At 40.3% G+C, this 72089-nt stretch overlaps 3 protein-coding genes and 3 pseudogenes across 3 annotated transcripts in view; 3 read left to right on the top strand and 3 right to left on the bottom strand.

Annotated features, from left to right (window-relative positions):
• Window positions 1-27034: 27034 nt before the first annotated feature.
• LOC147428654 (uncharacterized) lies at window positions 27035-29056 on the top strand. The gene is made up of 4 exons (XM_086496880.1): window positions 27035-27721; window positions 27831-28011; window positions 28455-28642; window positions 28928-29056. Exons 1-4 carry the CDS (start codon window positions 27035-27037, stop codon window positions 29054-29056), a joined length of 1185 nt encoding a protein of 394 aa, XP_086353006.1.
• Window positions 29057-29171: 115 nt separating this feature from the next.
• LOC147428653 (uncharacterized) lies at window positions 29172-30777 on the bottom strand (annotated as a pseudogene).
• A 2105-nt stretch (window positions 30778-32882) lies between these two features.
• LOC147428652 (uncharacterized) lies at window positions 32883-36559 on the bottom strand (annotated as a pseudogene).
• Window positions 36560-36830: 271 nt separating this feature from the next.
• On the top strand, window positions 36831-38034 carry LOC147428651 (uncharacterized; annotated as a pseudogene).
• A 12962-nt stretch (window positions 38035-50996) lies between these two features.
• Window positions 50997-52542, top strand: LOC147428650 (uncharacterized). The gene is made up of 2 exons (XM_086497607.1): window positions 50997-51320; window positions 51743-52542. The coding sequence occupies exons 1-2, from the start codon at window positions 51194-51196 to the stop codon at window positions 52141-52143; spliced, it is 528 nt and encodes a 175-aa protein (XP_086353733.1). The 5' UTR covers window positions 50997-51193; the 3' UTR covers window positions 52144-52542.
• Window positions 52543-68246: 15704 nt separating this feature from the next.
• LOC147428649 (ADP-ribosylation factor 1-like) overlaps window positions 68247-72089 on the bottom strand; it is a 4402-nt gene continuing 559 nt past the window's right edge. The window contains exons 2-5 of the mRNA XM_086496574.1: window positions 71610-71680; window positions 70381-70500; window positions 68842-68960; window positions 68247-68749 (exon numbers count right to left, since the gene is read on the bottom strand). Coding sequence (XP_086352700.1) covers window positions 68662-68749; window positions 68842-68960; window positions 70381-70500; window positions 71610-71680 — 398 coding nt within the window. The 3' untranslated portion in view covers window positions 68247-68661. The remainder of the gene's footprint in view (window positions 68750-68841; window positions 68961-70380; window positions 70501-71609; window positions 71681-72089) is intronic.

The raw sequence follows: 72089 nt of genomic DNA, 5'->3' as shown, positions 1-72089 counted from the left end.
ATGAAAATTTTCATGATACGTACGTGAAAGTCTCACAACAAAAGTTGGACCATAACAGAATGTGACAACCCACTGACCCTAGGTACCAACCATGAGACATTCTCATGAACGTAGCATACTTGGCTATATGTAGAAACGACCCTCTGTTAAGGTGGTTTCACAACACTTGTAATCGTAACAAGTTTGTTCTTAGCACCCGACAATTTTTGGCCACTGAAATTGTTCATGATACGATGTGCTTCAAATGGTCTAATGAATGGATGCGACCAGCACCTAGGGACTTCGTCATGACACATCATTAGGAATTGGGCGCCAGTGTCAGTCCCAGAGACTCATATTTGCCACATGTGGAATATGTCTCAAATAAGGATGTCAGGAAAAGTGACATACATCAAGTACGAGATGTACTTGTGTGTGGAGGTAACTGCAAACACTCCGCGACAAGAGTGAGAGGGACCCTCATTATCATTGCTCCACATTGGCTAAATCAAACTCCTTGAGTTCCTAAACCATCTTGTATCCCATGTGACAATATGTGCCAAATCGAAACCGACAAGTGGGTTCATAACAACACAATGCATATTGGACAGTACGGCCCAAAATACTTTGTTTCGACATACCCTTGGCATGGCTCTGAAACATTCAAGCGTATTTATACGACTTGAAAAAACCAAGCAACATTGCACTGGAAACCCGGGGTGTTGCCTGCACAATCCAAACCCGTTGGTTAGAATCTACGTAGTCAAATCCCTTGGTAAGACCCTTTGTAGAAACTGCTCAACTAGTAGGTAACGGTAACCAACATAGTCAACCGTGTACAGAATGATTGGACTCAATTTGAAAAGTTGAATTTGTCCGCTACCGTGTGGTAGATTGCGGAATTCTTTCCTTGAAATTATACGGAAATAGATCAAACTATGATCCTCAATGCCTATGGAGTGATTTAGTAATCACCCGCTGGGTCTTACCCCAAAACTGTGCTTCCATAGACACTTGTCGTGCTATAGAGAGAGCAAGAGATCCACACAAGTGAAATGACTAGCTCTTATGGACAGCCATGCTGTCTCAACCGTTTGCTGCCTCTAGACTCCGTGGTATAGATCAACAAATGTGAGTTTAAGATTATCAAAAACTCAACTTGAGCGTCGCACTAAAAACATGTAGTGCAAAAATGACACCCAAAACATCCGTCATGGCAAGACTCTTGCTTGCCCATGAACTCCAATGGGTAATCCATGGGATAGATCTATTCAAACTAGAGGACAATCACCCAAAGAATGCCAACAGTTGGGTCTTACCCAAGATCTGACAATGGCTCTTAGCCGCCTGTGTGTGACTCATAGCCCTTATGGCAATTAGTGTTCAATCAACGAACCGATGAAGACTAATGTGAATGGCATCTTGGCCAAGTTCTAGCTGAGAGTTAGAGCACCTTGGCTCAAACTAAGTTCCAAGAGGGGAGTAATGTCACGCCATGGGCCGGGCCAAGGGCCAGGATGGACATGCGATCAAGGGGATCTCTATAATTAGCAGGCAGGGCCTATATAGGGAGCGGTGGTGGAGAGTTGCATGGTCCAGTCCCTCGCGGTCTAACATTGGTATCAGAGCTCAGGGGAGGAGGAGACATGGAGGAGGGGAAGAAGCATGATCTTCTCTTTCCCTCTCGTTCTCGCTCTCTCTTGCAAGGCATCCCTCTCAATCTCTCTCGCAGCCATGGCGAAATTTGTGCATGAATTGCATAAAGGTACGACACTAAAAAATCGTGGATTCTATGGTGTGCTCGAAAGCTTGCATGGATGCTCAGACTTGACAGGTAAAATCGTGGGCACAAGGGCTTTGTGGGGGAGGAAGGGCTGACTTCGCCCTGCACAACACCGTGCATGGCGAGGGTCTACGGATTGATGCACACTGGCCTGAGCAGCAAATTTCGCTTCTGCTAATCGGCCACATGATGATCATCCAGGCATAGAAGATCGCCTTCCTTGCCTGCACAGATCGGCACGCCATTGTTGTAGCAGAATTCTTTTTTTTTATAGGGCTCTTGCCGCCACGTGGACGCCCAAGGATTCCCAATGGGCACCCTAGTGGCCCGTCCCACCCATAGGGTGCCCAAGGGGCTAACCTTGGTGGGGTGGTGGCCCTGAGGAGCCACCCAAGGGGGGCGGATCGGAAGGTCCTTCCCAATATAGGTATTGACGAAAGCCATAGGTGCAAGTCAAGCACGACTCGACAAAAATGTCATACCAGAGCCACCCAAGGGGGGCGGATCGGGAAGTTCTTCCCATTACGGGTATGGACAGAGGCCATAGGCGGCAAGGCATGTACGGCTCGTCGCTAGAAGGGCTAATCAGGGACAACATGCCCGTCGGTCCAGACAGCGGGCGAGCCTTGCAGAGAAGAAAAGGCGGCACACATATCGTATCATGCATGGTCCTGCGAGAGCCTCGTCAAGTGGACCATGGATGCAAGGCATGCAAAGGCATGAAAAGTCGTCAAAGGCCGTTTGCAAGGTCATCGGCAAGGCACTTGGAGCCAGCACGCGATTGAAGGACGTGATTGACCTCGGCTAAGGACAAGCAATGATTATCAGGTTTGAGATTTCATGTTATTGAGGGTTTCATAGCTTTATGTATGTGATTGTATGCAATTCTATGGGTCACATATGACCATGGTTAAGAATACAACAATCTCTTATGTGCATGAGCAAGGCTCAAGACTCAGCACGGTATATCGGCAAGGATATGAACTGCCTAGCATGCATGGTCATGCAACATGCACTATGGAGTTTTTACTCGATCGTGTAAGACGCGTTGTGGCTACGAGCCGCACATGACACAGGCACGACCTATTGCTCGACTTGTTGAAGGCGGCAAAGGTGTTCGGCATGGCTGACCACTTGCTACAAATTGAGATGCTGCTTATTTTGGATTTGACTTTTTGCTAAGAACATGGTTCCTAGGGAAAGTCTGTCCGCGTTTTTAGTCACGACAAACCTATACGATCAAGGACAACATTAATCAAGCTAAGCAAGTACGCATACATACCTTGCCATTAATTTTTTTGCTTCTCAATCCGATGTACAAGTAGACAAGGTCTTTGTTGGTACATGATCGACAAGGTTGACTCTCTTTGCTATGACATCTATCGCCAATAGCGTTTGTTGGCAATGAGGCCAAACGTAGTTATATGAAGCAAGGCTTCCATTTCTGCATCTTGCATTGAGACTCCCCACGTTTGACATATGCTCTGAGCATACAAAATTGGGAAGGACTAGGCAATGTGTTTGCAGGTTATTTCATTACGTACCAGATGGGTGTATGGGATACACGAGGGCGTATATGCATATGCGACAACTCTCTCTCGCAAAGCAGATATGGCTATGAGCCGGTTTGGAAGTAAATTTTTCTTCCATATTTCATGACAATTGGTGGCAGTCAGACGACCAGTTTAGCCAAGTTTCAATTTTTTCGTGTTTTTTTCTCCATGTTTACACTTTACTTGGCAACTACTGTCGCTGTGCAAAGCAAAGTGCTTTGGCAGTTTTACACGGTAGTTTTATATGAAGCAAGGCACTTATGGTTTTGGCTCTCACGTTTGAGGCCATCACTCTCGCCAAGAGCTTAAAACTCTGTATGCAAGGCATGCTAGCTAGGTGGATTCAATTCTACCGCCTCATGAAATACGCTTCTGCTATCCCACTAGCAACTCTGTCAAGGACAAGATAAGTTCGGGATTGTTTAACATGATTTTTGGTTGCTGTCAACACACACCAAAATTAAAAGGAACCGAAATCTAGGACTTCTTTCACAGGCAAAGTGCCATTTCTAAGTCATTTTTGTAAAGTCATGACCCTATACATGGTAAGTGGGTCAAGCTGTGGCTTGTATTTTCTGTTACCTCTCTCAATGAGAGCGTTATACAGACAGATTCTTGCATGCTTATAGGGTAAGTTGCAAGTCAGGCATAAGATGTGTAAGAGCACACAAATTGGGCACACACTCTAGAAATTTAAGGAAAATTCCTAGACTAGCATGCTCTTCTTCTCTCTCTCTCTCTCTCTCTCTCTCTCTCTCTCTCTCTCTCTCTCTCTCTCTCACACAGAATAAGGAAAACTTTCTAAGAAGCTCTGATACCAATGTTAGACCGCGGGGGACTGGACCATGCAACTCTCCACCCAACGCTCCCTATATAGGCCCTGCTTGCTAATTAAAGAGATCCCCTTGACTGCATGTCCGTCCTGGCCCTTGGCATGACAGTTTAGGTATATTTTTAGTTTTCATAGTAGGGTTATTATTTTCCTAAAACTCCATTTAAATTTTTAAAATAAACTTTAAAAAATTAAAAGGGTTATTGTTTTCTTAAAACTCCTATAAAAAAATAAATAATAAACTTTTAAAAGAATTAAAAGGTATTCCCAATGGCTTTTTAAAAAAAGGTATTCCTAATTCAAAGATTCCCTCAATAACAACAAAAACGATAGGCTAGTCTATAGCATGCAACAATGGGCAATGACGAAGCACATAGATTTGCGACAATATCGCCTAAACGTGAGAAGGATAGGTACAACTTTGCAAGTGAGTGAGTGTGTGTGTGTGTGTGTGTGTGTGTGAGTGAGAGAGAGAGAGAGAGAGAGAGAGAGAGAGAGAGAGCAAGGACACTTTAAAGAGAAGAAAATGCTTATTAAGGGAGGATAAAAGAGAAGAGAAACACAAATATACATTGTGAAGTCAACCGCATCTTTATATAGACACAAAAGGTCTTTTGCTTTTCACCTTCATATGTCTTTTGACTTTCCACCTTGATATGTCTTTCCATTTTCTAAACTCACACTTCACTTAGGTACTTAATATGTTTTGAAAGACTTTTTATTCTTTTTAGATTGGGTATTCCTAATAGTCCAACTGAGATGACAAATGCGTTTAAAACTAAAACACCTTATTCCTCGAGTAGCCCAAAGGACCGATCTTGCGATGGCATCATCAGAGCACAAATCATTGCACTCAACCACTTGATTAGGCTATGGTCACATGAGGCTTAGCTTTTAGTAATCCTCGACATATTCTAACTAATAGGTATGGCAACTTAGAGGATCACAGAGAGCAACCTATAGTGAGAGGGAGTGTGAGATGTAGGCATGAGAGAGAAAACGGGAGCTCATCAGCATGTGACCGGCTTAGTTTGACAACTATACCTTTTTCAGCACAATAACACTACGAAGCCGATGGAATGTACTTTCATGTAAGAGGTTGTCGGTAGCTGTAACAAAGAACTAAGCTTCGTGTGACCATGCCCTTAGCTTGTAAGCTCCCCTCTATTAAAAAAAAGAATTATGTGGTCTCTACGTCCTCGCCTCGACAGCTGGTACCTTCAAGTTGCATTTTTGCCTTGCGAGATGCGACATCTGGTGTTTACCCTACCTTTTCCTACTTGGCCCCATGGGGCATCTCCCCAAGATTCCTATTAATTCCACCCTCTTCCCAAAATTTGGCACACTTACTAGTCCAAGTATAAAGAGAAATGTTCTTCAAGAACTTTGAGTTGAGAACATAAATGTAAAGCGAGTGAAATACTTATGTCACCCCGATCAAAACTACTTGGGAGTACGTGATACCCATTTCCAAAAATGTTTCTGACCTGCCCAAAGGGCTAAGGCCATAGTGATGTGTTTCCTTTTTCCTAATGAAAAAAGGAGGTTATTTCTAACAATGCATATTTTTTAATTGGTTGATGGAGAGACAAGACATTCATTACAAAAAACAAGACATTCATTTGAGGAGCCGCTACCTTGTTGTACCATAATGGTTTTCATATTAAACAAGTGATAAAGAGGAAGGCCTAGGATCCTTAGCTAAATTTCAATTAAAAAATCCACAAAAGGAAGCCTACCGTAGGACCTCAACTAAGTTCAAATAGAAATCCACAAAACTTAAAATATTATGTAGTGATGGGTGACTCCTGAAGCACCACCATGTCCAACAGAAGTGCTCTCTCTCTCTCTCTCAACCTATCTTCTGTCTCTACATCTGAAACTAGCTACACGTCCATCTCTTTATGCATAGCCTCAATCAACAACACCACCAATTTTATTTCTTGACCCTCTCTCATCGATGCATGGTTGTTGTGCTCTTGCAACGACTCCCATGCAGCCAAAGACAAAGTGGGAAGAGTGGGAGCAGAGCACAGACGGCCCATCAAGAAGATGATGGTGGAGGCAAAGAGGATGGAGAAGAGATGATGGAGTGGGGAACGAGGTTGCGAGGCCACATAGACGAGGAGGAGGTAGGCTAAAGGACACCAAGAGCGAAAAAAGATAGGAATCTCTCTCTCTCTCTCTCTCTTACTCACTCTCACACACACTCCTCTTCTTCTTCATCTTCTCTCTCGCCCATGCGTGCTCTTCTTCCTTGCTTTCTTGCATGCCATAGCTTGAGCCTACCACCGCATGAGCCACCTGCCTTGCGTCGCCGTACTAGATTCCCCTCTTGAATAACCCAAAGCCATGTCGTTGATGCACGATCTTTGCGCCTCTTCCTCTTTGCCCAACTCTCAGCCTCAGTCCACTGGTTTTCTCTGCCCAAATCCGATGTCTGCAACCCAGCTCCATTGCAGTGAAGATGGTCTCAAGCTTTGCTATCAAGCATGTAGAGAGCTCCCGAGAGAGCTCAGATTGAATGGCATACTAGTAACATTGATGATTAAAAAGCCAGTTTGCATGCTAGTGAAAAACTGGCTTCTCCTCAGATTTATGGAAGCTTTAATGGAAGAAGCCACGCCTCATATTTATGTAAGCACAATCACGCAGGCCAAGCAGCAATATAAGTGGAGAGAGAGAGAGAGAGAGAGAGAGAGAGAGCTTTGCATATGCTTTGCTGGGATACTAAAAAACTTTGATGGTTTTCAAAACTTATAAATCAACAATAATTGGTCGTACAAGCTGCCAAAATAAGTTTATTTGAATTAGTCTTTAAGCCATCAATTGGTTAATATGGTCTACCCATGTAGACGCTTGCAAAATAGAGACCAAAACTCAAGGTCATTCTTTTGCAAAAGACTTGGCTTTTTGGTGAAGCCTAGCAACATATTGAATTATGTACGATTGCAACATAAACTCCAGCAGAGAACATTAAGTAGAGATGAGTTTTCTCATTGGCATTGATACCTCCAAACACCAAGTGTTTCTTTATCATCTCATTAGTTCTTGGTTTGATTGTCCACCTGCAATAGCTATTATGAGAAAGAAACCTTAAGGTCAATGATTTTTTTTGGTAAAGCTAGTTTAGATCGATGTGCCCTTTTCATTGGCAGGTTTCGTGATTTTATCACTTGTTTTAAGTAGAATCAACTTTGATTCCATTTGTTTTTCACTTCTATACTATATATAACTGAGCTTAAATTTTTCAAGGAAGGAGAGAGCATCCATGTGTCACTCTCTCCTTCATTTCAAGAACCTTAAGAAAAATTTGGTTTGAAATGTAAAAGTGAAGGATAGGTAAGTAGCAAACAATGTGATGGTAGAAAATGAAAATATTTAGTTTTGACTTCTCAGTTCTGTCAATAAGCCGCAATACTTAGTACTATATCTATATTTATATTATTTAAACTCTTTAGCAAGGCCATGGAGTTTCACTCCGTCCTTCAATTTTGAGGTTACTTTTGTTTTTGTAAAGGGTGGCTCTGCTTTGCATTTTGAAGGCCGTAAAGAACACTGAGCACGATATGGCATGGGCGTGGTTAAATGGGATCAAGAGAGGTGATAGATCATGACACACATGCATTGTGGACCATGCGATTGGAACCCAAATTTACAAATCAATCTGCACTTACAATGTAATGCATATGAGTACCATGATCTTCAGTGAAAGCATGTGAGCGTGGTGGTTAGAGCCCATGCTTTGAATATGGCAGGTCATGGCTTTTACGTGCAAGGTGTGAAACATTCTTGACTATCTCAAATTTACTTGCTGCCCCAAATTTACTTTTTTGCCCTGAATTTACTTGACAATCCAAATTTGACAGTCCGAATGACCCCCAACCATCCCATTGGGATGTGCCTAGGCTAGATTATGTGGAGCATAAAGAACATCCTTTTTCTTTCTAGCCTTGAAATTTATACTTGAGCTTCAAAAAATGTAGAACTTCCAAAGATTTCACGCATTGTATAATGTTGAGCTAAAATCTTGCACTTGGCACCTTCATGTATAATTCTCTTTCTAGCCCCGAGAATGTGCACATTGCATGTTGTAGCTTTGCACAAAGGGTTAGAGTCGAATGATCTCGGAGTCGATTGGCGCTAGCTACACCTTATGTGGGACAACATGAGCGTGCACAGAGAGAGAGAGAGAGAGAGAGAGAGAGAGAGAGAGAGAGAGAGAGAGAGAGAGAGAGAGAGAGAGAGAGAGAGAGATGAGCCCTATAGGCATCCATGTGTCACTTGAAGAGTTACTCTACTTTTTCTTTTGAAGGCCATTAAAAAACTCCAACCCTCAAATTTTAATGCTTTGCTATCTATACTACTTATTTATTGAGCTTGAGAAATCCTCGAGCATTGAAGCCTTCCACAAATCAAAAAATGCAAAAATGCTCTCTCTCTCTCTCTCTCTCTCACGCGCATGGGTGAAGCACCACTCTTTTTAGGAATGTAGAACCTCACAAGCATCGATAATTGAGACGGTTGTCTCTGCTATTCCCATGCCACTACTCATTAGAGAGCATGAGGTTGGCAAATTTGCTTGCAAGAGAAGTTAGAACTACAGTGCCACAAGTCTAGGGCTCCTGGTCCCAACTCGGTGGCCACAACTCTTGCATGTGCGTGTGTGTGTGTGTGTGAGAGAGAGAGAGAGAGCACTCGCGTTCAACCCCCATGGCAACTGTGTTAGTTTTCTTTCAGCGCTTTTCCTCTGCATGCGCCGAGATGGCCTTGCAACTATGCTTTTCGGCCTTTCATTTCTTATCTCCCTGCCACACAAGTGGTGACATCAATGGCTGCTCTTCTTGCACCTTGCTCAGCTACAAGATGGACGTTAGGAGCGGAGGAGGTCCTTCCTACACACTCAGAACATATCTTCCATTGGAATACATAAGCTCAAGGTTTTGAAATATAGAAATATTGTGGGAACTATTTAGTTTGCAAGGAAAAATGAAACCAGTTATGTTAGCTTATCAAGCAAATAGACACCTGCTTAGAAGTGGAAGCAAGATAGGCAAGTGTCTATGTGTTATCACGATAGAAAGATCAGGGCCTATTGGTATAGAAAGCCCTGAAAGAAAAAACTCATGTTATGAAGAGCGAGTTTAGACTCTGTTGGGATATGAGGTACGTGTCTTTTGAAGAACTTGGAATTGTTTATAAACTAAGGACTATGAGCTCAATATTTAAGAGAAAAACCAAGTTTGGTGCCTACACGTAGGTACTATCTCAAGAAAGGGGAAGATAACTCAAAGATAATAGTAAGCTCGTGTATGTATAAAAGGGAATTGAGTAAAAGGGATAGGGGATTAGGTAAGGTAGGGAGCTAACCAAGAAGATACCTCATATGGCACTATGTCAATATGTGCAAGAATAAGAAGGATGTCGCTATCAGTTATGACAATATGTAAGGGGTCCATGTGAGGCATGGTGACATATTCAAGCCAATAGTGAAGCCAATGCATTTTGATGCACGCATAACTTGAGGGAAAACATATGGCAAAGTAGGTTTGCAGTAGTTTAATTTATAATCAAAATGGACTAAATTGTAGCAAATTGTGGATGTGCATGTCCATATAGCCATAAGGATTGAGTACAATTTATCAAATGGATGCTGGCAAAGACAAATTCACAAAGGAGAAATGGTGGCAAGCTGATAAAGTTTGTGTTTGTTGCTTATCAAAGCTACTATATTGAGATCAAGATGTACATAGTGTGAGGAAGGTTTAGAATATTCTTGGCATTACAATAACGTGCGTGAATCCGATAAGCTGGTGGGAATATGGGATCTAGATGTTTCACGAAGGATCATAGGTTGTGACTTATTGCATGACTAAAAAAGAGTAAAACGCTAAACTCTACCATTGAGATATGAATCATATAAAACAATATGCTATTCATAGATATTGACAATATAGTAAGAACATGCAACCCTTTAAAAATAACCTTTTTTCTTGCACATCTTCTTTCTTTACTATTAAACAACATAGTTGACAAGTTTCATAGTGGTTCTTATAAAAACACGGAGACATCTTTTTATTTTTTGCATTACCCATTGCATTGAACTTATTACAATGGTGTAAAGAGAGAGCATAGGGAAATAGCATGCATTAGCCCCTTGGCATTGACATGATACACACCGTCAAAAGATTACTTGGATACCAAAACATGGCCTTCTTTATCACAAATGTGATGATCGCCCATGCCAAGCAAGGTGCTCATATCGAAGCAATCACTGCAACACTTTTGGGGTGTGTGTGTGTGTGTGTGTGTGTGTGTGTGAGAGAGAGAGAGAGAGAGAGAGAGAGAGAGATTTGTTATTCTCTCTCTCAAAGGGATTTAAACTAATGCTCATAATTTGTTATTTCTATTCTCTCTCTCAAAGAGATTTAAACTAATGTTCACAATTTATTATTTGCTATTGTTTCTCTTTTTTTGCATTACCCATTGCATTGAACTTATTGCAATGGTGTAAAGAGAGAGCATAGGGAAATAGCATGCATTAGCCCCTTGGCATTGGCATGATATACGCCATCAAAAGATTACTTGGATACCAAAACATGGCCTCTTTATCACAAATGTGGTGATCGCCCATGCCAAGCAAGGTGCTCATATCGAAGCAATCACTGCAACACTTTTGGGGTGTGTGTGTGTGTGTGTGTGTGTGAGAGAGAGAGAGAGAGAGAGAGAGAGAGAGAGAGAGAGAGAGAGAGATTTGTTATTCTCTGTTTCAAAGGGATTTAAACTAATGCTCATAATTTGTTATTTCTATTCTCTCTCTCAAAGAGATTTAAACTAATGTTTATAATTTATTATTTGCTATTCTTTCTCTCCTAGATATTTAAACTCTCATAATTTGTTATTTGCTATTCTCCCTCTCTCTCTCTCTCTCTCTCTCTCTCTCTCTCTCACTCTCACACACACACACACACACACACACACACACACACACACACACACCAAAAGTGTTCCAGTGATTGCTTCAATATGAGCACCTTGCTTGGCATGGGTGATCGCCACATTTGTGATAAAGAGGCCATGTTTTGGTATCCAAGTAATCTTTTGATGGTGTGTATCATGTCAATTCCAAGGGGCTAATGCATGCTATTTCCCTATGCTCTCTCTTTACACCATTGCAATAAGTTCAATGCAATGGGTAATGCAAAAAAAGAAAAACATGTCTCACACACACACACACACACACACACACACACACACACACACACGGAATGTGGTCAGCATACAAAACACTCCTTGGCTGGCACAACCTCCTTGTACACACTACATAAGCAACATTACATAGAGCAAGCCACACCTTTAAGGTGGTGGTCACGTTAATAGGAGCTTTTTGGTTTGAAGTTTGCCGGCTCATGTATATATGGTGTGCTCGCTTTTTCCACTTTTGAGTGTGCTACGGTTGCTTGTAAAGTGCTAGGCAATGCCAACTTTTGGTGTATGCTCCTAGCTATGGTCTACAGCTCGTTGTTTGACCAAGTTTGCAAAGAATGGAAGCACTTTAAGCTTGGCAAGGGTCTTCAGTCTCTATAGAAGGCTTCTATGGGAGATGTCTACCTCGATGTTCATATCCATTGTTTATGCCCGATCTTCTTGCAGAGGTGACTGAGGGTCGAGCGTCCTCAGATCGTGATGAATGAGGTTACATCACCAGGCTTCATAAGCATTGTGCACTGCTTGGGGTAGAGCCAATAAAACAAACACGATGGGCTTGTCAAGTCAAGGGTCACGGATAGTGAGATCCAAGCTCAACGTGGCTTCGACGAGGAACGCAAGCATCGGGTCAATGGTAGTTGTATGGTCTCAGTGGGAAACCACCCTTGATTGATTCTTTTTGAGGCAGTTAAGGATTAAAAAATCAAGGCCGACTGCAATAATGATGAGAATGGGCCTGCACGTGGAGGTGGCCTGGGAACCAAAAAAGGGGGCACCCGGGCACGCAGGGAGGTCACCGCCAAGAAGAGGCAGGATGCAGCGCGAGGAGGTAGAGAAGGATACAAAGCAGCCAAAGGCTCACCAGTAAGCACAGAGAGGAGAGTGGATTCTGGGAAGGGGAGCTCGAGGCCTCCTGCAACTCGTAAAAAAGGGGTTCTGTGAGCGCTGGAAGGGGAGCTCCACCGTGAGCAAGAGGAAGGCCGCCAATTGAAGGCTCCCAAGGAGTGCTGAGAAAGGTCGCTGAAGGGCTGTGTGGGAGCAAGACAGAAAAAGCAAGGAGGGGGGCCCTCTTGGGTCGTGTAGAGCCGCTAGGCCGTAAAGGCGAGGAGCCGGCACTAAAACAAGAGTGCTGTAGAGATTAGGTGTTTGGGTGTGTTGTTGAATGTAGTTGAAGGGAGTATCTACAAGAACTGCAAGGGAAAACGGTGGCTACCATATTGAGGGTCTAGCCAAGTGCAACAAGGAGGAGCGCACTAAGCTAAGGCCGAGGGCCGCTAATTGATGCTACTAGTTGGAAGCCGCCAAAGACCAGCAGAGGGGATGGTCGCTATGCACGAGTAGTGAGAGAGGGAATAGGCTTCACTGTAGCTAAGGGTGAAAAAGCCAAAGAGGTGGCACTGGCTGCAATTTGGGACGCTACTGAGGAAAGCCGTGAGCAAAGAGAGAGAAAGAGTGCCAATATAAGCCGTCTAAAGACGGGGATGGGTGGCCAAGAGTTAGTTCTGGAAGCCACAAGCTGGCAAAGAGAGTAAGAGGCCGCTTGTATGAAGAGAACTGAGATGTGGTTTCATGATCAGAGGGGAGGTGACGGACTTTCAAGGACCGCCACATGGAAGTGGTGCATGGGATTTCTCCCGTATAGGAAGGACTCGGAGTCAGACATCTGTCACATCCTGATCTGCTAGGTCAAGCTCTTCAACTATTTCACTGGCTATGCACATTGTTGTGTCAACCTTTATGTCAAATGGAAAACGGATGACCCCAAACATGTGAAAATAAATAAGGCATTAACAAGAAATTTTCTTTGCCATTTGGTCACCAAATAAGCAAGCAGATATCACTTTTGACGTATTGTTTTCCAAGGAATGCACCAAAGAGTACGCACTGGTACATTTGCAATCAAAGGGATTTACAAAGAACACAACATTTTGTTTGTGAGAGAGGAAGTTGTACATGCTAGCATATAAAATCCATTTTAGGGAGCAAAGAACTAGAAGCCCCAATCAACAATATTAGTGTGGTGGAAAATCAAATATGGTTTGCAAAGAAGACATTAAAACTTAGTTTTTAGATTGCAAAACCAATACAAATGTGAGCACCTTCACTAAAACCCAAATATGAAAAATACAGTTTTACTTTCTTTCCTCCTTCTTTGAACTTTTGAGATTCATGTTTCTATACCTAGAGATCCAAGCCTTATGATAGGATTTCTTGAAAGAGCTTTTGCACAATCACCAACTACAAGACTGTTGATTGTTGAAGACTCCATGGAAATGTTGTGTAAGATTTGTTGACAAGAGAATGGAGCGCACCAATGCTTTTCCACCAATTGCTCTAATTTTTCAAGACACTCCAAACTCCTTTGGACGGCCACCATTGCATCCATAGTTTTTCAAGATGGTGTGCATTATCGACAACAGAGGCAAACCATCTGGTATTGTCACTTTTATACCAATATTTTAATACAAGATTCAAACCATGTGTATTACACCTGGAAGGAAAAACATGCGGGTACCATCGCTTCAAGATTCTGTCGACATTCTTGCAATTCTTTGCATTGTCCATCACAATTTGGACTACATGTTTAACACCCACTTCCTCTATCACAAAGGAAATTACATCAACAATATAAACCCCATACTTAATTGAACCATGTGAATCCACAACATGAACAAATGTTTCGCCTCTAGGTGAAACAATCATTAAATTACTTAGTGGTTTTCTTTGTACATTAGACCAACCGTTGCTGACTATGGTACATCCAGAAAGCTCTATATTGCTAAGAATTACCCTTTGCACACGCTCTTTTACTTGAACATAGCATTTCTCTAGAGCATGGTATGTGGGCGGTGAAAACCCTGATCCAAACTCACCTATTTTCTTCCATGCTCATTGTCCACCATCATCATAGCACTTCCTAAAAAGTAAATCGCTTCAGCAAGAGCGAGCTGTGCATCGTTGAGTAGACCATTATGTAATTTCTTGCAATGAATTTTGACGCATAGACACCTTTTCCATGTCAAAATGACGCTTCAATGAGAGAGCAAGGCAAGTGCATGATTTCCATACTCAATACGAAGGATTTGGGTTGACCTTGAAAGGGATAGTTTTGACTTGGTTCCAACCATTGAATTGAGATGCCTTTGCTACTATAGAAAACTTGTTGATAAAATTTGCAAAAGAATTCTCAAAACAAGGGATTAAGTGTAACGTTGTTTCATAGATATATGCTTTCAAACAAAAGGATAACGAGAAGGTGAAGGAAGCTCATTGAGATTCAAACAATATCTTGAGAGATGTCCGCTTAGAGATATTCTACAACAAAACAGACTAGTAGTGCTATTCATCGAACATCTAAGAAACAAAACACATAAAAAAGATCTTCACTTGAAGGGTTATGCATATCTAGAGGGAGTAACAAAAGAAGCCTTATATCTTGTTGACAAATGCAAAGCTTATGATGAGATATCAGAAGACATTGATCCCTCAACCACTAAACAAGTTTCAATGCTAGTGAAACTATAGCTCAAAAAATCAACACAACCCACACCAGCCAATGTCAAACAACTAGTTGAAGAGATAGTTAGAAGGATAAACCAAGCCTTCAGACAAGTCCAAATTTTTTTACAACCTCAAATGAGGAAGTGTGACATTTGTGGAGGCGATCATCCTACCACTTAGTGTTACATACATCCAAAACCCATAGTGTCAAATGTCCCTCAAATCAAAGTGGTGTGCCGTTGAACAAAAGTGGACCAATCATGAAACTAATGGGTGTTATCCCAATCACAATCTGTTGAGAGAGTGATAATCCTCCACCAATGAACCAACCGTCGCAACCCATATATCCCATGGTACAAAACAATGTTGTGTTGGGGGCTAAGAGACTGCAACCAATGTTGTTACAATAACCATCACTTCCTAATGACAACAACGTTGTTGTTAGATACACTTAACCACAATTGCTAGATGTAAATGTGCCACAACAACTAAGATGGTGCTCAATTGAACAAAAATGGACAAACCATGAGACAAATGATTGTTACAACAATCATAACTATGTTAGAGAGTGGCCATATCATCCACATCTTGTGACACAGAAGGCAAACGTACATCAATGTCATGCACAACATTTTAGATGCCCTTTAACACAAGAACATGTGTCTTCATGTAAGCCTACATTGGGTAATTATCACCATCAATGTCCTGCACAACATTTTAGATGCCCTTTGACACAAGAACATGTATTGTCATGTAAGCCCACATTGGGTAATTATCATCATCCAATTTTTCCTCATCAGTAAACATCTTAAAAACATTTGTGTTGTTTTCAACCAAGGTGAGTGACTACACCGATGTGAAAATATCCCCAAAAAGACGAAAAACAAAGTACGACTAACATGTGCTATATAGCACAACCCAAAGAGGACTATAAGAAACATGTTATGCAAAAACTTACACTAATAGTTATTTTATAGAAAATGACAAAATTGCTTGCATAGTACTTACTACTTGTAGTGGAAATGAAGGCCGAAATGAATCCAAATCAAAATTTTAAGCTGCTGATCCTCAACAAAACTCACCCAATTGTAGAAAGTGAGGAGGGGTTGCTGGTGATACTGCTCACGAGGACGAAACTTGCTCTGATACCAATTGTTGGAATTAGGGTTGCAAAGATGCACACACATCTTTGAGAAGATGAAGAAGCTCAAGGCACACAAGAGAGAGTGTATTGCTTAGTGTGCAAATAGAAAAATAAGTTAGACCTAGAGTGATGGGCATATATATAGTGCACCGGGGAAAAAACATCCTAGTGAGAGAAAAAGTGCCCCAACGATCGTGAGTGTGTTCACACATATCACTACTACATATATAGTAAAACCCTTTATTGAAATTCAGCATTGAAAAAGAAACATAGATTTCTTCAATGTTCGTGCATGAAAAAATAGGGAATTTTTTTTGCATCAACAACCACAAGGCATGATCAAACCACAAGGCATGATCAAACCACAAGGGAAAAATTGGGTGAATGTTAGAAACTTTGAGCCCTCATCTTTTAATACTTATTCCAAATCATGCTCAATAATAGCCTTATGGAATTTAACTTCTCAAATGCACAAGAGCATCCGCTAGATGATCACAAGAGGTGACGGGAGTCTCATGGTGTATCCCAATTCTGCTAAGGCATTATCCCACCCTTTTATGAAGCTTTGTAGAAAATAAAATAGGTATAGAGAGGTTAAAGATATGAGATAATCCAAAATTACTCATACTTCTAGATGTGTGTGTGTGTGTGTTATCTCTCTCTCTCTCTCTCACGTGCGTGTGTGTGTGTGTGTGTGTGTGTGTGTGTGTGTGTGTGTGAGAGAGAGAGAGAGAGAGAGAGAGAGAGAGAGAGAGAGAGAGAGATAACACACACACACACACACACACATCTCTCTCTCTTTCACACACACACACATACACACACACACGCACGCACGCGTGAACACACACACACACACATGGCTTGTTATAGCATGTTGCTATTTCCTTGGTATATTTTGGTGGGACTGTTGGCCTGGGATACCTTTGATGAATAACCGGCTTGAATTCACTAGGTAAATTTTTTAAAGGTGGTTCCTTTAATGGTACCTAACCCTTTGTTGTTAAAAGGGTTATGGGTGGGTTACCCGGCTCTATAAATGCTGTCTTCTACTGCTTAATAACAAGTTGGCTCCCTCCTGGCGGGTCTATGATTTAGCGCTCTAAGTTCTCTCTCTCTCTCTCTCTCTCTCTCTCTCTCTTTGTACATGGCCGTTCTGCTGCACCATCCCCCTCTTGAAGACGGGCCCGCCATACGGTTGTGAACGAAGGTGGCCACCTGCTCCAAACCTTATAAAAAGGTGAGCTTTACATGCTCACTTAGCATTGGTGGTGTGTGTGAGTACTTGTGAGTAGTTGTCCGTACATTAGGATTGTGAGAGTTTTACCTACAAAGGGGTAGTGTTAAGTGTCAGATCTATGGCAACGGGCAAGGATGAGTAGGCTATTGTGGAGCTGGCTAGTCCGACTCAATCTCAAGTGATTTATCGCTTTGAAATGGACTGCTGTCCGAACTGTTTGATGGGTTGTGATTCACTTGTTGGTATGGTAATGCATATACTGATAGAGGTACATAAAAGGCAACTTCTGCTGAACCGTTTTATACTTACGACACTGGTCTTTTTTACTCACCTTGCGTGTTAGGAATTGTTTTTAAAAGCATGTGTATGAGCACCCTTTTGGTGTCTGCGGCTTTTGTTTATAATTTCCTTTCGAGTTTAGGGATATCTGTCAATGCATATATACGGTCTGTCATAGGCATGTCAAGAAACATTGAAAGGTTGTATCTTCTTTTTGTGACATTGAAAGTCGTTATAAAAAGAAAAGGGGGTAATGATAGAAGTTCTTCTTAAAATTCTGGTGAATAACCCTACAGAGTGGGGTTACCCTACTTCTGGGGTGTAAGGCAAGCGGCCTGTTATTTTTTATAACGCTACCGTGGAGGTTATACTACGATTGATGTACCTCTTGATTTGTTATCATGCTTACCACTCTTGTTCAAATATGGTACATGCTGTTGTGTATATGGATCTTGGGCAAAATTGATAGGGTGAATGACCCTATATGATAGGGTTGACCCATTTGTGGGGGGTAAACATATGGCATGGTATTCCCTATTAAGGATGCCATGGATGGTATGATACTGATGATGTCCTCTAAGTTTGTTATCGAGCTTACCATTACCGCTAGGATATGGTCTATGCCGTTTTAGTGTTGTGGATATAGAGCTTTGGCAAATTTGCTCACTTAGCCAAGAATGGTTGGTTGTGTATTGGGTTATGTTTGATTGTGGCCACATTGGTTATTCTACTGATGTTTGCTTCTGGGTTTGGTATCGAGCTTACCATTCTTGCTCAGATACGGTCTACACCGCTTTAGTGTTATGTATATAGATCCTTTGAAAATTGCTCAATGTGGCCGAGTATGGTTATTAATGGTTGTTTGTGAACATGGTTATGAATTATTGTGGCCAAATATGGTTAAAATAATGGTTATGTAAGGTTGTGGATTATGGTAGATACGGTTGTAAATGGGCTGCTCATGAGGCTATAAATGGCTGCTTATTGCATCAAAGTTATGGGCCATGGCGACTCACATTCCTAGCTTTTGGAGCAAATGTGGAACTATGGAATATCCCTTTTCTATGTTGTATGTTTTTAGGGGATTTTCACTCCTACTTACTACCTTACATATGGTTTTGACTCCGTCTAGGGAGGTGTAGGACTTACTTTACTAACATCTTTTTATGTTACAGGTGACTCCAAAGTATAGATTGATGCACGTATGAGCACATTCACTGACCTTGAAAAATAACGGCAATTAATGCAAAACTCTGTAAAGTCAAGAAATAGGTATATGTGGCAAATTTCAAGGCTAAATTGCCTCATAAATTGCAAAGCTAAAGGGGTTGCAAATGTTTCCCCCCCCCATAAATGAAACCATCTTTGAATATATGTGTAGCTTCACATTTCTTATTATTTATCTTTGAAGGCATTTTAGTTGGGTGACAACTATAACATGTGGGATACCCATGCATCACCTACATACGGTGCCAACGCTAATTGAAATTTGTGTTGTTTCCATGGGTGCAGGTGAGGGTTACCTTCTCAACTATGGTTTTCAAAGTTCCTTGGCTTGATGATGGCATATTTATATGTATTCAAGCTCTTGTTTCTCTTGTACTTATGTATAAAGTCTATTCTATACTATGAATGGAAATTATACCACCTTTTCATTAAATAGTTTCTAATGTCTTTTGTAATTTGAAAGGATTCTTTGGTGTTTATGCTATATTGTTACTCCTTGAAATCTGAAACCTTAACTCCATAACAAGACTCTTATATAGAAGATCATATAATCTCCCACATGGAGAGCATACGATGTATCACAAACATGTAATTATTGTGCAGAGGGTGGGTAGTCAACACCAACATTAGTATAAACCATGAATAATGGAGTAGATGAATACATAGAAAATAAAGCATTTAGTATTGCAGGGGAAAACTTGGATGCTTACACAATCCATCAACATGGCACATACGGAAATGAATTTCTTCAAACCACACCAATGGGACAGTAAAAGCCATAAAAAAGGTTCAATACCCAACTCATACATTCTTGCCATTCTCAGATCCACCAGCTTCCAAATGGTTTGGCTTCAAATAGACCAACACATAACTACAACATGATAAAAGAGAAGGTGCTATTGTCCACCCTATGCAACTTCCATGTTGCGTGTGGTTGAGCATGTGAAGGGGATACTTGGGATTTGTAATGGTCAATTACTCTATTGTTCTTTCGATAGTTTAGTGGTTAACTATGAGTTTGATGTTTGTGTAGGCTAGAAATTTGGAAGTAGAGAGGAAGGTTGAAGAGTTGATTACTTTAGTTCAATCAATAAGCTGTAGTCATTTAACGTTCATTAATATTTTATGTTTGCTCATTAAAGCTATGTGTATTGGTTCATTGCTATATAGGCTAAAGATAGTTTTCAATAAGTGAGAGTCATCTCCTATGGTTGGCCATGCAATTCTATGTAAAAATAGGGACCTCTAAATTTTGGCACTGGACTAATATCAAATGGCCAAGATGTTGAGTGTGTCGTGCACTTGGAAGCTAAATTAGGCCAATAGTTATGTGATTCATCTATCTCCTTGTTTAATATGTTCTTTGTGTGCAATCTTGTCACCATCTCTTTATCTTACACCTCTTACAACTCCTTAACTAACCCTTAATCCTAATCAAATCTTAGATTACCCCTAAATTAACTATTTTGTGAAACATAAATCAAATTGATTATCGTAATCAATTAAATTAACTAGATTTAACAAGAATTCTAATTAAGAAAGCATGATTAACAGAACCTTAGTTACAAAGTTCCCTAAACAAAATATAATTTACAAAACAAAACTCAAATAACAAAACAAAATTACTTAGCACACAAATTAGCAAAAAATAAAACATGATCAACAAATAAAAAAAAATTCCATGCATTTCTTTTCTTTGCACACATTTCTTTGTGTGTGTGTGTGTGTGCGAGAGAGAGAGAGAGAGAGAGAGAGAGAGAGAGAGAGAGAGAGAGAGAGAGAGAGAGAGAGAGAGAGTACGGTGTGTGTACATGGCAATGTATGTGCGGATGTACTTCTACACGTGTGTATATGTATGTGCATATACACACGTGTATATGTATGTGCATGTGTTGCTTGTGTGCTTGGGAGAGGGAAAGTAGAAGCAAGAGAGTTTGGAGGGAGAGGGGAGAGAGCTAGGGGGTTGCTTGCAAGTGTGCAATCACCCCCCTCTCTCTTTCTTGCCGTCATGAACTCAAAATGAGGTCGCACCAACTTTTTTCCATAATAAAAAAAACAAAACAAAATTTATGTGTTCTTTTCTTTACACATGTTTCTTTGGTGTGTGTGTCTGTGTGTGTGTGTGTGTATGTGTGTGTTGTTGTTGTTTTTAGAATTAAACTTATACGCAAAAGAACATAACAGTTCAAAAGACAACTTGCTTCAGACAAATGACAAGAATTAGCACAAAATTGACTCGGTCTTTGATTCATTTTTGTACATGATAGTGAGAATGAGGTACCATTCTAGTGTTTTGTACATAAGATAGTCAAAACCGATTGATTCTAAGGTGACAGAGGCTAGGTTTGACAGTGATAGACAATAATCAAGCCAAAAAGATCCTAAGTAAAGATAGAGTCTTCACTTGCATCCATATAAACAAGACAACCGATTCGTTAGCCTTGAATACGTTTCACAGGTGTCAACAAATCCTATCAGTTGTTATCCATGCCCTACTTAAAACCTTTTTTAACTTATACCTACTATCCATGAAGAGTTAAATACAACAAGTATCCATTCTCAGCAAAAATGTTATGAAGCTGTCACAATGAGATCAAGAGGCCATTACCCCTCCTTATCAAGTGTAAAGTGTGTTACTTATTTTAAAATTCATTTTAGGCTTGTGATTAGAAGGCCATCACCCCTTCGGATCAAAGTGAAATATTTATAATAGGTTGTAAAAGTAAGTAGTTATCGCAGATTATACATATTAATTAGATTAAGTTCATATCAGAAGACCATCACCCCTTATGATCCAAGTGTTTTACCCATTTTTATCCTATGAAGCCTTTTTGTCAAACCACTTTAGGCTTTAAAATGTTCTTGTTTCCAATGAAATCTAAGGTCAAAAAATGGTTTAATCACATCTATGCAATGCAACTAGCTGGTCGTATGAAATATAGTTCAGGAGTTACAATGATAAATCATTCCTAGTCAATATCATCAGTACAAGCTAGGTAAAAGGTATTATCAACTAGGCATTTAGGCAAGTTATGAACCAACAGTCATCAAAGTAAGCGCCATTGGTAAGCTAGGTTTGAGATGAAACACCCCGGCCCCTTTATAACCTAAAAGGGATAAAAGTGAACAATTAAACATGTTTAACATCAAAACATTACCAAGTAGGAAAGCCTAACACCCCCAAATAAGTCAAGTATTTTGAACCAGCAAATGGCATTATTTTGAAGTAGCCTTCTTGCTAAACCACTTACAATTTAAGTGGTTTTTGTAATCAACAAATAGATCTAAGATTTTACACATGTGTCATAAGCAAGATCCTCAACGAGCTAATATCCACAAGATGTTTTGTAAACCAACCATGCCTGGTGGGTGATTAGTATATAGAGAGTATATACCAAAAACTTTACCTGAAATTTTCAACTAATCCATACCGTATGATTATTGAGTCTCATAATCCATGAAACATTAGATTATACAAATGCGGAGATTCACAATCAATACAAAAAAGCATCCAGTAGCCCTAAGCAATAGAAACCATCACCAATTCTTATAGATCTTAGTTATAATTAATGGATTTTAGCTATCAACATGTTATCTGAGTGATATCCTCAGGGTTGAAATGTTATGTAAGCAAGCATCATAAAGGCACAGAGATCTTATGGATTAAGGACCCTATCAACATGTTAAGCATTGAGCTACACATTCTGTATTATCCCATAAGAATTATATAGTTGTAAAACCTAAGATCACATATGCCATCTTTATCCCCAATCAACCCCATTAGTGAGGTCTACTCTCAATGTTAACCAAAAGGTATGCCAACCACTACCCATTAGTTTAGGCAAAAATTAAGGCCAAGAAAAACCAACATCTAAGGTAGAAATTTCCAATCTAGAGTCAATAAAACTGTATGCTAATAGCCAACATGTATCAACTAATCAATGCAATCTATGCAATACACCTTAATAATTTTACAAGATAAAGTTCAAGAGTTAAATTAATGTACCAGAATACGCCTGGCTTAATCAGTTTAAGGGAGTATTTTCACTAGAGACATACCCCATCAATAGTTAGTTTCAGGGCTAATTCCCACAAGTGCTAATAATGCTCAAGAGGATGAAAAATTCATTGAGCGTTTACCCTAGGGTTAGGAGAGGGGTTAAGTTTCAAGGCTCCCAGAGAGTACAAGGAAGAGAAAAAGTAGCCCCTCCATTAGTTTAAGTGTTCAAGCTAAGAATAGGTTATTCCAGAAGGAGTGAAATTACTTTATAGTTCAAGGCACCTAGAAAAAAATGTAGCTATGATTAAGGGTTGAATTTCAAGGTTCATAGAGAATATTTGAAGACAAAAGTAACTCCTCTACTAAATTTAGTGGGAAAACTAGGGATAGGTTATGCCAGAAGGGGAAATATTAATTTACAGTTATAGGCACCCAAAGGGTAAAGGGAGGAAGATATGAATTGTAGCTATATTCAAGGGGGTTTAGATCTACAATATATAAGCACCAAGTGGAAGGTAGTTTAGAGGATAGGGTTAAGTCAAAAAAGAAAAAATTGAGACACGAGTAGCCAGTAGTATAAGCTAGGCCACACAAGAGTGTTTAATGGTGAGTACAACCCAGAGCATACCAACCCCAAGACATTACTTAAGCTAAGATAGTGCAGGAAGGGGTTTGGCCCCAGAGGAGAGCTACAATTTTAAAGCCTCCAAAGGGAGGTCTTTCAAAGAACAGGGTCAGGTTCAAATTAGTATTGTAGTTTACAAGTTTTAAACTGAAGTTTCAAAATATAAGATAGGCCAAAAGTAAGCCACATATGAAAGTGACATGTCTGTGGGTCAAAAAGATAGTGCTACATAGGCACAAGAGTGATTATCAAATATAGGGTAAATGAGTAGTTGTGGAAAATATCCTACTAGTAAACCACAAAGAATTACCAGGTATTGACTCATGGTAATTACCCACAAGACAAAATAACCATTTGCTACATCAATAGCTCGACTGAAGAGTTCATAGCTAACTGAGGTGACCAAGTGTGTGTGTGTGTGTGTGCGTGTGAAAATATATATTTGTGTAGTTGCAATAAATTGAATTTTTATCGTGTCAATTTCAACACAATTTCTTTGCCAAGTTCGAGCTCGCTGTTTGATAGGCCCAAAGGGCAAAGGCCTTTGTGTTAGGTACCCTATTTGGCTAATGAAAAATAGAATTTTATTTCTAAACTTGATTGAAAATGCTTTTTCTCGAAGTCACTGATTACATAGACAAGGTGTATGATTAATGGTATACAAGTCATATCTCTTGGAAAATGAAGATCATAAGAATAAAAGGAGAGGAGAATCTACAAAGATTCTTAAGTTCTTATTCTTCTTCTTATGTTCTCTCTCTCTCTCTCTCTCTCTCTCTCTCTCTCTCTCTCTCTCTCTCTCTCTCAATGCATGGAGGCACTCCACATGCCATGACTCACACACAATACTTTTTCTCAAATTTCGAAGAGTTGATAAATATTTTCTAAGCTTCATTGATTTTGTGTCCAGAGAGCAACACATCCATGTATATCCATAGAGTGATGGCTACACAAGTTCTTTACGTGGACCTATGCATGGCTCTCTCTCTCTCTCTCTCACTCTCTCTCACACACACACACACACACACACACACACACACACACACACACACACACACACACACACACACAAATGCATATGACAAGAGATAGAAAAGGCCTATGACAAAGCACAAGACATTAATATGGGAGAGGGGGGTGTCATGAAATTTATCGGTGAGCTTCATGGCTTCAGTGACAAAAAGGAAGGTTCAAGCTCTCTCTATTGCAAAAACTCTCTCTCTCTCTCTCTCTCCCCCCCTCCTAATGGAAATCTTCTAAGTGTTGACTTTTTGAAAAAGAGAAAATATTGATTTTTTTATTCTAAGTATGTTTCCTCAAGAAAAGAGACGTTCGACCAAAAAAGGAAACCGTAGATTGAATTCCAAAAAGAATTACAAAATAGCCAATATGCTCCAACAACCGGAGCCAAGGCATAAGAATTCCCAAGAAACCAATCGACTGCAACGAATTACAAGAACTATACGTCGCTTAATATGGGAGCCACCTGAAATGAATAGAAAGTCGTTAACTCCATCACCTGCTGATGACCACCAATGCCATTGCCAAAGTGGTTGCCAGATATGCAAGAGAACAGGATGTGAAGCAAGTCATAGATCCACCATCTGTCAATGCATCAACAAGCCACCCTAGGGGGCTACGCTCCAACTGATTGAGATCGCCCTCGATGTCGCAAGGTCTCCCTTCATCTGCCACCCAAAAGGAGGGGTGGAGCACAAACGAGCTAGCCGTCGATTCTCCTCCTAGGAGGAGGTAGGTGCAGCAATGCCTCCCAAGTTCCAAAAATGAGGACCAGTCAGGGAAGGGTGCAGGAGGAGGAGACACAACAACCCGGTCCCTCACCCCAAAGAGGCACACAACCCAACCCCTTCCTGCAATCCCTACATGCACCCCGCCGTGCTGAAGCGGCACCATGAGCCGCCTACTGATCAGTGGCCTCGTAGGCTATATGATGCAAAGCCAGAACGCTAAAAGGCTGCATCTCAAACTAGAGAAAACCTTATGCTATGAGTTTTCACTTTGAAACCTGAAGTGTAATCTTCTTTCCTTCTTACTCCTTCAAAAGCATGTGCACCTGAAATTTTCCAAAAAAAAAACCTTTTCTAAACTTTATGAGTTTCATATTTGGAGCCTTTTGGAGGACAAGACCTCCTTAGGGGTTGGTGAGGTGGCATTTAAACATTATGATTCCATAATATTTTTCCTTTTCAAGAGTAATTCACATGGAGTATTTCCCTTTTTAGAAAATTAGCTCAAATGGAGTATTTTCATTATGATGTTCACCTATAGTGTGATTATGATGTTTGCCATGATTATCTAAGAGGCTTTTGGTGCATACTACAATGTGAGTGTGCCACATTAACAAGGAAGGTAACGAGAAGAGTTTTTATTTGGTGAATATTGCAACATGATCATGCCGCATCAACAATCAAGTCAATGAAATGGTTACAAGAGGAGCAAGTGGAGATAGTAAGCAAGGGCTGGTTCATGTTGCTGGTTCTCTTGGTCTTGAGGCCAAAACAATTGCAGACATGAGTGAGAGAAAAGAAAAATAACAGGTGAGACTTGAGCGGTTTAAGGATAAGTCGGTACTTGGGTTGGAAAAGTTAAGTATTGACTTGGACGGTCTAAGAGAATGTCAATACTTAGGTTGAAAAACTAGTTGAGTCAAAGTGCATTAGGGGATTTTTGAGGTCTCTTTTGGGCCCTCTAAGAATATTAAGCTCAACTAAACACTTTAAATGAATTTTTTTAATAGAGAAAGATTTCGATAAAAAATGGAATCAGGTAAAGAAACATTTGTAAATCAAAATATATCTCAAGACGTGTATCTTTGTGAGAGTTTGTGCAAAACTAATAATGATCTATATCTTGTCATGATTGCTTCATGCTTCATGGCGATAAAAACAAATTTTATGTGGCAAAAGATAAAAATGGTGGCAAGTAAAAAGTTAAACATAAGCTTTTATAGCTATTTGGTTGCCAAACCTCATCTTCCTTCTTTATTCTTACAACAGAGAACTTTACTCAGTGTGTTTCATCTACTTCTCAACGCAAACATAAGTACAATCCTCATATTGAAATAGATGAAGAATACGAGCCTTTACAAAAAAGAAATAAAGCCCATAATCTAACATCTGATCAAAAACACCATTTGAGATGTTTGGGTGATCAAAATTTAGATTTATGGTGTGATGGGAGTATATATCCATTAGATCCTTGCACATTTTCAACTCCTAATTTTAGAAATCCTACATCTCTTTTACAATTTGCTAGAGATGGAGCAAAGGGTCTTTATGACTATTGTTGCCATTTGTTGAAGACATCAAAGCAAGTAATTGCTTTGAATCAGAGGTTGACAAAAGGAAATGCTATTTTGAATCAAAATCATCTCTTGAACAATCAAAAAGTCAATTCCTTGACTGAGACTATATCTGATTTAGAAAGAGATTTGAAAAAATCGCGTATTAAGAATACTCCTCTGGGCTTCAAACAAAGATGTCGAACAATTTCAAATATCGAAACGTTGAAAGTAGGGAGTGGTGGACTTAAAAGAAGAATTCAAGCCATAAAGTAAGTTATAATTCTCTTGCATTATTTCTTTTGCAATCTTGAATAAAATGTATGAAAAGTTTCTTTGTTTTTTTAAACTTTGTAGAGCTATGATGCATCCAGGAAAAGAGAATATTGATCTTGTCATGGAAAATAAATCATATTCATCTTTGATCTCACCATCTATTGCTCAAGAGCTTATTGAATCTTCCAAATTCAAGAAGGTAAAACAAAATGTTATCCATGAGTTCATTAATGAAGCACATGTGAGTACTTCAAACGTTCAAAAGGTCATTGATGATAGTGATATAAGTAGAATGGGTTACACACAGATTTTTAAAGAGGTGAAAAGTATACTCAAAGATAAGAAAATCTCTTCATCTAAATTACCTATCCCTGCTAGAATAAAAAAGTCAAGAAGAATGCTCAACTTAAAAGTTGCAGATTTTTTGGGTCCTCCCCTACACAATGCAGGAGACTTTTTTGCAAACAAGAGAGTGGTGCACTTCAACAAGTTCAACAATATATTTTTTGATTTGGAGAATCTTCAGCAGAAAATGTTCCATTTCTATCAAATAACTCCGGAGGAAGCTGGAAGAAAACTTATTTTTGTAATCAAGCTTGACGAATGTGAAAGGTTGAAGCACAAAAAGACTGAGCGAATGACAATCACACTCATAAAGCGAGCACTTACAAAACTGTTTTCTAGAAATACAAATGGTAGCCCGAACGATGAGAAAGAGAGAGATTTCAGTGTGCAGTCAGAAAATCATATATGGTGGCTTGGACTATTTGAGGTGAAATATTGAATACATTTTCTCTTAATTATGGCTTAGATTACTTCCAAATTTTCTTTTTGTATCACACATTTGAGGCCTAAGTGACCATGAATAATGATTATTGCAGGTTGACAAAGAAGATCATGATATTTTATATTGGGCATTTCATCAAACCCAAATACCAACAATTATTCAAAAACAAACCGAAGGAGAACTTTTGCATGTGAAGGATGTTGGTAGTTTTTCTGATGAATGGCACATGGTAGGTGATCTCAATACATTAAAATGCATGTATAACATCACGAAAGGTGCTCTTTGTTTATAATGTATGCAATTAGCAGATTATTTAAATCATCGAAGCCAATTACTGAAACCTACAAGGGATCTTCAAGATCCAAACTTGAAACCTGTTTTGAATATTCCACTATCACATGGACATATTTGTACATTACATGCATTGTGTAGAATTGTGGAGAAAGTAATTTACTTGCATATCCAATTTGCATGGAAGCTTAAACCTGAAAAGGCGTCAAAAGAAGGCATTCAAAAAATTGAAGAAGTACTTTCTCGCATAGGACTTCATGGAGGTCATGTCAAAATCATAAAATGCTCTAAGAGATCAACATCATCACATGAAGTTCCAACAAAACCATCAATTGGTGGTGTTAAAGCACGAGATTCCTATCAAACCATGATAAGGTTTCAACCTCCACAATTAGATTTAACATGTGGAAGATGTTACATAATGCAGTTAAAGATCATGCTGACACAGGTGAAGCTAGGAATTGTAAAGCAGAGGTATGGATATATTTGGATGAATTTTTTTGTATATTTGACAAGAAAACATGGACTCAAGAGGACAACTTGAGGCTTGCACTCCAAGCTTTTGGCAAGAGCATGCAAGAGGCTTGGTCATCTCAGAACATAACACGTTACATGGTATGTTTTTTATTTTTATTTTATTTTGATATAAACCCATAAACTACATGCCTGCCATAAACATTGATGCAATTTTTGTGTCTTAATCTGATGTACTACTCATTTACAAAATATTTTATACAATCATATTCCATGGTTTGCAACAACAAATGGATGTCTTGCAATATGGAGCACACAAGGAATGGAAAACTCACATTATCAAGCACGAGGAGCTTACTTTTTCCATATACAACATGATGGTGGAACCACTAGAGCCTATGAAGAGATTTTCTATTGGTTTTACAGAAGGATTTTTATTCAGAAACAAAGAAACAAGGTATTAAAAGAAATAATACAAGCAAAGGCAATCAAAAATATCTCAACAAATTCAAAGACGCCAACGTTGGAAGAATTCTAGCACGCAACAGAAGTTAGATTCATGGAGGTCCACTAGAACCAAAGATTGCAAAGTTTGGTCTCTTAATGATCAACTAATAGAAAAATAAAGAGTAAGCATATCCATGCGCTATATACTTTTATTTATTGGTTTCTACATAAGCTTTTTAAGTATTTTCACGTCTCCATCTTCTTCCAAAGCATCCTTTGATGTATTTTGTTGGTCTTGAAATCTTTCAAACTCACAATGTCGTAGCAAATGTCTTCTACCACCCGGTGTCAACCTTCTTGGATCTTTTTCTCCAATGGAAAGTGCATATCCTGTATATGTTAGATAATGTCCAGCTAAGGATCCTTGGAGACCATGAGCATACCCAAAAATATTGATTGTAGTATTCCTTTCAAGAAGAATGACTTCGTTGCTATTTGCAGGAACTTTATAGCCACCCAAATATCTTGACAATGTCTTCCAAGCAAAGATTGATATGTATGCATCCACATAATACTTTGAATGGAACATAAAAAGATATGGACTCGCTATTTTTCCTATATAAAACTTGAAAGCTACATCTCTACTAAGGTCAGGTGTCCTTGATCCTCCTGGTCTCTTCAAAAAGTCATCCTTGTGTGCTTGTACCTTCAAAACAAAAATAAAATTAAGATAGGACAAATAGCTTTGAAAAAAGCAACAAAATAGGTGAAAAATACTTACAATGATATTTTCATCATGTATTAGTTGTTTTTCTTTCCAAATGTTGATGGACCCCTCAATCTTCTCATGGTTCAGTGGCTCTTCTACAATTGGAACAGTATCTTGGAATGTACTTGACCCTGCATCGTTGTCTTTTTCATTTGGAAAGTGAGGGTCCTTAATAGTTTGTTTTGCTAAGAGTAACTCTTCTTCAGTAGGTTCAAAATATTCCAAAGCCTTATCAAAACATATTCTAAGAGCTATTCTTGAGTCAAAACATGTTTCAATTAGTTGTAATGTAGGTTCTTGCTCCACAAATTCTATATATTTCATTGGATCATCATTCAGTACCCACATTAAAATTCCATCTTTGAGCAAGAATAGCAAGTACTTCATATTCTCTGAGATTGAAAGCTCTTTGAACATCGATCAATAGGACACACTCACATTCATTGAGAGAAAAGGTCGGCAGAAGAGGTACAGGTAAGTGTTCCACATGCTTACTAAGGCTTTCATAGACCTTGGTATTTGATCTAACTATTGCAAGTTCAAGATTTTAAGATTCTTGTTCTTCTGATAACATATCAAGCTCTTCTTCAAATTCAACATCTTCATTACTCTCTTCAATGATAGGACTATTAGTCTCTTCCTCCTCTAACTCCCCTTCATCATCTCGAATAAAAAACAAGTACACTAAGAATCCCTCATTTCTCTTAAGGAGTCGACATTTATGCTTACACTTTGGACAACGAAAGAGAATGAGTTTGCTAGTCTCTGGAATTGCGGCATATTTTTTGTTTAGTCTCGAAGTTGCGGATGGAAATCTTTTATAAAATCTATTGCATGTACATATACTTCTCCAAGGTAGGTTATTTCTCTAGCCTTCACCAATCGGTCATAATCTAAAGCTTGATCCTCTAGGAAAGTTGAATGAAAGGATAATATCATCCAGAGGAGTATTAAACATTTTGTAGTAGAGATCATAATTATCAAGGGCTTTGCTATCATAGATTAGCTATATAAGCAAACTCTCTTGGTCTTCTATCTCTGTTACACAAGATCCAATAAAAGATTAAAATGTACAATTTCTTTTCCGTGTTAGCTATTTTTATAGAGCAAAGTTACCTATTTTGGTTTTCTTTTTCTGAGGCTCTTCTAAATCATCATAAATACTTGAGGAATTCTATTTGGTAATGTCATCTTGGTTTTTTTGCATAGTCATGGTCTGTATAAAAATAAAATAAAAGATTTATAGTTTTTTTTTTGCGTAGCCATGGTTTGTATCAAAAAAAAAAAAGCCAATACAAGAAGCTTAGAACCATATGAAGTTTTTGTTGTAACTCTAGAGAGTGACTCAAGCACAATGACATCTAGCACTACAAGAAGCATCAAATAGGACAAATCAAAACAAAATGAGGTACTTCACAGGGTCTTTACACCACTGAATAAAGAATGGATTAATTCAATATCAACTTTCCATCACCTTGAAAAAAAACTTTACAATCTTCTCTATACAATAGTAGTAATCCAAAAGACAATGTAACTCTATTATGCATAGTATTAACTCAATACACAACGTCCCCACTGACATCGTCACTACCTAATAGTGGCTATAGAACTAGGTATGCATATATGCTCCCATGTACCCACATCACACACAACTTCAACAATACCAAAGCAACAAGGGAAGCCGTTTGAGTCTAGACAATATTTGAAGGTCCACACATATAAATTAATACAAACATTTATGTACTATATTTTTTGCATAAATCTTGAGAGCACTTAGCCACAATGAATCCTAGCACTTAGTCACAGTGAATCCTTGCACTAAAACAAACATTAAACAAGAAAAATCAAAACAAACATAAGGTAGTTGATAAGGCACACACACTGTTGAAGCAAGAAAGAAATAGCACAATATCAATAAGCCGTAACTTGGACAAGAAACTTCATGATGTTACTATAAAACTAAAAGATATACTAAGACTAATCCAGGATAAGCTCAGCTTCATCCTTAGAGTAGCGTGAAAGGTATAAATTCATGGTAGTCTTCAACAATCAACTCTAAGGCGTGCATAACGTTCAAGAATACCATGTGACATCCCCACTAACGTTGCCATTGCCCAATAGTGGAAATAGAACTAGGTGTGCGCATATGCTTCCATGTACCCACAACACAAACACATAAGTATGTGTCTACCATTTTGAAAATTGAAACCTGCATGAGAATCTACTTAGATGCTTTCTCTTTCTCTCTCTCTCTCTCTCTCTCTCTCTCTCTCTCTCTCTCTCTCTCTCTCTACCGTTTTTTGACCTAGTAGACAACAATTCACTCTTTTGGTCATAACTCGCTCATTTGAACTCCGATTTAGGTGATCTATAGCCTCAATCGAAGAGCACAAATCCCTCTACGTATTGATGTAAAGACATAATTTTTGTGTGTAATGGAAGGCTTTGCTGTAACAGCATCTCATAACTAAAAAAACAGTCAAAACTTTTCGTTTTTGTTGCCGACTTGAAGGCAATGTCAGACAAAACTCGCAAGTGTGGAAAATCCACACTCGCCATGGAGAATGATGTAAAATCTCCAAGGAATTTGGATGCTAATCTAACCACATCTTCTACAACAACGGAAGCAATGATCATGGCTTACTTGATCTCATTACACAAAACCGTCAACAAGCAAGGTGAAGAGTTGCACGCACTTGCAATGGAGAATGGAACTTTTAAGCGTTCTCATTGTGGAGAATGAGCACCTCAAGAAGATTCTTAAAATGCAAACAACACTCTTGATGCATCTTGAGAACGAAGTTCAAGAATGTAAACGCTCTCTTGTTGACATGAATGTATTGAAAGAGTGCTTGAGTAAAGTTGAGAGTGATCATGTATTGAAAGAGGAAATCTAGATACAATACGACATGATGTATGTGAGATGAGAAATGCATCCAAATCATGGGTTGATATATGTAAGGATAATGTGATTTCTACATCTCCTATCATGCAAGCCGTTGTCCAAGCAAAGAATGTGGACACTCAAAAATTGCACGAACGAAAAAAACACTCAAAGAACATCGTCATTCATGGAATCAAGGAGGAAAGCATGGAAACACCCCAATCTCTTGCGGTTGCTATTGAATTCTCCACTTAATTGCAATCTAGACAACAAAGATGAAATTAATTGTAAACTTGCTCATCCCTAGAAACATTAAATTTAAGCCAAGGAGCCTGCATGGAGCTAGTGGAGCTAGTGGAGCTCATACTGGGCTGCTTGAGCTCCAAGGCAAGCTCATAATTAGTTCTGACACTCTTCAATAAAGTCAAGTTGGTTGTGACTGAGCTCTTTGACATCAATGCATCTCCATCCAGAACAAGCTGATCATCATGAGATTTTTCATCATCTTCATGCACTTGTTTCCTGGTCGATTGGAAGGGCACTGCAAAGAGCTTCGATGGGATTTTTTCGCTGCCATCGACAACATCTTTAGCACCATTACTGGTCTCAAGTGCCTTGTCACTAGATGTAGCTGATATGGAGAGTGTGCTTGTTGGTGGAGCAATACTACAACTTGTCACATTAAACACTGCAGAATTGGAGGTTCCCAACTCCAGAGTGCTGTAGGTGTTTTGCAGCATGGCAAGGTTAGGTTGGCCCTCCCGCCATAGCTGAAAACTGTGGAGCATGCGTTGATACTGGAATTGCAAAGGGTATTTATTGCACTACTTGTACTAACCAATGCTCTTCCATTCTCCCGTACACAAGTCTGTCTAAATGTAGGGGATTCCATGTTAGACTTCATAGCACTCATACAAGGTGAGGGATAAGCAAGGCTTCTCTAAGAGCTAGGTATGAGAAAGATAGACACCTGCGAGGATAGTTGGCTTGCTTGCCCGTGCACAAGTTTGTCTAGATGTAGGGGATTCCATGTTAGACTTCACAACACTCATACAAGGTGAGGGATAAGCAAGGATTCTTTAAGAGCTAGGCATGTGAAAGATAGACGCCTGCGAGGATAGTTGGCTTGCTTGCCCGTGACTAGGACCACATAACACTCGAGAACCTTGACCTTGTGCCTATAGATTCTGGTGCTGGACATACATGATGATTTTTTTTCATGTGTGTCAGCTGAAAGAATAGTATTATCACAACGTAAGCGCTCATTCTCATCGGAGAGCGATAGCATCGCTCCGCCCCCACCCATGCTACTTGTGTGTGTCATGTTGCTATGAGCTGCTGTTGCTGTCTACCCGCATGGTGCACAGCTACGAGCACCACACTCCCGCGAAGAAGCCATGGGTGAGGAAAGAGGTGATCACTTATATACTATGGATTATTGTTGCATTATCAAATCCTTTGTATAATTTATGGGAGAAGAACGGCTATTCTGTGCGATTTTCCACATGTGAATCTCACAGAGAAGATGCTTTTTTCCCTTGTGGAAGAACTCATTGGTGAATTCCTAGTGGTCAGGGATAATATTGTTAAAGCCCTGCACATAAGACAAAATGGCACCTTCTTCTCAAAGAAGCGCTTGAAGATCAATTAGCAAATTCAGTTGGCCGACACTAGCAAGAAGCAACTAGCCTTTCTATGCCAACACCTAGCTAGCACAGGTGACTATGAAAATGAGAGAAAATGAGCTTTTACTTCATATTTCAAAACTCAAGACATGTTATCAGTAGATTTACAGACTCTTCATTTAAATGAGTACCCACTATCTTATTTCAACCAATCAGCATTTTTTGCCTATCAAAAAATGCTTGAAAATACAACTCAATCTTTTTTTATATTTTAGTCAGCAAAAAGAGAAGGCATCTCTATAGCCTTTGCCCTTTGGGCAGGACACACACACACACACACACACACACACACACACACACACACACACACACACACACACACACACACACACACACACACACACACACACACACACACACACACACACACACACACACACACACACACACACACAAAGAGACAGAGAGAGAGAGACCATGAAAGAATCGGCTTTAAAAGGCAAAGACCATAACGATAGAGAAAAGAAGGCAATTTTTGATGTGCACAGATAGGCTTTTGCAAGGCTAACATGTAGGAAACCTCTATGAAGTGGTTGCTGTTGCGGAATCCCCTCTAGCTCAATTGTGATGCTGCCCGATGTGGCGACACTTCTAATATAAAAGATATGATTTTTTTTCATATTTTCCCACCATTTTCTACACCATTGTTTGCCTCTCTTCATCCTTGGACGCACATGGTTTGGCTTGGCTTGGCTTGATGCACCGTACGATAGACAGAAAAAATCTCTTACTCCGTCTATCTTTCTCTCACATATACATACGACCTAGTAGCCCTTTCCTTTAAAATGTATAGGGTAATCTGCTTTGGAGCAAAACAGGTTGTTAGTCTAGGGATGTTTGTGCCTAGCGAGGCTTGTCTTGTTTTTTGAGGGGCAATCAATGTTTGCTTATTGGCACTATTCTATGGGCTTGTAGTGGTATTTTGACAGAGATTCAAAATCTTATTCCTTTATTGACATCATATATACCATTACAAAGGTACTTCTTAGACACAAGAAATCCCAGTTAAGCTTCTTTCATGGAAACACTTGTGCTCTCTATGCAATCTCAAACTGTACCACCCAAACATTACATAGAGCATTATCTTGGATGAGAGAGAGAGAGAGAGAGAGAGAGAGAGAGAGAGAGAGAGAGAGAGAGAGAGAGAGAGAGAGAGAGAGAGAGAGAGAGAGAGAGAGAGAGAGAGAGAGAGAGAGAGAGACCCTATTCTTAAACCTTGCCTATTGCGAGACCTAAAAATCGAGAGGATTTTAGGAATTCTCTTTTCTCTTTCGATTTTGGCAAGCTTCAAGAGTTTCAAGAAATAAACATCGAGAGAGAGGGGAGGTTTAAGAAGACTAGGAGGGGAGGAACAGCTTAAAAAATTTGAACTATACCTATTATGCCAAAAAGGCATTTTGAATCATGGAAAAATTGGGTTTTTGCATAATAGGTACATTTACTCGGGAAGCGTAGTGTGTGTGGGGGGGGGGGGGGGGGGGGGCGGGATTCAAAAGAAACTTTCTCAACAACTTGAACTATACCCATTGTGCCAAAAAGACATTTCAAAAAATTAGAGAATTGAGTTTTTTCCACAATAGGTACATTCCAAATTTGAGGAAAGGGGAAGTGCCAAGAGGGGGGGGGGGGGGGGGGTAAGGTATTTCAAATAAAAACTTTTCTTAAAACATTGAAATGTACCAATTATGCCGAAAAGGCTTTTCAAATCTTAACAAATTCAAGTTTTTTGCACAATAAGTGCATCTACTATGGAGCAAAATATGGGGAGAGGGCGGGGTTAAAACATACCTATTATGCCCAAAAAGAAGTTTCAATCTTAAAGGACTAATGCTTTTTGCACGATAGGTACATTCCGGCTTGAAAAACATCATAAAAACTATATCAACAAAACAATTTTTTTGCTTGATTATTTCTTTTGGTTTTTTGTTTGTAGACAAATTCATGGCTAGATCAAAGCAAACTTCAAAGAGAATGGATCAACGAAAAGACAATATTCAATCATCTGCAGAGACTTTGATTAGAGCTCAACAAAGACGTGTTTCACAAAGCATAAGTGTACTTAGCAAGATTAGAAAGGAGCAAGATAAAGTAACCTTTTGTATTCCAAAAGCTCCATTTGCTTGAGTTAAGCAAATTAGTGACAAATGTAAAGAGGGATTGAGATGGGGACATATAGCTTTAGCGTGTGTTCAAGGAGCTTGTGAAGACTACCTGATAGAGTATTTAAATGACACACATATTCTTGCTGCTCATGCACATAGACTTACTGTCATGTGGAAAGATTTTAGTAGTCTCTCAATGCTTAGATCAAAGTTTGAAAACTTTCGGCATGAACCAATCTTTGTAGATAAAAAAATGAGAGATATTCTATTGGTTCCTCCAGCAAGGCTACCTAAAGATAGAGTGAAGATTCAGGATATAACACATGATAAGGACACTAGATTAAATCAAGAGGAATTGGAAAATTTCAAAAGAATGGAAGAAGATAAATTGAAACAACAAACCTTAGCTCAACAATTAATGATCCTTCATCGAGAGAACCTTATGATCAAAAGATTAGAAGGTTTGGGAGAGAATGTCAAAGTGGTTGTGGCGGACCAAGGACATCTAGAAGGCTATACTTTAACAAATGAAGAAAGTGAAATGTTGAATAGTAGAGATGTAGATCTATTGGATACTTTTGTTCAGTTCACTGCAAGGTAATTTCTTTTCTCGAAGTAGCTAGATTTCAGTTGCTACGTATTTGATGGATGTACATCTAATGGTTAGAATTGTTTTGCAGTATTATAAAGTCTGAACTTGATGAACAATTTCATCTAGCGGTTTTATTTTAGATTGTGCAATTTCTCAAATCCTCAATGCAAGGAAGGCTCCAAAAGAACTCCTTCCATGGTTTACATATTGTCTAGATACAGTGAGATTGGTCATAGTTCCTTATTGCTCAAGGTAAGTTACAAATATATTCCATTGAGCTAATATCTCACAAAATGAATTTTGTTATTCTTATCTACATAGGAGACATTTGAGCCTTACAATTATAGACATCCAAGAGAAATACACACTCTACTTCAACTCTCTTCGAAAACCTATCCACCCCGAAATAAAAAAGTAAGGTATTTGTTTTTGTGAAAATCGATATTTTAAGAGTGCTAACTTTTTTCCCCAGTCATGTGAACCTTGTAATTGCTGCAATTGAGTCTTTCCACCAAGGAGGTATGTTTCTCAAAGAAACAACACATAGAAGTATCCGTGTAAGAAATACTCAACATATCATGAATTACAATGTTATTTTGAGCATAAGATCAGTTTGTGTTTTTAGTCTGAGAAACTATAAACATTGTAGACACCTACACAAGAAGATAGCCACAAGTGTGGTTGGTACCTATTGTATAGTACGTAAGCACTTCTGAGCCATTTATACGGTCATGAAGATGAAACAAAAAAGTAAGAACTACAACTTTAAATTGAAAAAGACAAATTCATTTTCTTTTGCTAATGGAGCCGTTTAACTTCATTGTAGATACCAATGCAAGATTACACGGAGCTTGATTTGCTCCAGTTTAGAATGGATATGATCGAGGATATAGTAGATAGAATCTCAATAAGAAGCTGGAAAAAAGAAAAGAACTTTTCCAAAGTTGAAGAGCCTAAAGGCCCATGCGAGACCTCTGACGAAGACAAGGAGGAAGAGCTTAGTTGGAAAAGGCGTACCAAAAAAAAAGAAGCACCATCGAAGAGGCTGATTTGAATTTGGAGGATGTTCCAGATCTTCGACAAGATGGATTGGAAGACATTGATTGGGAGATATTAGATCCTCAAACCAGTGACTTCGCTTTACCAAGATCCCAACGTTAGAATGATTCAGTCTCCACAATTTTGAAGATCTCTAAAATAGAAGATCAAAGTGAAGAAAAGAAGACCAAAATTAAAAATGACAATCTAGATATTGAACATAAAAAAGACTAGATTATTTTGGATTTGTATATATTTTATATCAAATGTTTTGTATGAATTACTTACTTATATTGAAACAATGTGAATAAAGTCATGTTCAAAACTTTCACAGCTTATTCTGCTCTCTCCTCTTTTAGAGATCTACATTGAAAAGTTGTTAAGAATGTTCTTCAAATGTTCTTTTAATGGCCTAAAAACTTGTGTGTAGCGGAAATTAGCATGAACATAGTGGGCATTTCATTAGAATAGATTCCTAATGAGAATTACAAGAGTGCTTGGGTGGAGAGAGCAACAAAAAGCATAACACCTAGTTAGATAGCATGAACAATACTTTCAAAAGAGAGAGAAATTAAGCTATTGACAACAGTTGAGGACCGTTTGCATGGAGCCGGTCCCCCCTCCAAAAGGCTTTGTATTATGGTTTCTCCCATCAAGAGAGACATTGTACAATACAATTCTTTGTGTTCCTTCAAGACTAGCTAGTGCAATGAAGATGAAAGCTTCATGCACTAAGCAAAACACTTAGCAAACACAACATCAATTATCCCCGGTCTTAGACCCAAGACCTCACACACCTTCAAAGATGGTAAGAGCTAGCAGGGTATGAGAGTAGATTGACAGGAAGAAGGAGTATCTTACGAGAAAGATGTACGTCTCCTCACATAATCACTCATATTAGCATAGCTTAGCTTAGTAATTAGCATGGTAGAGGAGATCATGCATTGAAGCTTGGATCTTGGTTGGATTTGCATCCACATGCCAAGAGTGTGTCGATGTAGGCTTCTATCTCACAAGCTTGGAGTAGCTGATGAGCTCTCCATTAAAGCTTGGGAAGAGATAGTCTTCTTTACTTCACACATGAGATTGTGTGAGTGTGTGTGTGATAATGCCTTGCAAAAATAAGCCCCCTCTCTCTTGGGCGAGCCCTCTTGCTAATTGCTCTTGCTATCCTCCCATTGGACCTCCCTAGGGCTAGCCAATGACTATTAAGCAGCATAAGTGATAGCCTTCTGACATGTGTCCCCCTTTCCCCTTTTGTGAGAGCTTTAGGTAATTTAATAATTCAACTAAACTCTCATTGGACCCCTTTGCCTCCTGGCCAATAGGAATCAGGCAAGCCATTGGGCTGCTGAATGCTCATTGGACCCCTTGGGAGACTGTCCAATAGTCTTCTAGAGGACTTAATTATCATTGGTTCTTTTATTAAGCGTTTTTTAAATTAATTAAACTAGATTTACTCTAGCCTAATTCTCATTGGTCCACCTCCAAGGCCATCCAATAGGAATTGGGTACACCTTGTGGGCATCTGGCCTAGGGAGCTGACATGTGTCCCTCATTCCCTTTGTGTAAAGGGAGCTTGTGTGTGTGTGTGTGTGGCTTTCTCTCTCATCCCCTACATGCTAGGCTCGCCCCCTCCTATGTAGGGATGTGCAAAGACTTTTTTGGACACACACAAAGCATCCAATTCCCCTATGGTTGACCTTTGGACACAACCTTTGAATTTTGGAACCTTAGCATTTTGGAAGTCTTAATGGGCTGAACCTTAGGGTCTTTTTAGCCCATTGTTGCACATGGCTCTTTTGCAGATGGCCCCCCCTTTGGATCCCTATTTTCCCTCCTTTGGATCCCTACTGTGGCTGGTCTGCTAGCTTAACCAATATTCTACCTTTTTCTCCCCTGGCACTTCCCCATATTAAATGATCAGTTTAACATGAGAAAATCATTTAGGAGAATTAGATATTGATTATTATGACATGAATCCATCCAAACGTCCACTTGCTTCAATTGATTTTCATGCATGCGTTCGAGATCTTGATCAAGTGGTGTCCAAGCACCTCTCACCCTATGAGCTCGGTGATAATAAAATGATAAAATAAAATTTTGGGATTTAATCATGTATTTAACATTCACAGATTGCAAATCTACTTTGCATTGTATTCCTTTCTTGATTTTGTAATCCCATCCCTTATCCAAAAACTCCAAAATAGTGTCAAAGTCGGTATTGTTGCAAACCAACATGGTATTCTTCAATCTAATGGTCTCACTGGTTGCAAAGAAATCAATAAAGACATGAATTGGCATGCATATTTTGATTTTCACTATTCTACCGGCTTCAGTCCTTTTTGAACTTCATGAAAAAGTTTCAGAAAAAAAGCTTCACTAATCCCACTTGTTGGAAGAGGCCAGTCAATGCTAGTGAATGCTGGTAAAGAGATATATTCTAGTGTTCTAGAAGAGAGGTCATTTCCCACATGAAAAAAATGATTGTGAAAAAAGACTCCCAATTCAACAAGCTGTCTGTTTGTTCTTCCTAGATATTGCTGCTCACCTATAATGAATGGTAAGCATTAAAAACACCAATAATGCACTCCATTGATTGCCATTCTTTAAAGGAGGAAGGATAAACATATGCAAAAGGCGAAAGAAAACCAAAATGAAGACTTGTCCTACCTAATACTTGCATAAGAAAAATCAAAAGAACTGACAGTTTGGTCTGTTTATGGGAAGATAGACAGGCCATTCACTTAGAGTAAGTTCTCTATGCATATATACATGCTGAACAAGAACTTCTTTAACACTTCTTCTATTCTCATTGACTCTAAAGTCTTTCATCCTTCCTTTCCATGAAGCCAAAAACTCATTTGAGCTTGTTCTTCTTCTCTTTCTTGATTGAAGTAATATCCGAAGTAATATCCAAGAGCCTTTTGTTACCGCAAATGGTATCCATTGATTTCTTTCATCAAGAGTATTTGAAACAATGACAATTCAATAGTTGCTAGTGGCTTTCTTGATCTTTCCATGGAAGTCATGAAGATTATAGATGATAGAGAAGTTGTTTGCAGTGTTTAACGGAGAGAGAAGACTACGACAAGGTGGAAACGTAAAGAGATCAAGTTTTCTCTTATTTTTCTTGTATCTCCTTATTATGAGTGCTACTTTAAATGAGCAGAATCTAAGAAAGCTTCTCTTTTACTTGAAACTCTACAAAATCATAATCATTAGATTACTTTTGCGAGATACTTTAAAAGAATATATTTTTTCTCTATCAATTGATATTTTTTTTAAATTAGGTTCATATATTATGCATAGTTTTTGAAAAATATCTCCGTTACGGTGCCTTCCATGCCATTGGTTGCGTTGGATATTTTCTCAATTCTTATAAGGCCCTCAAGTGACCCCAATATTTCTCCAATGGCAAGCTAGGTTTGACTGGTCATTACACTTGCTATCAGAGATGGATGCCAAGGATTGTTTGATTGTATGTATGACATCCATAGTTTGGAGCCCGATGTGGCATCTTTCTGTATGGTTGGAGTTGGAATGCTAGGCACCTAGTGAAGGCATTAAACATTATTAAGGGATGCCTTTTTCATACATTGCATAGTTGTGAAGTGGGAAAACAAAGCATTACATGTGAGATCTATTTCTGGGATTGCATGAAAGTAAGGTGAGATTTGTAGGGAGCGAAGCGTTAGGGTGGATTAGGGAGAGTAGAATTCATGGGGTGTGAGTGTGTCTGTAGTCACACACACACACACACACACACACACACACACAGAGAGAGAGAGAGAGAGAGAGAGAGAGAGAGAGAGAGAGAGAGACTCTCGATGTAGACTCTAAAAGGACTCTTGGTTATACACTAGAAAAGAGAGATTACAAGCCTCTTATATGAGCACTCATAGCTAGAGGGTAACATCATGGAATGAAACCTTATCATATGCATCATTGTCCTAGGTGGAAAGTAACCACATGCTATCACATGGTACCCTCTTGCCCTGCCCCACCTCCATTTCCTGCTCTATCGAGCAATGGCACTCCTTACCATCACCAGCAAAAATGAACTATCTTTCATCCTGCTCATCATCTAATCACCATCACTTGCAAGACGATCTACTCTAGCGCAACACCTTGTCATCATCATCTCCACGGTTGTTGCATCTACCGCTATAGATAAACGAGAGAGAGAGAGAGAGAGAGAGAGAGAGAGAGAGAGAGAGAGAGAGAGAGAGAGAGAGAGAGAGAGAGAGAGCTTGAGCTTCCATCGAATGGTACTATTGGGTCATGCACACAAGACTAGAGAGAGAGGCTGTATGGTTTGCACCACAAAAATCAGACAACACGACATGCCTATTAAAAAAATTATATTCCTCTGCCTTGCTCTCGCATTTTTCTCTTGCCCAAGCACTGTGAGACTTCAACGTGTCTTCTTATACATTCGAGGCCACTACTGCAACATCCTACTGAACCTGTTGCCCTGTTTCATTTATTCTAGGGAAAATAATACCCCTCTGATTTATGGAACTTGCCAAAATACCTCTCTCAATTTTCAACAATTACCAAAATACCCTTATATCTATTTTGGTTGGATTGTTCAAGATTTTCTAATGTTTATTCTTTTTGACAATTAAGATCCGTTTTTGAGTGCTTAGCATGTAATTTGTCACAAATTACCTTGCAAAAAAGGGCAACTATTTCTAAAAGTAATGAAGCAATTCATCTCCAAAGCCTACATAACATACATAACCGACTCAAATTCTAGTTTTAGCATCTTGTATTGATTGACGATAAGTCTTCTTATGAAAAGCTACAATTATTTTTATCTTTAGAGAAATTTAATCTTACGACTAGGTATTTTTGGAATTTTGGAAAACTGAAGGACATTTTGGGAATTTGTGACAAAATATTGTTTTGGGAATTTTTGAAATTTGAGGGGTATTTTGGGAATTTCCACGAATTAGAAGGGTATTTTGGTAATTTTCCCTTTACTCTGGCAAGTTTGACTGAATTTCCTATGTCGTCAACGAGCTTTTTCTGAGAGTCAGAAGAGGAGCTACTTGACTGCCACCTAAGCTCTCGCCTCCTGCCACAGCATCGCTGACAACTTGCTTCTTCTGTGTATCAGCAGATTTATCAACGGTCAAGCACATCCTTAGCAGGATCCTCCGTACTGGTCTCAAGTACTCCTTTCACACCCTCTCTGCAACTTTTGATTTCCGTTCCCTTGGAGATTGTCTTCTGCTTGTGAATCACTTCTAAGCCTATCCATTGGCTGCAGAACGATCTGCAGATGATCCTGTTTTACCTGACTGGCTGCGCACCCCCTTTAAGTATAAACCCGGTCCCCCTCCACCCCTTGCGCGTCTCTGTCTGCCAGCCATCAACATCGGTCGTGCCATGCCTTCCTTGCCACGCCACCTGCCTGCTCAGTGCTTGGCCACACTGGCTTTAAAATGTGGACTCTAAAAGCTCCCAAATCAAGCCGCGTCCGAATTTTTTGAGATCACTACAGTCTACAACTTATATATATCATTTTCTGAGAATCTCAGTCGCATCACTCAATCCCTTGCCTGCTTGCGAATATTGCAGTCGGACCAAAACCTGTTGCACCCTCTTGCCTAGTTGCAGGTCGGAGTGCAGGCAAGTATCTAGAACCTGCCCTCCATCTGCTCGGTATCCCCCGCAACAAAAATCTAGGAGCTTTTTGACTTGCACTAGCCTAATGAGATTCTTCCTGGTACCTGGCACAATCTTCCACTACCTAAGCCCGCCCGATGCAACTGAAATCTTGCGCAGGCCTGCTATTCTCGCTTCTTATTTGGAGCATAAAATCATCAACAGTGTTCCGGAAAAATCATTTTTTCAAACATACAAAATTCCTTTCCTTGAATTTGACAAGAGGAAATTTTAGAAAATTAGGTTGTTTTTTGTATTTTTACTCTATTTCTCTCTCTTTTGGGGCGGAATTTCTCCTTTAAAACGTCACGATATTAAGCTGAGACACATTTTTCCCAAGGACTGTTTCCCAAATTGGGTACCCCCTATTGGCTCGTACACTATTATATTCATTCTCACCATCGCTCCCCTTCCGAGGTCCTCACCCCTCAGCACTAAAGGGCACGGAGATTAAATTAAGCCCAAGCGGTGGGAACTACGACAGGGGAACTAGGACACACAGATCGGGAAGCGCATAGCCGTAGAATGACCCAGAGTAAACTAGGACACGAAAAAGTAAACTTGAACAAGCAGGGAGCCTGTCCGCGTTTACTTATCATGCATATGTTTGGCATCATGGTCAACATGTGCGCACGGGAGTCTTGGATAGCGACAAGCCTTGCATGGCCCCCAACCCCGGTTCAAATCCCGCGCGCGACACCTTACACCGATTTTTTTGAGCCCTTAAACCTCCTATAGATTTGTACGCACGGCCCTCACCGTTGATCCCACCTCTTGGCCTCATTAAATATCCGTGCCCTTTAGTGCTGAGGGTCCTCAACCTATAAAAGGTGTCTAGGGTAGGAGTAGAACTCAATCCGTTGCGTTTGTAAGGTGCAAGACATCAGTCTAACCAAGTACGCCAATACGTCCAGCTGCAACTTCGTCGACTCGTACAATTGAAAACAAAATCCTCACTCACTCTGCAACTACTGTTAGTCACCTTAGCCTCTTTCGTGGCCAGTCCTGCACCACACAACTTGTGTGTGTGTGTGTGTGTGTGTGTGTGTGTGTGTGTGAGAGAGAGAGAGAGAGAGAGAGAGAGAGAGAGAGAGAGAGAGAGAGAGCTCCTGCCTTAGGATAGAGAGAGAGATAGAGCCTAGCCTATGGAGAGAGACGCGCAGAGAGAGAGAGAGAGAGAGAGAGAGAGAGAGAGAGAGAGGTCTCCTTTTAAGGAATCTTTTGAAGGTTCCTATTAAAAGGAATTTTTAAAATGGGCTCCTCCCTACAAGTAGAAGGGCTAGAAAAATACATTTTTCCTAACCGATGAAAATAAGGGAAAACTTGAAATTCTCTAGGTTTTAAGGTCAATATTTGAAGCTTTGGCCGGTAATTACACTAAAACTTGTGTAAATTTCCTGGTTTTCTTAAAGGCAAGCTCAAACTCTAACAGGGAATTTACAATTTCAGTTAAAAAATATACAATGAACTCCGGTTTCTTTTCTAACATTGGATATAAGAGGTATGATAAAAGAGGCGTTTTGCATGAGCAAGTGTTGCAATTAATTGGCAACCCCCACTATTCTTATCTGCGCACCCTCTACCTCTTTAACCTTGGTTTCACACACTCATGAGTGGGCGTCCTCGAATCCCTTGCACTGATAAGGTTTGCCAAACTCCACCCATTTGGGCGGAGTTATGAGACTAGGCAGAGTGACCCATCGCCCATCCGTACCTAATCTTCCACAATTGCGCTTGCAGGGATCAAAACACCTCTAAGTAATCTTCTAACTTTTGACCCCCTCTTGTGAAAAATGGACTCTAAGTAAGCTTCTAACTTTGCTAACAGATAGTGCACATGAGCGAGAGAAGAAGAGAGAGGCAACATGCATGAAGAGTCAAGTAGAGGCATAGACGTGATCAAGATGCATTATGAAAGGCTTGGCAAGGCAAGCTGTAAGAGGTCTCATAGGACTCTCACTCACCATTTATATCAACACACATTAAAGAATGTAAAGAGCTGCGACACATCTACATCATGCTCACCTCCACCGCTACTAGATGATATATATATTTTCTAGTGGGTGTCAGTGCTCTACCTCCTGCCCCTAGCAACTATCACCTCCTCCGCCTCCATGCCTACTAGCTGAAGCCAAATGTCACCAATGCTTTGTCATCAAATGCCCTATGCAAATGTTACAAATGTCCTTTAGATCCTCAAATTCCTTCCACAGGCATCCCTTGATCCTTCCATCACCTTCCCTTGGTGCTCATGTCTCGCCTCCCACAGTTCCTTGCGGGTGCAAGTTAATATTTCAAGAAGTCGAAAGGTTTCTATCTCGGTTGTTATCATCCATGCAGATGTTGCGGATGTCTTTGCTTGTGTGTGCAAGTTGATATTTCAAGAAGCCGAAAGGTCGTTATCATCCATGTGCCTTAGAGGCTTCTAAGGATTCGCAAAGCCACTATTCTCCATGGCATCATCGGGTACTCGACGACCTAGGAGTGTCATTGACTCCATTTCATGTAGCAATGTACAAGACGACAGTGGATGTTGGGTGACGATGGAGTTCAAACGATTGATGTGGGTGACAATGCAGCCCAGCTCAAGAGGTGCACACAAGGTCTCAAGGAGACACATGGCTTCTCGAGCACACCATTGGAAGGGAAGGATCATGGAGTTCAAGCAAACCCATGATGGCAAGCGTCTTGCAAAGGTACAACATGTGTAAGTTGCTTCACAACTGAAGCTAGAGACAACAATGGCTCCATTGAGGTTTCCTGCAAACTGTAATTTCACCCCTCTGTCAATTTTTTAGATTGTATATTTTGTACTTGTGTTGTATATATTGCTTTGATGTCTATAAGTCTTTCATTGCTTGTTCATGTTTGCAGATGTACTCCCATCTGATTTTGTAGAGTGGGAGCCATTAGAGTCCTTCATAGGAAATTTTGAGGCCATCCACGTTGACCTTGGCAAGCTGCTCTATGCTCGTTGTCCATCCGTGGAGCTTGTCTCACAGGACTTTTTTTTTATAACCATACTCATGTAACGCCTAGGCAAACTGGGTATGGTAATCTTTCTCGAGTTCATCCACCAGCCTTGCAGAGTATGGAATGGCCTAAGCTTGATAGTTCCTTGATCACAACAACCAAAAGGGGAATCGAGGCGGATGTGTATTCAATGATGAAGTGCACCTATGGTTCCTATAAAGCTTCCCTAACTTGGTTTATGTCCCTTGATGTGTTCGTGTTTATCTTTCAACTGCAGAGTGTTCACAGGACACCAACAATGTGGACTTGCAAAGGGGAAAGTGCGATCAACAGTTTTCTTGCAGTTGGATGGCAGACTAAGGTGGTCAACCACCAGGGAGATACAATCAAGTGCTCTGTAGTTGCTGAGAATGTGGTGTGCAGATTACATATTGCGAAGCAGAGCTTGTCAATTGTCTTTCCCTACAGAAGATGGAAGCTGACGAAGGGAGAATGGGATCGAGGCACTAGACTCTGATGTTGCTCCTAGAGAATTAATTGATCTGCAAATATGCCTCCATAATAATGCAGTTCATGACATCTCGGTGAATAACGACTAGAATCTCAGTCACCTTCGCGAGTATCTCAATATACCTTGCCCAATCAATATGTTTTTGTAATCAATGAAAAGGTTGTTCGTTCTAGGAAAGAGAAGAGCTTTCTGTGTGAAAACATTGGTTTTTCGTGATGTATTAATGTAAAAGCTTGTAAGTAAAACGATTTCCCTCCCATTAATACATATGGCATTTTGAATCTCTGTCTCATTTTTTAATTTGTTCAAGATTAAGTTTGAAATATGCAAGTTTTTTAGTTTCGAGCGTGAAGACTTTCAATGTTGGTGTCTTTCAATGCTTGTCGCGTGATTTTGTTAATAATTATAAGTTAATTTGATGTTAATTTTAAGTGCTTTAAAAAAGTGATGAGTATAAAAGTCACTTTGTAGGTTTTAAACTTCATTTCTCGCATTCACAAAACACAAGCTTTCAGCTCTCTTCCCATCTTCTTCGTGAACAGACCCATGGCAACATCTTCTGATGCACTTCTCACACAATTACAGAAGATAGGAATTGCAGATTGCACACATGAACTAGTCAGTGTGTTTGAGGGGACGATCGACATGCATGCCACTGCTAACCTTCATATAGAGGGATTCCAGAGCTTTCTTGACTACATGATGGAGCACATGGAAGAATATGCAATAGTCTTTGAGGGATCTAACATGGCATGGTTGCCAGTGGATTTTATTAAACACCACTATGCGGCTGACAAAAACTTTCTCTATCGCTTGTTGCGGTTTATAAAAGGGCTTATTGAGCAGGACTACAGGATAGAGGATGAGGATGACCTCATAGACTTGGGCATGGGGTGCATAGGCACCCAATTCATCTCTTGGGACATGGTTCTGGTATTGCTTGTGCTTGAGGGCATGGAGAAGGGAAAATCAAAGGAAAAGGCCGACAAGAAACCTCCTGTAACCATTGTGGAGGAATCAAATGAATTTGTTAAAGAGGTTGATAAGCAGGCTGAAGCGTCTATGGAACTTATCCTCTTGCAAGATCCCAGCTCCACTAAGGAGGAAAATGGGATGATAGAGGAAGACGAGGTGCTGGAAGAAGCTCCTGACCTCCAAATTTTCACTTTGCATGCAGTGGTGGTGGATGGTCGTCACTTTTTGTTCCTTGATGACATTGCAAAGACACTAGGACTCACAGAAGATGAGTCGCTCTCAGTGCTTGCTATCTACGCGGGCATGAAAGATCCCAGTGGAAGGCAAGAGAAGGTCAACTTTCAAATTGACTTTGAAGACCAAGGTCTCCCACCAAGCCTGTCATTCCTCCCTAGTGAAAACAAACAAAATTTGGTACAAACCGTGGCAAATACACTTATGGAAATCAAATTATTTGCCTCATTTTATGAAAGCATCCCGGAGAGCGCTTTTCTTCCACACAAGCCGCTGACCATTATGGGTGGAGAAGATCGCTCTAGCATCGACCTTACAAGGAAAACTCTTGAGGAGATAGATGAGGAAATTGAGGTATCCACTTTTTAACTTTATCGATAGTAAATTGTTTCCTATAGCAAGTGTTGAAGTTGTTTAAAATGTTTTGTAGACCGCATACCATGTTGATAAGTTTGCAATGCGTACTGGAGGTTCACGCAACAATCCTATGGGTAGAGATAGCTCCCTGTGGCACTACCTTGGCCATCTGGGCCATCCGTTCTTTGAGTTGCACACACAGAGTTCTCCAAGCATGGTTCTACAGAGTTGCTCAAGTGCAAGGCATTAAGTGCCATCCTTGCTGAAGATTCCCTTATCCTTAATGCTCACAAGTGTATATTGGTGGATCGAGAGGCCGCATTGTATGCTTTTACTGGAAAGCACCCCGAGTCAGTCCTCTCCCACTGTGCCTTAAGCCTAGGTCAAGGGGTGACAAACCCAGAGGAGATTGTCAAAACTTTTGGTGTCAAGTCGGCCATTCGCCCTATACCAAAAGATGTAATTTACAAGAAAACCAACCAGCCATGATGTAATATCCAGAGCAATATACAATAATTTTGTCTTCTGTCTTTTGTTTGTCACTTCATGTACTTTTTTTTTCTATTGCACATATTGGCCAATAAATCTTTTTCTTCAACGCGTTCACACCTCCTCGACCATCCAATCACCCGTCTGACGTGGGATGCCCACCGGTGAATAATTTGTGAAACGGAGCCGTTTCGGGTGCGTACGGAGGCCGTGGGACGACAAAAGCCACGGCTATGACCAACGACGTGGAACGGGCCGCAAAAAAGCCCTGTGCGCCACGGCGCGCATGGGGTAGTTTTGTTTTGACCAGGTCAAAACTGCCCCATGCGCGCCGTGGGGCATAGGGCTTTTTTGCGGCCCGTTCCGCGTTGTTAAGGTCAAAACTGTCCCATGCGCACCGTGGCGCACAGGGCTTTTTTGCGGCTCGTTCCGCGTCGTTGGTCATAGCCGTGGCTTTTGGTCGTCCCATGGGCTCCGTATGTACCCGAAATGGCTCCGTTTCACAAATTATTCACCAGTGGGCGTCCCACGTCAGATGGGTGCTTGGATGGTCGAGGAGGTGAAATCTAACTACTTGATTAATTCAAATACTTCAACAATAGAAAGTACACAATTAACTATTAGAGTTACACCGAATGAGAGAACATTGAGTTGTTTATATTATATCGAAAGATTACAAATCTGATAAACATAGATTACATGGGAAAACTAATTCTTATGGAGGCACCCTTCATTCCTCAGATTGAGCGCTAGAGCAAGATCTGTATTTTTTAATGTAACTCGCTTTGCATGCCATACAAGATACACCATCTTGGAACAACTGCACCAGAATGTCCTCGACGGCATCCTGTAAAGCCAAAAGAGCTGCACGCTGGATATGTGTAACTGAATCTGAATATTCGTCCATTACTTCTCTTACCACCCGAGAAAAAGCTACCTTTGGTATTATTGGCTCCGTGCTCTTTTGATATTTGTGGATCTCATGTAGAGCAACTGTTCCAGGCTTCCATCGCCTTTTCTTTTGCGCTATTGGCAGTGGTGGATGAGCCGCTTGTTTGACCCATTGAGGAGGGTCATTTTTATACTTCTTCCTCCTCTCTTCTTAGGCTTGCTGCTCTTCAGGTGTGAGCTTATCCTTTTTCTTTTTCGCACATTGTTTTGCTTTCTGAGGAATTTTTGCTGGTCTAGAGCTCCCAACCTTTGCTTGGTTGGCGGCTTGAGCCTTGCAACCTGTGCTCGTGCTTGTAAATTAGCCAAGTGGCGGGGGTTGAGGTAACTCCGCCTCTTTTGGCAGAGCTATAGTGAGAGGGCGGGGGTAGAGAAATCCATACTCCGACATTGGTGACATAGGCAGCGGGGGTTAACCCATGCTCTGTGCGAAACACCTCTAAATAGCATCCTCTCAATGTTTATGGCTTAGTGGAAACGTAGTGGAAAGGAGAGTACGTGTGCATGCCCCCCTCAATAGGGCCTCAATCAAGGGTGACAAGGGACCGAAATGCTACGGGACGACAAAGTTGCCATATTCCTGGCTGTAGCATGCTGCCACGTGGAGCGTGTGGAACGAGCTGAGCTGCTGAGGTCTCGCTCTCTCTCTCTCTCTCTCTCTCTCTAGAATTTGCCTACATAAGTGAATCCCTTCACAGCCTACAAGCCCTAATTCTTTCTCAATCGAGCAAGCCTGCATCAGAGATATATATATCGTAAGGGGTTGATAAGGCCTGCGCCATGTGGGTACAATTTGTCGGCTGATTATACTCTACTTTGATCAGCCTTTCACATCAAATCAAACTTCATGTGAAAGCCTACTAGCCTTTATGCATCATTACATCGCTAGCAGCACTACACCTGCACCACCACTCTTGCCGCTGCTAGCTTAGCGACTTAACTTATAGGAATCAATGAAGTTCTTAAAGAGGCAGCAGGCTTTGGCAACCTGCACTTCTTCCCGGCGCCCATTATGCATTCCTGGCTTGCTATAAGCATCATGATTGCTTTTTTGCAGATTCTCCTTCTCCTTTCAAGTGCACCCAGCTCCATGGAGGTGGTATATTGCCTCAAGCCCAAATTCACTCGTTACAAAGAAGGTACTTTGGACTGTTCATTTTCTGCCTTTCTTGTTCTGTGGTCACAAGCGCCCCGCAGGCGGCCGCAATCAAACTCATGACTGTCCTCTCATGTACGCACGGCCACCATAACTAACCATCAGTGGGACAACAATATCCGTGGAGAACTAGAAACCAACCAATATATCTCCTTCTCCAACAAGCACTGCAACCCTAGACTAGCAATGCTTGTTGGTGTTTTCATTGAGCATGCTCTAAAGCCATCCTCCTCAAAGACTGTCATGTGTTTGCGTGACTGTTGATCGATGATATAATTTGGATCATTATTACTCTTCAAATGAGCATGATGGCTGTCATGTATCAGTAGTTACTTTTTAGTGAGCATTGAAGAGCATAATAAGATGCCATGGATTGCCTGATTTTGTCAGTTGAATGATTTCCAGGCACAGTTACACAAGCTCCGGGCACAACCACAGAAGTCATGATGGATGGAACAAAGTATGGCACTGGCGACGGCCGCGGGCATGACGTTGCGGCCGCTCCAAGCAACACCAGACATGTGGTTTTCAGGCCGCAGATTAATATTGGAGTCCCTCAGGCTGCTCATGAAGCTTCTCCAGCTCGAGCTGTTCTCGAATTAAACAGCACAGTCAATACTTCCTTGAATTCGTCTTCTGATCGTTCACCTTCTTCTTCTTCCCCCCAATATAGAGCCTCTAGTTCTGCTTTTGCTAAAGTAGGCTTGCAAAGGACGCAACGTTTAGGAGCTGCTGTTCGATTCGAAGCAAGAGTTTTCCATGCCGATTACAGTGGACCCCGAACGCATCCTCCACGCAACAACTGATGGCTACTAATTTGTATGAGTTCGACCCTTAATGTCGTCAATATCGCTATTGTGTACACTGTACAGTGGGATTCAAATCCAAAGCTTTTTCATTACCTATCTAGAATTTCCCCTTGCATTATTGAGAACAAGTGTGTGACCGGTCCTCAAGACGGAGACACTAAGGGACACGTGGCAGACGAAGTGAATAATCTCACAGATGAGGAAAATGTATCTGAAGAGCTGGCTTGAGATGAGAGCTCAACGAGCTAAAATGTCAACCGGTGTAGATAGCATGCCCTTAACACTACAATGGTAACCTAACAGGACATAAAAGTGTCCTTTTAGGGTTTTGGAAAAAAATTCCAAAACCATAGTAGATTCACTCATTTTGAAAAATTCTTTCATGAGCTTATAGTTCAAGAACTACTACATATGGAAAAAATGAGAAACTCCAAAGTTGATGGACTACTGCATTTTGCTCAAAACGGCAATTTCTTATGGTTGATTGCATATAAGTAAGAGTGGGGATTCTTGTAGGACAAAAGATAAAATGCCACGTTAACTTCAATGGGTTGTGATCAAAACATATGGTTTCTTTTACCTCACTAATTTTTTTTTGGGCAAAAAAATTAGGTACAAAAAAGTTGCATTTTTGCCATGCTGCGGACCTATCATCAAAGTTTCTATAGTCACGCTCAATACAGATACTATATACATGTTTTCTTAGTTCCCTTTGGGCCTTTGGATTCAAAAGGAGCCATGGAGCATGTCAAAAGGATAATGGATCTCTTACTAAGTGGAACCTTGGGGGCAATGATAAAGTGCTAAATACAGCAAACATGAAAAAACTGGGTTTAGCATTATGACCTCTAGAAACCCATAGAAACTACTCAATATCTAGCCAAGTTTGTAGTCTATGATTTAGATATGGTTACTACCTACAAAATACACACAATTGGCCTAAGAAACTAGCATTATTGAGAAAGCTATACTTGCTACTCTAAAACGTATCGTATTCTTCAGCAATCAAAAAATCAACCATCATCATACACTACAAGAGGCTATTCATATTAGCGACGCTCACACAGCGACGCTCAAAAAAAAAAAATCCCGGCGTCGCTATGAGCGTCGCAAATTTACAAAGAAATTTGCGACTTTGTAAATTTGCGACGCTCATAGCGACGTCGGCTGTGCTAAAAAATAACCGAGCGCGCCCAAAAACTCAAATCTCAGATCTGAGTTTTTCGGCGCCCTCAAGCAAGGAGCAGGTAACGCTCTCCCTCTCTCTCTCTCTCTCTTTTTCTTCTCCACACACACACACACACACACACACACACACACACACACACGAGGAGAGGAAGGAGAGCCAGGTATGCTCCTTCCCTCTCCTCATTCTCATGTTCCCTTCCCCTCTTTCTCTCTCCCTCTCTCTCTCTCTCACACACACACACATACACACACACACATAGTGTTTTTGAGAGAGAGAGAGAGAGAGAGAGAGAGAGAGAGAGAGAGAGAGTACAAACAAAAACAAAAACGCACACACACATACATAAACAAAGAATGCACACACACATTGAGAGACGAAAAGAGAGAGAGAGCATGCATAAACAAAAAACGCACGCATTGAGAGAGGAAAAGAGAGAGAGAACATGTATAAACAAAAAATGCACACATTGAAAGAGGAAAAGAGAGAGAAAACATGCATACGATCCAAAAAAACGCACACACATTGAGAGAGAAAGAGAGAGAAACTAATTTAACGTCGTAGGAAACTAATTAAAATTAAAAGACCTAAAGATCTAGCCGACGAGGAGTTGAACTCAAGACCTATTATTCAAGAGGGAAATGGCATAATCAATCTATCATACTTGGCATGGGTGATAGAAAGGTTATACCATTTATCTCTTTTTATTGGCACACACATCCACACACGCGCACACACACAAGAAGAAGAGAGTTATAACGTCGTAGGAAACTATCTTAATAGACGTTAAAGATTAGGTTATATGTAGACTTACATTAAATTAGATCTAGGTTTATTTTTAACTAGATTTACGTTTATTTACGCTAGATTTAGATTTACGTTATATTAGATTAGATTTAGGTCTCCATAGACTGCGATGCCTGCATGAAGCGGGTGAAGAAAGCCCTCAATGGAATATAGGGTATTGCTGCCTTTACTCATGGTGGGCTCCGTCGATCCAAAAGTACTGGTGAAATGTCTTCAGAAGATAGGGAAGAAGGTGGATCTTCAGGGCGGCAAGAGTCACTACATCCCCGACACAATGACCATCTAGACAACCTCTAGTCATTCAACAGCAACTTCAAAGTTAGTAACAAGAGCAAGAACGGTCTAAAGGGCCAATTGCTGTCGTCAGATGTGGATGGAGATGAGGCAGCGTCACCGCCGGAAGTTAACTCTCACATCTTTAGTGATGAGAATGCCAACTCTTGCCGAGTTATGTGAAAAATTATGTGTTAAATCAGTTTTAAGGTTCTTATAATCCCTGTTAGTTTAGTTCTTTGTTTTTAATATAACATAATTTACGTTAGATTTAGATTTATGTTATATTAGATTAGACTTAGGTTTATTTAGGTTTACCCACACACACACACACACACACACACAAGAAGAAGAGAGTTTTAACGTCGTAGGAAACTATCCCAAAAGACGTTAAAGATTAGGTTAGATGTAGACTTACGTTAAATTAGATTTATGTTTATTTTTAGTTAGATTTACGTTTATTTAGATTTACACTTATTTACGTTAGATCGAGTCCACGCAAGAATTACTTACGGTTTAGGGTTTAGAGTTAGACGAACAGTGCAAAGATCTACTGTGAAAAGATGTTAAGATGCTGTGAAGTGCTACAGCTAGAGAAGAGGCAAAGGGGTTTTGTCCACTACATGCAGTATCATGTAGACGTGGGTGTGTAGATTTCTTGTACCCACAAATATAGGTATTGACCAATAAAGACGAGATTATAACCCGGTGGTTCTGATCTCCGTGCACCTCTAGACCGAGGTGTGCGGGGATTGGACATGACTAGAGAATGTGAGGTAAAGAGAGAGAGAGAGAGAGAGAGAGAGAGAGAGAGAGAGATAAGACGAAGAATGCCAATAGAATATTAAATTTGTTGTCCAGGTTATAAGTTTTTTATCCTCATTATGAGTAGTGACGAGGATGTGGGACCGTCCAACCGAAACACCTATCTCTCAACGAGGGTCTTATGTCCTTGTAATCAATGCAAGCATGATGTGCGACGGACAAGACGTGTTTCTTTGCAGCACGTTCGCGAATTTGGCGAGTTCGATCCATCTATTATAGATCGAGTTGTTGCCAATTATAACTCGTCGGACTCTGACGCTGGCCAACAAGCAGCAATCTTGCAACCCAATAGACGTGTTCGCAGGCGCTTTGGTCAAGCAGCATATGTGAGGCCACAAGATGTAGCCTCTGACAGCTCGGGGGATGATCATGCAGAGCACATTCCCAACGAGGCAATGTTTGAGCCCGAGATTGATGAAATGATCGAGACGATCATGGATTCAGAAAGGCTTATCTATGATGATATGAAAAGTGAAGCCGATACGCCATTGTATAATGGAGCACGTATGTCTAGATTGAAAGCACTCCTGGTTCTTCTCAACATGCAGGCAAAGTTTGGATGGAGTGACACTAGCGTCACAGCCCTTTTCAGGTGATCTATTACAATTAGTTTACTTTAATAAAACTCTAAATGTATAATGATCTGATAGATTTTTACACGACTGTATCATATTTTTATGTTGTGTAGATTGCTGAAAGAGCACATACTACCAGCTGACAATGTGATGCCAGATTCCCGAGATGAAGCAAGAAAGATTTTGCGAAAGTTGGGGATGGATTACAATTCTATTCACGCTTGTCCTAATGACTGCATTCTTTTCAGAGGGGAATACATAGACATGGAGAAGTGTCCGAAATGTGATTCCGAAAGATATCGAGTAGATCTCCACGGGACAAAAATTCCACAAAAGGTTTTACGACATTTCCCTCTGCTTCCTCGCATCAAGCATTTCTTCGAATGTAAGTCCATGGAGCGCCCTAGCATCATGGCATGAGGAGAATAAATCTTCGGATGGTGTGCTACGAATTCCTGCAGATTGCGTAGCCTGGAGACATATAGATGGAACATGGTCGGATTTTGCCAGGGAAGCTCGAAATTTGCGCTTAGGCCTGGCTATGGATGGCGTAAATCCATTTGGTCAAAGATCAACATCTTACAGTGTATGGCCCGTTGTCATCGTCAACTACAACATTCCCCCGTGGTTGACTACGAAGAAGGGGCACCTATGGCTAAGCTTGATTGTGCCAGGGCGATATAAAGTGGGGAATATGGATGTGTATCTTCGCCCACTGTTGGAAGAGCTACAACAATTGTGGATTGGCATAGAGGTGGTGGATATGAGCCGACACACAGGACGACGGAATGCTTTGATCAGAGGCATTCTAATGTGGACCATGCATGACTATCCTGGGCTAACAGAATGCTCAGGTGATCTATTGACACTCCTCACTCAGACACTGTAAATCTTGTTTTTTCCCATAGTTGATCTATTATCATGTGTATACATGCAGGGCTTCAAACAAGCGGATACAGAGCATGTGTCACATGTGGACCTAGACTGAATGCACGTAGGGCACCCTCACTGAAGAAGCAAATCTACGAAGGTCATCAAGCGTATCTTCCAGAGAATCATGTGTTACGCGATGGCTTTTTGGGAAGAGAGACACCAAGGATGTCTGCACAAGCATGGTTAGAGAAGAAGGAGATGTGCGATGACGGATTGCCTCCAGGGATGAAGAGACTATCTCTATGGTACGAGTTACCATACTCGCCCCGACTCATGATCAATCACTTGCTCGATCCAATGCACATATTCAAGAATGTGGGTAATCTACTATGGGACCATCTGACCGGCAAGAAAGATACTTTGGGAGCCAGAGTTGACCTTAGAAATGTGGATCGTATGGAGCAATATTGGCCGCAAACAGCGTCTGATGGATCGATAAAACTCCCTAAAGCACCATGGATTTTCACAGGAGCCCAAGAACGCAAAGTAAAAGAGACCATTCGATCTTTGCGAACCCCCACTGGCGTAATGCACTCGCTCCGAACGTGTTTTACTAAAGAAGGAAAGCTTACCGGTTTGAAGTCACACGATTGGCATAAAATGTGTCAGGTACGTTCATAGTGGACTTTAATATCATTGCATAAAATGTGGACTTTAATATCATTGCTGCACATACTTTACAGTTTATTTTACCGGTTGCCATTGAGGGATGTTTGTCTCTCGACATCCGTAACACAATCTACAAACTTGCAAAGCTGGTGCAATGGATCTCACAAAAGGAGATCAACGTAGACTCCATACCATTCGCCAAACTAAATGCTGCGGAGCTTGTGTGCATGTTTGAGAAACATTTTCCTACTACAATGCTAACCATTCAGGTGCATCTTCTTGTTCACATAGTTGATGAGGTGGAAATAGCTGGCACAGTTCATTTCAGATGGATGTTCTTCTTAGAACGTTTCATGAAAACGCTTAAGGGATATGTGCGTCAAAAGGCACGTCCGGAGGGTAGCATGGCAGAATGTTGGTTGGTATCAGAGTCCCTAGTGTACATTGGAGAGTGGCTAGACGGATTTGATAAATCCCGGGACACGCTATGGCGAACCATAGATGATGAGCGCATATCTGGGATTGTCATGTGCAATCTCGGTGTTGAGAAGAAGATGACGGAAGATCTAGAGGCTAAAATCAACCGATTTTGCATGCTTCACAATCCAGTGATGCAAAAGTGGATTTCACAATATGAGGATGCAAAGCAAGAGCGACAAAGGGCACGAATCGAGTGGAGACGGGGAAGACGACCACCGATGCACTATCCAGCGGTTCTGGAGAGCCTACCAACCTTCATGAGCTGAAGATGGTTGCACAACCAATTGAAAAGCGCACAACAATGCGGTGACGAAGTGACTGAGGAAGAGTGGGAGTACTCTCGGGGTTGCGCGACCAAGGTAAGTTTGCAATGTACGACTAGCAAGTGACTTTATTTATAAACGTTTGAACGGCCACTCATAATCTTTGTTCGTTATAGTATAAGTCATACACAGCAGCATGGTGTAAAGGTCGACATTTTAGGGTGGAACGAATCGACAAAAAGCGTTTTACTCAAGATTGTGGAATCATGGCAAAATTTGAACAGTATAGTCGACGACGTTCCTCTGATGCAGATCCTGTGGTGGCGGAACTCACTTACTTCGGCACGCTGCAAGAGATTTTGAGGATCGATTACAGAGGATTTTTTGTCGACTTGTTCGACGTGCAATGGTTCAAGATAATCATGGAGGGTTGCAACGCTACTGTGCGTAGAGGAGAGTCTGGTTTTCTTGAGGTGGATTCTACTAAGAAATGGACTGACCTAATAGACACTTTCGTACTACCCGAGCATTGTGAACTAGTAAGTATGTAAATAGTTAACATCCCCCTTTTACAAGTTATGTGCTTGAAAGCTCTCATGTAAGTTATGTGGCTCTGGCAGGTAATATTTCATCCTACAAAGTCTACATCAAACTGGTGGTACGTCATAGAGGTAGCCCCTCGTAGTGCAAGGACGTATGAAGGCTACCATGTGCCAATCACAATGGCATCAATGGAGAAGATCAGAGAAGATGCTCAATCAGAAGCCGCTGCGGTGGTGTCAGACGAGCATCAAGATGCTACTACTCTATATGGGGTGCATGCAGAGGAGCTACAAAATGAAACAGAGGATATGTGTTTAAACGGAGAACTCTATATAGATATAGGAAGTTATGCTGAGTTATACGAGGATGAGAGAGAGATCTCTTAAAGCCACAAATATTGTATTTGAACAATTTTGCTCCGTGTTGTAAAAGCTCTGGCTCTCTAAGTACCTTCCATGGTGTATAACGCTCTTTTCTACTCGCGCTCACATCTTTTGATTGAAAATTCTGAGTTTTTGACTTGCCTCTTCTATCACTCAATTCATTGCGTCATTGTATTTATATGCGTCATTACGTCATTGTATTTAATGGTCTTTGCGTCATTGTCTACTCTATTCATTCAATATTAAGTTTAAATATTCGTGTGTTTAATGCAGGTATGGATGATGAGGAGTTTCTTTCTTCTTTGTCACCGCAGTAGAGACAGTGGTACGTGGAGCGTCATCGCTCTGGCGCATCATCGCGCGTTCCTACTCCATCCGCATCTCCCTCTCTTTCGGAGCATTCGGCGCGCTCCGAAGCTTCGGCGTCGACGAGACGAGCTTCACACTCGTCTAGACACCGGCGCTCTAGTGGTGGCGGTGGCGGTTGTTGTGGGGATTCCGCCACCGATGCTTCCACACCGCCTCGTGTTCGACGAGGCTCTTTACCCTCCCCTTCTTTGCCCGCCCCCACACCAGCCACAGCATCGCCATCTACGCCAGGTTTTGCACGGCTGACTGTTCCTAGAAGCTACACACCTCTACCTACTCCGCCAGGAGCCACCCCACTCGACACTCCTCGCTTCGGGGCCCAGACGCCGGTGGAGACACCTGACGTCCGTACCCCCATCGACACGCCGCTAGAGACCTCTGCCGGGACACCCAGGTTCACGCGTCACCGGCCAGAGGGCTTGTCTTACTCCATCGACTTCAGCGGCGGCATCATCATGGATGATGACGGCAAGAAGGTGATCTCGCGTATGCGTGGTCTTTGCTCTCAGCTGTTTAGACACTACATACTAAACAAATGGAGTGAAGTACCAAGTGATTTAAAAAACAGAATCATCAGCATACTTCATGATGAGTTTCCCGTTCCAACACGGGATCATCGCTTCAATGAAGACCTGATGAAGATTCGAATGCGCGAATACTGCAAACACAAGCGTTCCGAAGTGCAAAAAGCAATCAAGAATGGGTGAAACAGGCCAGATTGGCTGGCCAAAGAAGATTGGAAGAATGCGAAGAAAGCAGCGCGCGAGAATCCCGACAAGTGGAAGCAACAAAAGGATGCAGCCAGAGCGCGAGTAGAGGCAGGGAGCTCGCACCGCTTGGGGAGCGGTGGATGGGCATCATTTGAGGCCGATTTTGTAAGTGTTTTCACATTGCTCTTTATGTTCGATAGTTTAGGGTTTATGAGTCTTTTAATTCTAACATAATGAAATCTTTGTATGTTTTGACAGTGGTCGATGACAGGACGTGATCCCACACCGTACGAGGGCGAGTACGCAGGCAGGAAGGGCTTAAACGCCCTGATGGACATTCTCAGTTCTCGCAACGGCATGGTTAGTATTAGGGTTTACTCTTTTTTATTTTTTGTACTGTTTTATAAATGTCGTTATATGTTTATACTTACTGAAAGCTGTCTTATTGTCTTTTTTTGCAGAATCCGACAGATACGCCGCTTGGACGCGATGAGACGTCTGACTAAACGACGTCAGTTTAGCCGTAGCTAGATAGCATTAGTTTAGGGTTTCTCATAGCTTATGTATCATGAGACGGATTTTATACGTCTTTTTGAACCATGTATATTATTACATTTGTCACCGCAGTTCCTTTTGCCAATCAATTCTTTATGCCTATGATGTTGTACAATTGTCATTATTACATTTGCCAATCAATTCATTTTGCCTATGATGTGTACAATTGTCAATTTTGCAAACAATGCGTCTTGTGGGTGACTATTTTGGGTCTATTATCTACCCTTGCACTTTTTTAAAAAAGTGAATCAAGTACAATATGGTTGATGGGTGGCAGGGCATTCAATGCCCTGCCACCAAAAAAAATTCTCTCGGGCGTCGCTATAAGCGTCGCTATTTATGGCTCTGTAGCGTCGCTATGAGCGTCGCTATAGTCTTCAGTGTAACCGTCGCTATAACCGTCGCTATGAGCGTCTCTATATAGAGACGCTTGTAGCGACGCATATAGCGACGCGTATAGCGACGCTCGTAGCGACGCTCTCGTAGCGACGCATGTAGCGACGGTTTTAGCGACGCCGGGGGTTATAAAAACCCAGTGTATTTCCGTCGCTAACAGCGTCACAAGAGCACACAACCTCTTGTAGTGATATACTATGCTATATAGCATATTAGGTCCCCCAAAACTCAAGGAAGATTAGCTTTATGTTATACATTATACTTACACAATCAAAATTGAATTTAGATATCAAGAAAGCCACAAAAAAAATCATAAAAGTGCTTATTTTGACCAAAAAATAGGATTATGCAATTCTTGTAAGTTGGTCATAACTTTCAATTTTAGCACTTAGCTCTTCCTACAATCATCAAAACATGTTGAGAACTATGAAGGCCTAACCTCTAGCCATCTAAACCTCACAACATGAAGTTTAGAGTGGTATAGTTGCCAAAAATTGAAAAAAAGCAAAAAACAGGACCCGTTTTTTCACACAGTTTAAGTTCAAAAATGTTGTGCAAGAGTAAGGTTAATGGTGAGATCGATACTCCAAAAAAAATGTCAAGTTTTTTTCAGCTCATAAGGCAACTTTGTGGATATATAGCACCTAGAAATTCATTTTCATACTCTTCAAATAATTCAAGCAAAATGGTCACTTAACAGGACACAAAAGTGTCCAAGGACATAAAAGTGTCCTGTTACCGTTCTAGTGTTAAAGACCAATGATGGGGGGTAGAGCTTTTGCATATTAAACTCACTGTGGTATAGTATATAGAGATAGAGATAGAGATAGACAAGAGAAGAGAAATGTTTCAAAAATGTGGAAAAATATCCTAAAAGAACTTTAGTTCAAGGCATTCAACCGATCTTTAGGAAATTACAAGTTCAACGAATACACTAGAGAGTAGTATAAATAACATTTTTGTATCTTATGCTTCTATGATTATTGACACATCTCATGTCAGATCGTGTCCATGGTTCCAAGGATTGGCAACATTGGGTGTCAACCAATCCTAGATGAAACTCAATGTGAACTCGATATGCATTCATAGGAAGTAAACTCAAAGTGAACCCAATGTGAATTCTACAAGACTTTCAACCCAAGGATCCGCCATTGCATATTGTCTCCTGCCACAGTAGTGTAAGGTGGGACTTTTGTGAGGCGTCACATAAGCATATACTAGAGATGCGATGTTCCTTGAGGTATATATCCATCATTCGTATGATAGTTGGGTCTCCCTTGGTATTTCTAGGATTAGTGGTTCAACTATTAATTTGAACTGTTTTGAAGGGAAGGGGGTTGTACGTAGATGTCATAGCCAAGAATTTGAATGGCAAAATAATTATTGCTATGTTTTAGTAGTGATATGTATGAGCATTCTTAGAAACAAAGGGATATGTATCCACCATGAGGTTCATTCTAGAGGTACACTAGGTTGCATTATTTTTTGCTCACAAAATGAATTGTTCATGAATAGTGCCTCTATTGAGGAATTCCAAAGACCGAGCAAGAGGATAACATATTAGCTAATCAAAGAGGATAACCTACATAGCATTGTTAACTCTTGGTACATTTTGACAATACTTAATTTTATGTGAAATTTCATAAAGTTAGTGTTGGAATTCGGGTTGCATGAAAACACACACAGCTTGGAAAAGATGAAGGAAGCTTAAGGCACACAACATAGAGTGTATTACTTAGTGCGCAATGGAAAGATAAGTTAGTCCTAGAGTGATGGGCGTATATACAATGCATGGGGGAAAAAACCTCCTAGTGAGGGAAAAAAAGCCCCGACGGTCCTATGTGTGTTCAAACACATCACTACCACATGTATATGGTAACAAATCTCCCCTGGAGTGATGCGGTGAACGAGAGCTGGCACATAGAGTAAAGGATAGTGCCATGCTCTGAGGACATGATCAGTCCACAAAGGGGAGTAAGCCTAAAGCTTTGTGGAAAGCTTCAAAGTTTTCACCAGACAATGCCTTTGTGAAAAGATCTGTAAGGTTGTCCTGTGTTGGCACATATGTTAAGCTTATCTCTCTTGTTGAGAGTCTCTCCCTAACATAGTGGTAATGCACCTCAATGTGCTTTGTGCGAGCATGAAAAACTGGGTTCCTTGCAATTGTCAATGCACTCTGGCTATCAGTGTAGATAGTGTTGGCAGTGTCGTGTTCAACACCCAAATCAGCCATAAGGCATCCGAGCCATACACACTCAACCGTAGCTGTGAAGAGTATCCTGTACTCAGCCTCACAACTAGAAGTAGCCACAGTAGGTTACTTCTTGCTTAACCATGATATACACGAACTGCCAAGCATGAAATAGAAACTACTTGTGGACACTCGCATGTCAAAACAACCAACCCAATCTGAGTCCAAAAAAGCATGTAAGTCTGGCGGCAATGATCCCTCCTTGGGATAAAACAAGCCAAGGTGTAAAGTGCCACTCAAGTAGCGGAAAATCCTCTTGACAGCCTGCCAATGCTTAGCCCCTAGACTAAATGCATAAATCTGCTGACCTGTGAGACTGCAAACTGAATATCCGGCCTCGTGTTGCATACATAAATGAGGCATCCAGCAATAGTTTGGTAAAGAGTGACATCTGTAGGATCGCCAGCATCATGAAGAATCAACTTCAAACATGTTTCCATGGGAGTGGAAATATGTTTGCAATCCTCAAGTCCAAACTTAGCAATGTCTTTATGTAACTTTTCTGACACAAGGCGATACCACCATCACACTGCTTAAACTGTATACCCAATTAATGATATAATAGCCCCAAATCTTTCATCTTGAGAGTAGCATTCAAATCAGCCTTAAATTTAGCAATATGTCTCTCATTTGGTTTAGTGATCAACAAATCATCCACGTAAAGAACCACAATGAGAAGTGCATCACCTCATGCTTTACATACAATGTGTTTTCTGTTGGATTGTTATGAAAGCCTCGTTTGACCAAATGAGTGTCAGCCTTCTCATACCAAGCACAAGGAGATTGCTATTATGCTTGCTAGCAATGTGAGCAATATGAAAATGAAATTGCGAACGAAAATTTTCCCATCTCATTTGTTTGTCGGAGAGCTTGGTCTACGTTATGAAGTACTTAAGGCTTTGGTGATCCGTCCGCAGAATGAAAGGAGTCCCCAATAAATAGTGCTTCCATGAGTCTAAAGGCATGTAGATTTGTGAGGAGTTCCTTTCTTATATGCCTAGAGCTTGCTCAACAGATTCAAGCCTTCGACTTTAATAGCCTATGGCGTGCCCTTCTTGTAGCAAAACAACTCCAAGGCAATCACCACAAGCGTCACATTGGACCTCAAATGGCTTTAAGAGATCCGGCAGTGTAAGACAGATTAAGAGATAAGCTTTTCTTTAAGATTTTTGAAAGCATTGTTCTCCTTGGCAAACCATATATACCTAATGTTTTACTTTGATAGGTCATGTAATGGTCCCACGATTTGTGAGAACTTTTCTATGAAGCGTCTATAGTATGCACACATATCTATAAAGCTTCTTAGTTCATGTAGATTCCTTGGATTAAGTCATCCTTTTATTACCTCTAGCTTTGATGGATCCATTTGGATGCCATCTTGAGAGATAATGTGACCTAAATATTGAATCTCTTGTAAGAAAAACTCACTTTTCTTTCGATTAATATAAAGTTTATTCTCTCGTAAGACTTGAAATATTACCTGGAGGTGTTGCTTGTGTTCGTTTAGTGAATTAGAATAGATGATTATATCATCAAAGAACACTCCAGTAAAGGTTCGGTGAGGCTTGAATAGCTTCTCCATCAAGCGGTTAAATGTGGCTGGTGCATTGGTCAAGCCAAAAGGCATGACAATGTATTCGTAAAGACCAAATGTAGTGCGAAATGCGGTCTTTACAATGTCTTGATCAACTATCCTTATTTGATGGTAGCCACTTTTTAGGTCAATCCTACTGAAGTAGGTCAAACCTTGTAGCTTATCAAATAGGTCTTCTACCCGTGGAACGCGAAACCTATTCTTGATAGTGATCCTATTTAGTGCTCTATAGTCGACACATACGATATGTGTCGTCTTTCTTTTGCACTAATGACACGGGTGAACAAAATGGAGATGAGCTAGGCCTAACCATGCTCTTCTCAACTAACTCATGCACTTGCCGCATAATCTCCCCTTGTTGAGCTTGGGAAACTCTATAAGGAGGTTTATCAGGCGATGAACTTCCTAGAAGAAGTTCAATTGCATGGTCATCATTGCCTCATTTAGAAGGTAGTTCACAAGGGATGTCGTCAATAAGACATCTTGAAATCCCTTGAGAAAATTGGATAACTCTAATTCCTTGTGATTGTTTATATTTTCTTTTGCTAAAGCATTAGGTTCATTTTGAGCCCGGGGAGGTGACCTAATAAAAAGGTAACCTATCACGTGAGTTCAACAGAAGGGTATTTAAAGTTCTTGAAACTTACATAAATATATATGCAAAAGGGCATTATTTTTCCAAATTTGAAAAAAACTTAGAGATTTTAAAAGAAAAGGGTACATTTTATTCCTAACAAAATTCATAGACAAGGGGTTTTACAAAGATGTCTTGAACGCACGTGATATGGTAGTTTTACACATAGTGAACCCCCCGAGATTTTGAGAATCTTTAACAAAAATAATGTACATAAAAATAGAGCTCTTTATTGACTTATTGAAAGCTTGCATATGTACAATTGGTATGGTGTTATCCAACTCCTTAGCATCTATGTACATATCTTTTTTCCTGAACCTAAAGTAGATTTGCCTTTCAGGAAATTTAACATTGGCATCCATGCGATCAAACCATGGTGTCCCCACATACATCAGCATGCTAAATATGATAATACAAGCATGAATCAACATTGTACACTTCAAGAAATCCCATACATGCCCATGTACATAGAAAAACACTAAGTAGAGCGTAGTTTCCCTAGATGGAATAAAAATGAAAGTAGAGAGAGTAAGAGATGATGGCTATGGAGTTTAAAGCTTCTTGCTATGATCAAGGAGTGATTCTTGGTGGTCAAACGGCTTCTTGCTTTGTTGCAAGAGAGTAATGATGAGAGCTACATAGAGATTTTTGCCACGAAGTTGATGGAGAGCGCAACGTGAAAAGAGAAGAGAATATAAGAGAGAGAGAGATGTGAGTTTGTTATGGAGATGGTGATGAAGAGATTACAAAACCTCCGTATAATAAGTACATAGAGTTTCACTATGTTCGATGTATCCATTAACCCATGAATTACGTGCTCTCAAGCAAAAATTGCGCGCCCAGATATTTGACCACAGTGACTCCCAAGCAAAAATTGTGCGCCCAAATATTTGACCACAAGCAAAGCTAGCTTTGTGGAAATGCTTCTCTTTTTTTAAAAAATAAGAATTGTTTTCTAAGGTCAATTTTTACCCCACCATTCAATTTTTTGGGATAGTTTCATCATTAAAAAAAGAATTTTGGTAATTAATGCAATCATAGGTGAACTAAAGCACGCCGCAATATCATAGCATAATCATGATGCTTATCGTACTAACTTGGTATATATACAGTGCCACTTTTCATAAAAATTAATATTCCCTTAAAAACTTGTTTTAATCCTGTCTATCCGTAGTATGCCCGTTCTGCATATATATGTCGACTAAAAATAATGTTTTTTTAAAAAAGTTTAACTATATTAAAAAGCATTTTACTTTTTGGGAGAATCATAAAGCATGAAAAGCAAAATAAAACACGAAAAATAAAATAAAAATCTAAAATTTTACCATGACTTCACTTGGTCTACTTGAGCTATGAGGCAAACTTGCTTTTCAACAGAAAGCACAAAAAGCACCCAAAAAGCAGATTTTTATAAAATGGAATCCTAGCTTCCTTGAACCTGATTATAAAGATAACGACTTATTCTTGAAAAAGGTACCATGCCTTTCTGAGTATGTACCTCTCTTGTGAAGTACTCATGTGCATTTTTGTGGTCAACACCTACCACCTGATCAAATGATTAGACTCATGAAATTTCAAGGGCATCAGGTGGTTATATATGCAAGTGACATCAGGTGGTTATGATATGTGGCAATAGAGTTTTACAATCCTCTTCTTTCTTCAAAACCATTGTGAATGTAGATATTGAAGTGATCGATGGCATTGTAAACATGTGGACATAGATGCTTAGCATGTCTTACGCAAAAAATCCAAAGCTTTGCAATTATTGGTGTGTCTATGTTGATATACATACCACATGAGTTGGCACAAACACTAAGTTCGAAGTCTTTGGATTTCTCCGTGATGGTGACTAGTCTTGACGTCTACATCTCACATGTGTGGGTCAGAAGAATTTGGAAGAAGTCACTCAAACTTGACAATGGCTTCCCTTTATGTGTGTAGGCACACATGACACAATCATACGAAACATGGTTTAGTTCTATGTTGTGTGTTACATAGGTCCAGAAGCATGCTTTACCAAGCCTAATCATATTTTTAGAGAGGAATGTGTAGTGTGAATATAGCAAACCATGGTTTCTCATTGCTAACAATGTAATTTAGAGTGGTAGTGTAAATTGAGTGAAAGGGCTAGCACTGATATATTGGATTGTTCATGGGAAATATCCTAGTGCATTAAAGAAGTGTTATCCTTCCTACATCCATTGCTTGTCTTGTATTGATTGATGGGATTCAAATTCAAGCCCATATAACCAAGACACCAAACCCATTTTGGCGAAAGGTATGTTCCTTTTTGGAGCTATGACTTCGACCTACCCTAGGCACTTGGAGAATTGGCTCCCCCTCTAGTGCCAACTCACTATTAGAGCAATCAACGGTGAGAATTGAACTCTTACCCTTTGATTGATGGGATTGAAGTTCAAGCTCACAAAATCAAGACACCAAACCCATTACAGCCAAAGTGATGTCCCTTTTTCAAACCAGAACTTTCAACGAACTTCCATCTACGTTAGGTCCTTCAAGAATTGGTTACGAAAGCAAACATAACAAATCGTCTCGAATTTTTTTGTAATGAAGTGTGGTATCTTGACCTCGAGACATCATGTCAACATTGCCAGAGAATTGAGAGAGAGAGAGAGAGAGAGAGATGACATGTCTCAAATCATGGTTCTTTAATGTGAAATGATAGATGCTTTGTGCACAAGGAAAATGAACTTGAGAAGAAAGCTTATTCATTGATTTTCGAATGCTTTAGCTTGCCCTTGTGAAAAGGGTTAACAAATAGGCGTCATAGCTAGAATTCCAATAATGCTTGAATGATGGAGCAAGATTTTAATCAGCAAAGTGGTCTACTACCTTTCTCACACAACACTCCTCTAATTGCATTATGACACCAACATATTTGGGAGCCAACAAACTCTTTGTTGAAGGATTTCTGATATATTTATATGGGGCAAAGTGTATATTTCTCCTTTGTAAAATTGTTTCTATCCTTTTTTTCCAGGTTATGCATGTGATATTCATGATTGTCGCCAGTCAGGCGCTTTCACTACAAAAGGGCAAGTTAAAGACAAAAAGGGGACAAGACTTGGAAGGGTTTTGACATGAGCCTAAAAGACCTCACAATTACCATTATGATTTACTTGCAATGTTGCTAGAAAGCCAGTTCAGACCTTCATAAAGGCCTTCCCCAGAGGTGGCACATGTGCTCTGGATGTACCTGCTCAAATTTGAGGAAAAGGTTATGCTGCAACACAGTATAAACGCCTCTTGTCAAATGGATGGGAAAAAAAAGCAAAAGTGGGCAGTTACCAGCTACGCTGACTCAGTGAATGAAGCCCAAGCTTATCCGTGATTTCAGCAGCATTCATTGCATTAGGTAGGTCCTGCTTGTTTGCAAACACAAGAAGTACTGCATCGTGTAGCTCATCCTACACAGGCCAATACAGCAAGCAAGACTCAAAAGGCTGCATGAAGCTATCAAAACGTCACACATCACTGACGATCAAGAAGAAGTCTCTACGACCGAGGCTTGCTGAGTTGTTTGATCAATCACTGCAAGGCGTCTGATACCTTTCCAAGATTCATTTACGCTTGAGATACCCTTGTGGTGTGCTAAAGACAGTCTTTCAATGATGCTTCAGAGTGTTACAAGTTGCTCCAGGTCCGTTAATGTGAAGTGGAGCTTCCCACCACTGAAGCAATCTGGGTCAAAGTACCTTTCCCTTGCTCGTCACACCCATAATTGTAAGCAGCCAACATGACTTGTAGGACATTTGAGCTTCAAAGATCATCCCTTCACCAACGGAAAGCAGATAGTAAATTAAAGACAGCAATTTGGAACATTGCTTGCAGCTTTCCGCTTATAGATGAGCAAATATTCCATCCAGTGAAATCATGGCATGCACCTTCTTGTCGTGTCTCCGATATTAAAAGGCGAGCATGTTTGACAATTATTTCTAGGACAGATGAAATACGTTAAGAGATTTACAAGCTCAGTAAGACCACCCATTTTGTGATAGATCTCATTATTGACTAGGGTAAAGGACAGCTAAAATGTAGGAGCCAATAGAGAGAAATTTGAATTGAAATGACTCTCACTCACTACAATTAACCACTTTGAATCAGAATGATGTCAAAAGAACTAGTCACAACAAAGGCTATCTTAATCATGAAACCCTAAAATTTACATGATAAATTAGATCCCACTTAATGTTGGCCTTGTTTTGGATCCCGTAGCTCCTTCACCCTACTGAGTTCTCGAGTTAAGAGTTAATTGGGGTTATTGCACTAGCGTTTTTCACACCCTCTCTCCCTTAAAGCTTGTAGCCATATCTACGTGCTCATCTCCTTTAATTCACACCTTGCCTCTAGTAACACTGCCAGCAACAAGAGCACTCCGTATTCAAACGCTTGGAATACCAAGATCTTGAATCCTCGCGACAATCACTCATTACTTCCGGTGATCACTCATTAAAAGCTTCCTATATCGCATGTATTCAAGGGATTATTAGATATACAGCTATAAACATACTATATGTGTCAAAAAGTTACCCCCCCTCCCCTCCCTCTCGCCTCTTTCTTATGTATGCATAAAGTGTACATTTTTTTAATCAAAATGCCAAATTAGCCCCAGCTTTTTTGACGTGCACACTTTGGAATCCTGAGCCACCACAAATGCCAAGAGCGTTCATCTACACAAGCTCTACATGGATGAAGATGCTACAATTATAGGGGAAATTGTAGTGATACAACTGATAAACAGAATTACACTCCACCACAGCCCAAGAATGTGCCAGCCATGTTGACAAAACTTTGCTGCTAACCTTCATCATATTTTGTACGACTTACCTCATTGAGCATCCTATGTAGCTCATCCCGAGCCTCCAACACACGGTCTTTATCGTTGCTGTCAACCACAAAAATCAACCCTTGTGTGTTTTGAAAATAATGTCTCCATAGTGGCCGAATCTGATAGAAGGCAAAAAACAAAGCTCTTGATCAGATTAATATACATCCAATAAAATTTGCAGTCCATAAGGTGAATTAAAGGATGTTTCAAATACATAAATCACATCGGTTAGGGCAGAATACAGTTTCCTAACTAAGGAGCATATTTGCTTAAAAATAGTAGCAAGTCATTTCGGTAACAACGATGACAATACCATCTGTCTACATTTTGTTTATTCAATCCTCTCTTTTTTTCTGAAAACTATGGCACTCCTTCAGTACATCAGTAACTTAGTTTTGCTCTAACTTCAGAAGCATCGCACCATCTGGCCAAACATATGGCACTTCACCTACCGGCAGAGCACACTCCAAAGTAATTGACATCAAGGCATGAAAACAAATGCAAGAATGTCTCAGACAATCTGATCATATCCACATTGATTGTAGAACAAAAGAAAGAAATGGTTTGAACAAAAATGCCCACAGTGAGAACGCAAATAATGTGCACCCCTTCATGTTGTCAGCAGTCTATGTTTAGACATAAAAGCTTTGTATTCATCAGAGATGTTTGGTAGCTCGAGGCTCCTTACCATAGTGACCTAGTTTTATGTTCACATTTACCCACTATTGTTGAATATGTGGGAAAGCACTACAGCTGCAATAATGTAATGAGGATGTTGTAATGTGCATGAGTGGAAGAGTGTACAACCGAATTGAATGTGTTTGGCCCTTTGGCAAGCACCTCTTTACATGGAAGACAAGATGAAATGCTGTGCCAATGTTCGGCATCATCTTCTTGGCATACACGATAAGTGACCAGAGCTGAAAGTGCCTTTAACGAGCCAGAAGATAGAGCTAGCACAAAGACGAAATTAAATGAAGGGGGAAGCAACAGCTTCAGAAAGGGACTAGATGAGAGGAGACACTCCTTGCTGAACCCTTCGCCTTGAATGTCGTGGTTACCTTTAGAGCGTAATATGCAAACCTCCCAAACTCCAGATAGGGAAAAAAATATTTAAAAACCATCTTTGTCCCCAACACCCATAATCCATGTGACATGGGAGACTCTAATACCAATAGCAAAAAAAACGCAAGTCAAGTCTTAAAATTAGGCCAAAGATTCTGCTGACCTTGTCCTGGCCTCCAACGTCCCAAACAGTAAAACTTATGTTCTTATATTCTACAGTTTCTACATTAAAACCTGCGAGAATAAAGAAAATTGAAATATTACAACATTTCAGGTTCATTAGCAGTTTTAGAGCTTATAAACCAAATGTACGGTTAAATGTTGAAAATAAAAACAAACTTTACCCTACAATGAACAGAAAAATAAGCTATATACAAAAAGATCATAGGAAAAGGAAAAAGAGGCCCACATTGAAACAACAAATTGCAGGATTTTTTTTCAACTGTTCACACACATATCACAAATTCAACCATGGCCAAAAATATAAATTTTGCAAGACAAAAACAAATTCCAGTGCTCCGATAGAACCTCGGCAAACCTTATAGCCACCTCCATACATGCACCTCTTGACAGCCACAATTTCCTATTAATGGATGTGAGAGAGAAAGTTTCTATGGAGCTTATTAAAATTTGCTGAAAACTT

Source organism: Adiantum capillus-veneris, chromosome 23 (assembly GCF_014529385.1).
Source record: "Adiantum capillus-veneris isolate H3 chromosome 23, ASM1452938v2, whole genome shotgun sequence".
Classification (NCBI taxonomy): Eukaryota; Viridiplantae; Streptophyta; class Polypodiopsida; order Polypodiales; family Pteridaceae; genus Adiantum; species Adiantum capillus-veneris.
The sequence above is the reverse complement of the archived record's forward strand: the minus strand, read 5'-3'. Positions and strand labels throughout refer to the sequence as shown.

Bases quoted from the DNA above. Each gene is read 5' to 3' on its own strand.
- LOC147428650 (XM_086497607.1), top strand. From the start codon at position 51,194: ATGCATTCCTGGCTTGCTATAAGCATCATGATTGCTTTTTTGCAGATT. The intron at 51,321-51,742 runs GTACTTTGGACT...AATGATTTCCAG, and splicing joins ATTCACTCGTTACAAAGAAG to GCACAGTTACACAAGCTCCG.
- LOC147428654 (XM_086496880.1), top strand. From the start codon at position 27,035: ATGATGCATCCAGGAAAAGAGAATATTGATCTTGTCATGGAAAATAAA. The intron at 27,722-27,830 runs GTGAAATATTGA...TGATTATTGCAG, and splicing joins GGTGGCTTGGACTATTTGAG to GTTGACAAAGAAGATCATGA. The intron at 28,643-28,927 runs GTATGTTTTTTA...TTGGTTTTACAG, and splicing joins AGAACATAACACGTTACATG to AAGGATTTTTATTCAGAAAC.